This window comes from Cololabis saira, chromosome 16 (assembly GCF_033807715.1).
Source record: "Cololabis saira isolate AMF1-May2022 chromosome 16, fColSai1.1, whole genome shotgun sequence".
NCBI classification, from domain to species: Eukaryota; Metazoa; Chordata; class Actinopteri; order Beloniformes; family Belonidae; genus Cololabis; species Cololabis saira.
In genome coordinates, this window is record NC_084602.1 from 42,859,142 (window position 1) to 42,931,230 (window position 72,089).

The 72,089-nt window shown below is 44.0% G+C and overlaps 1 protein-coding gene across 2 annotated transcripts; it reads right to left on the bottom strand.

Moving 5' to 3' along the window:
• Positions 1-30,696: 30,696 nt before the first annotated feature.
• On the bottom strand, positions 30,697-56,805 carry vrk1 (VRK serine/threonine kinase 1). 2 transcript variants are annotated; one of them, XM_061743253.1, is made up of 13 exons: positions 56,622-56,805; positions 55,544-55,599; positions 54,012-54,081; positions 52,867-52,954; positions 49,487-49,595; positions 49,116-49,208; positions 47,618-47,750; positions 40,888-41,008; positions 33,357-33,415; positions 32,614-32,789; positions 31,930-32,017; positions 31,123-31,184; positions 30,697-31,080 (listed from the first exon to the last, which is right to left on the bottom strand). In XM_061743253.1, exons 1-13 carry the CDS (start codon positions 56,779-56,781, stop codon positions 30,961-30,963), a joined length of 1,335 nt encoding a protein of 444 aa, XP_061599237.1. In that variant the 5' UTR covers positions 56,782-56,805; the 3' UTR covers positions 30,697-30,960. The 2 variants fall into 2 exon arrangements, with proteins under 2 accessions (XP_061599237.1, XP_061599236.1); XM_061743252.1 differs by having other exon boundaries at positions 30,697-31,184.
• Between the last annotated feature and the right edge of the window lie 15,284 nt (positions 56,806-72,089).

A 72,089-nucleotide genomic window follows, 5' to 3' on the forward strand; every position in this document is an offset into this window, starting at 1 on the left:
TAATTGGACCCCCCCCCCAGGGACCAATTAACCCAGAGCCACTGCAGTCGTCTACAGTCCCCCCCCCCCCTCTGAGGGAGTCATGTGACCTCCCGGCCCCCCCAGACCTCCTGTCCCCCCCCGGGACCGGAGTGTTTACTCCTCATCCAGGACACTTCACACCTCAACCTGAGTCCTGCAGCAGCTCCTGGGACTGGGACTGGGCAGGGGGGGTCGGGGGGGCCGGGGGGGTCAGGTGGGTCGTGGTGGGGGGGTTCCCTCGGCCCCTCAGTCCCAGCGTCATTAAAAGCAAATAAACGCAGGTCATTGATCTCCTGAAGCAGCAGCAGGTTCAGATCAGCAGATAAACCAGTTCATCTGGACGTTAGTGAGAGTTTAGATTCTGATACGACCCACGGGGGGGTCAGGGTGGGGGGGCAGGTGGGTAGTGGTGGGGGGGGGGGGGGGGGTTCCCTCGGCCCCAGCGTCATTAAAAGCAAATAAACGCAGGTCATTGATCTCCTGAAGCAGCAGCAGGTTCAGATCAGCAGATAAACCAGTTCATCTGGACGGAAGAGAGAGTTTAGATGCTGATACGACCGGGGGGGTCAGGGTGGGGGGGGGTTGGAGGGCAGGAGGCCACCAGGGGGGGGGGGGGGTCCACTAGGGTCCAGATCTAGACCTGCGTTGAGACCTCTATGAGGCTGATTGGGGGGGGCGTCTGGGGGGGGCGTCTGAGACCTGTATCTGGGGGGGGGGACTCCTATCAATCAATCAATCAATCAATCAATCAATGACTTTATTTGTCCCCAAGGGGGCGATTAGTTTCGTGACAGGAGAAGCACAAAATAGTAAATATACATAAAATATACATAATAAATTACAATAATAGTATAGACCTAAGCTTCACCCACTACCTTTTCCTTCCGGCATTTAAAAGAACAATAGGAGGAACAAAGGAGTGTTTATATCGGTTTGTCTTTGCAAAAGGGAGTCTAAGCAGTGTACCTGATGGTAGAAACTGAAACTGTTGATGTAAGGGATGTGAGCAATCAGACAATACGGAGTTTGCCTTCTTGATCAGCTGTTTGTTATAAAGTTCTTGTAAAGTTTGTTGAGCCGACCCGATAATTTACTGCTTAGACTGACAACCTTATTGAGCAAGTTTCTGTCTTTGACCTTCAAAGATTGAAACAACAAATGAAAGAAAAAGTGATGACAGATTCGATGAAAGAACGATAAAACATGGTCATCAGGGAAGAATCCTCCTGGAATTTGGAAGTTTTCGGACACAGAAAAGGCGCTGCTGGCTAGACCTGTATCTGGGGGGGGGGCTCCTAGACCTGTATCTGGGGGGGGGCCTCCTAGACCTGTATCTGGGGGGGGGCCCTCCTAGACCTGTATCTGGGGGGGGGACCGTCTGCTGCATCAGCCTTTAACCTTGTACATTAATGTTTAGTCGTAACAAAAGGCTGTTTCTGTAACTGGACCCCCCTGAAAGGTTCCCACATGAATTATTAGGAAGGTGTCTTGGACCTGGGGGGGGGGGGTCTGGGGTCTGGGGGGCCGGTGGTTCTCATGGGGGGGGGGGGGGGACTCTGGGGGGTTAGGGTCTCAGGGCTCTCAGGGCCGTAAACCACTCAGAAGCAGTGGAGGGTTAAGAGCTGCTGATCTGCTCTCATGTTCATCCTTTCATCGTGTAGTGTAGTGGGGGGGGGGGGGGAGGGGGGGGGTCTGGCTGGTAGACTGGCCTGAGGCAGACCCCCCCCGACCAGACCTAGGGGGTGGGGGGGTCTGAGGCACAGGGCTCCGTGTTTTAGAGTGAACGTGACCTCCCCACAGGTCTCCTCTGTGGTCTGTGGGGAGGTCACGTTCACTCTAAAACACGGAGGGCCGGTGGGGGCCTCTAGACCCCCCCAGGGCCCCCCAGGGCCCCCCAGGCATCGTCCCACACCGGGACCACAGAACAATGTAGTGGTGAAGAACATGGAGGTGGAACCGGGGGATTTTGGTCGGGACCTTGACCAAGTACTAATGTGCATAGACCGTATCAGTCCAGAGTATGTGTATGTATGTATATATATATATATATATATATATATATAAATATATATATATATATATATATATATATATATATATAATATATATATATATATATATATATATATATATATATATATATATATATATATATATATATATATATATATATAAAGTATGTATATGTGTAGGTATGTGCTTATATAAATACTGTATGTTTGTGTAGTTATTTTGTTTATACTTGGGCAACTTCTCATATGGATTTATTTATGTATTTTGTTTCATTGTCTAAATCCTAAATGCACTAGTTTTTAAATAAATAAATAAATAATATTAATAATGGCTTGGTTTTATAACTCCTCCAAAGCACCCAGAGCTTTACAGAGATCATTATTCATTAATACGTTTGTAGCCACGGCTGAATTTTTTATATGTTGTTTGGGGGCATCCCCTGATCAGACAGACGTTAGTTTGGTGCAGATCAGACCTGTACTTTTCAATGGGCGGGGCTTTGAAACTTCACCTTTTCCAACATTCGAACGGACACCGTTGCCACAACATTTGACCAAAGCAAGTAAAACTCGACCTGTGGCCTCCATATGGGGCCTAGATTGGGCTTGCCAAGTCTCAACTCTGTGAACCCTCTGCAACGCCAACTAGCTCTGTGGAAGTCGTACAGCCACGGGACCAAAAGATCATAGACAAAGGGCCTTCTGCATTGCAACATAGTCAAAAATCAGCCTCCCAGCTCAAAGCGTTAGTGAATTATTCAAAAAACACACAAAAAGGCCCAAAAAAGGCACCACACACGGTGACCTTTGGCACTTCCGAAGGTCACACAGATCTGGAACTCGGCACAGTGGATGAGACTCACCTCCTGATACAGAGTCTAGAATTTCAGCCTCCTAGCTCAAAGCGTTAGTGAACTATGCAAAAATAGACACGAAATAGGCCTCACAGGCAAACCTATACATAACAAACCTCCTGTGCCTACTGAGCATTAATAACATGTCATAATCAAAGGATAACTAATTAAAACGGATGTCCTTAACATGAACCTATTGTATTATTGAATTATCAAGGACACTTTCGTGTGTTTGTGTTTAGAAATGTTAAAGATATTAAAAGAAAACCATAACACAATGAGGAAAATACTGTGGCGAACAAGTCGTTCCCAGAGCGTGTCTCGAACCACAGTCTCCCAGACCACAGTCAACTGCACTAACCAGTCTCCCAGACCACAGTCAACTGCACTAACCAGTCTCCCAGACCACAGTCAACTGCACTAACCAGTCTCCCAGACCACAGTCAACTGCACTAACCAGTCTCCCAGACCACAGTCAACTGCACTAACCAGTCTCCCAGACCACAGTCAACTGCACTAACCAGTCTCCCAGACCACAGTCAACTGCACTAACCACTCTCCCAGACCACAGTCAACTGCACTAACCAGTCTCCCAGACCACAGTCAACTGCACTAACCAGTCTCCCAGACCACAGTCAACTGCACTAACCAGTCTCCCAGACCACAGTCAACTGCACTAACCAGTCTCCCAGACCACAGTCAACTGCACTAACCAGTCTCCCAGACCACAGTCAACTGCACTAACCAGTCTCCCAGACCACAGTCAACTGCACTAACCAGTCTCCCAGACCACAGTCAACTGCACTAACCAGTCTCCCAGACCACAGTCAACTGCACTAACCAGTCTCCCAGACCACAGTCAACTGCACTAAACCAGTCGGCCAAATGCTGATGTGTTGCCCAGGCGGGCAAGGCCTTATCTTATCTGTGGTCGTTACACTATGTTCCAAAAAGTATTGTTTTTAATGGACAAGATCCGGCATTTTACGTTGAATTCTATTGTTCAGGTTTTAAAATTCTAGCTAAATACATAAAAAGGGAGGTGAGGTGTGAGCTTCATAACAAAACTTCTGTGCCTACTGAGCATTAATAACATGGGGTTAGCCATAGAAAGGGGCGATAATGAGGTGTGAGCTCCATAGCAAGCATTAATAACATGGGGTTAGCCATAGAAAGGGGCGATAACAGCCTCCTGCGCCTACTAGTAGGTAGAGTAGGGCCCTACTGTCCCATATCTATGGGATGATTGTTATCGTTTTGTCCTTCATTCAATGGTATGACAGCAGTCAAATCGGGGTGACGGATCCCATTGACTTTGCATGGTACAATATCTGTGGTGCTCACACGTAATTATAACATTTTCCGTGTATATACCACGGAAAATAGTGGTGTGAGGTCGTGGGCATTTCACAGATTTTTGTGAGATCAGGTTTCAGTGCTCGGGCCCTAATAAACTAAACTAAACTAAACTTCCGTTGCAGTAATCGGAGACGCAGAAGCGACTTTTCTGTTCGGCCTCGTTTGACCCAGTTTGGTGTAAAACTCACCTGCAGGTTTGATGTTTGATCGTCCGTCAGCGACAGATTCAGAGTTTCTGAGTCTCCATGTCCTTCATGTTCATGTCCTACATCTCTGTTTCTGTTTCTGACTGGGATCTGAAGGTTTTCCCAGACCAGTTTCTAAAGTCTCCACGTCCTTCATGTCCTACATCTCTGTCTCTGTTTCTGAGTTTGTGACTGGGATCTGAAGGTTTTCCCAGAATGCACCAGTGAATCTCCCGGCTGGTTCCACATTAACATGGAGGACGGAGAGATAAACACGGGGATAAACACGGAGATAAACACGACGTCACATGGCAGCGAGACGCAGGAATCAAAGCGGCCGACCGGTTTGAACTGGTTCCCGCCTGGTGAAACGGGCCCCCCGGGGGCCCCACGGAGGTTCCGGTCTGATGTGTTTCTGCGTGTTCAATACCCTTAATGAATCTCCCTCATAAACTCATCACTTATTTATTATTATTTATAACCGCTCTGGCTCTCGGGAGGAAACGTTCGGCCGCCAACAGAAGTCTGGAGGATTCTGGAGGATTCCAGCAGCCGGACTGAAGTCCACAAAGTTTTACCGTAAAAGCTGCTGCTTTCAGAAGAAATGAGCCATAAATAAAACCCGCCCTGAAGTCAGACGGCTGGAGCTTTAGCTCCGGTACTAGTACTAGTACTAGTACTAGTACTAGTACTAGTACTAGTACTAGTACTAGTACTAGTACGTAGAAGTCCAGGTACTAAGTATCTCTGAGCAGAAATGGCCAAGAACAAATAAAATATCAAGGTGCATCAGTGTCGAAGCTGAAACTGTGGAACTAAAAAAAAGTAGCTCAGTTTACAAATTAAAAAAAAAATATAAATCTTAAAATAATAGATAAATATAGAACACTAATATAAATTATCTTCATATTAAACTGTCTAAATGATGCTCCTCAATCGTGAGTGACCACATTTATTTTCTTCTCTTCTTTGTTCGTTTTCTTTGTTTTGTTCGTTCGTTTCGTTTTCTTCTTATTAGTATCTTTTTTCCTTTTCTGAAGTTCTGCCTTTTGTTAAGTTCTGCCTTTTGTTGAAAAGGATAAATAAGCCATGAGGCTTCAGCCTGTACCTTTTTGGTCAAAATAAAAAGAAATGTGTATGTATGTATGTATATGTATATGTATATATATATTATATATATATATATATATATATATATATATATATATATATATATATATATATATATATATATATATATATATATATATTATATATATATATATATATATTATATATATATATATATACATACCTGAGTGTATATGCAAACATCTTTAATGTTAAATCTTAAAATAAACTAAACTAAACAAAAAAAGTACCGAAAAGTACGTACAAGTATCTAGAAGTAGAAGAACTTAAAAGTACAGAGGAGTATGTAGAAGTACTTATAAGGTACTTATAAACTTATAAGTACTTGGCACCACGTGGACCCAACGCCTCACAGCCGACTGGAACTTTAGCTCCTGTACTAGTACCTGGAAGTACCTGGAAGTACCTGGAAGTAGAGGTGGGTGCAATTCATCGATGTGTCGATGCATCGCGATGCGTCACGTGACGATTTGGAATCGATTAATTAATTATTTTTTTTAGTTATCCTATCCAGATTCCAGACTGAATAAGCTGCTGAATCATTTCATTTTCAAGAATGCACATTTCTTATTGTTCACTGTAAATATGACAGATATGTTTACACTAAGTTCATATCTAGTTTACTTGAATGAATGAACTCATTAAATCCAGGGCTTGAGCGTTTTCAGTGTTTTCCACCAATAGAGGGCGCTCTCATGCAAGTGCAGCTTTCCCTGGTCAAAGTTAAGTAAGTCAAAGAGACAATGTTTACATAGTCATAAAATAAAAAATACATGTCACATGTTCAAAAACCTTGTGATTTACTTAATGAGTGTTGTTAGAGGAACTGAGTTCATTGATTGGATATTTATTTACAAATGTAGCCACAGATGAAGACAAAATCAATCTTGTATGGAAAAAAGCATTAAAAATCACAATAATCCAAGAATCGTGGCACCAATAATTGAATCGACAATCGTTATAATTGAAGAATGGAAGCTCCAATAATCGAAATCGAATCGAATCGTGAGGTACCCTTGTTTGCACAGCCCTAGTTAGAAGTGCTTATAAAGTGGGATGCGACTGTTACTGGACCCGAACCTGAGACCTGAACCTGGACCAGGACCTGGACCCCAGCAGATGTTCATCCTCCTCCTCTTTTTCCTCCTCCTCTTCCTCCTCCTCTTCCTCTCCTTCAGCAGTGATGGATGGACAGATGAAGGAGGAGGAGAAGAGCAGAATCCTCCAGCTCAGGTTTCCTCCTCTCCCTGCATCACCTCCAGCACCTCGCTCGCCCTGCTGCCCTCTCTCACCGCCGTGGCCCCGCCCCCTGCCCTCTGGCCCCGCCCCCTGCCCTCTGGCCCCGCCCCTGCCCTCTGGCCCCGCCCCCTCTGGTAGCAGAGGAATGTCCCCCCTCCATCTGCTCCTCTGCAGCTGAACTAACCTGATTGTTTCCCCCCCCCCCCCCCCCCCCCGTCTCCTCCGGGCAGATGTTGCAGGTTCTGATATCTGATATATTTATTCCGTCTCCGCCCCCCCCGGGGTCAGAGGTCAAGTTGGGGTTCAAGGCCCTCCAGGCCCCGCCCCGTCTCCTCTTCCCTCTCCCACGCTCAGAGACCTGTCCGTCATTCAGAGCAGAGACATATAAACGTATCCTTCCACGGAGCTGCTGATACGTCAACGTCGCCATATTGGATGTTCAAGACTGTAAACTAATACAAGTAAATGGACTTATTTTCATAAAGCACCTTTCTACAAAGAAATGTACGTTTTACGTCTCATTTATTCATTCACACACACACTAATATACTTGGAAACAGTTAGGACCAAATATAATATAATTAATTTTATCAGATGGTAAAAATAAGAACTTATTGATCACATAGGAGTAATTCATGTTGTATCAGCTATAGAGAACAAAACTATATATATATATATATATATATATATATATATATATATATATATCCCCGTCACAAAAATAAGAAACATAGAAACATATTCTCTCATCAACAAAGTATATTTAAATTTAACATATTTGAACCATTTTTCAGACAATAAAATAACTGAAAAAATCTTTAAAAGGGTTCAAATATGTTATTTTGTTACTTGAAAAATTTTAAATATGTTTATGTAAAATATGTTTTGTTGGTGAGAAAATATGTTTCTCTATGTTTCTTATTTTTGCGAGGGGGGGGGGTATTATTGAATAAATGAGACGTAAAACGTACATTTCTTTGTAGAAAGATGTTTTATGAAAATAAGTCCATTTATTGTATTAGTTTACAGTCTTGAACATCCAATATGGCGGCGACCACTCGATGCAGCGTCTACGTAAATATGTCTATGATTCAGAGGAGGAACATTCCCCTGGACCCCCGCGCTACGCTAACCCCCGCTAACCCCCGCTAACCTACGCTAACCCCAGCTAACCTACGCTAACCCCCGCTAACCCCCGCTAACCTACGCTAACCCCCGCTAACCTACGCTAACCCCCGCTAACCTACGCTAACCCACGCTAACCCCCGCTAACCTACGCTAACCTACGCTAACCCCCCGCTAACCTACGCTAACCCCCGCTAACCCCGCTAACCTACGCTAACCCCCGCTAACCTACGCTAACCCCCGCTAACCTACGCTAACCCCCGCTAACCCCGCTAACCTACGCTAACCCCCGCTAACCCCGCTAACCTACGCTAACCCCCGCTAACCTACGCTAACCCCCGCTAACCTACGCTAACCCCCGCTAACCTACGCTAACCCCCGCTAAACCCCCGCTAACCTACGCTAACCTACGCTAACCCCCGCTAACCCCGCTAACCTACGCTAACCCCCGCTAACCTACGCTAACCCCCGCTAACCTACGCTAACCCCCGCTAACCCCGCTAACCTACGCTAACCCCCGCTAACCTACGCTAACCCCCGCTAACCCCGCTAACCTACGCTAACCCCCGCTAACCCCGCTAACCTACGCTAACCCCCGCTAACCTACGCTAACCCCCGCTAACCTACGCTAACCCACTTAGCCGCGCCGAGGTGTGGGGTTGGGGGTTGGGAGCATAGACATATATACATAGACGCCGCATTGACTGACGCTTCCTATTGGGGCCGACGTCGGGAGTGGCCGCCATCTTGGATCGGTGGCGCTTTGACTCCAGTGCGTTCACTTCTATTGAGGAAGGAGGTGTATGCATAAGTAAAATAACTATAACTCACTTAATTTTCAACCGATTTTCACGCGGTTTGCTTTGTTACAAACGGCAGACATGTAGCTATGATACAGGATGCTTGATGTACGTTAAGAATGCAGGCTTTCATGCTAAAATACGTTCTGCAGGTAGTCACACTACTGGTTATGCTATTCAGGTATACACACAAATATATGTATAAATATATATATACATATATATATATATATATATACATTGTGTTGTGTATACATATATATATATATATATATATTTTGTATTGTGTATATGTATATGTATATATATATATATATATATATATATATATATATATATATATATATATATATATATATATATATTAATATATATACACACATATATTTATATACACACACACATGTATATGTATATATATATGTGTATACATATATATATATATATATATATATATATATATATATATATATATATATATATATATATATACACAATACAAAATACAGTATGGCATATTAATGAATGTATTAATATATTTTAATAACAGACAAACTTAAAAACAAAAAACATAACGGATGACAGCATACAACTGTCATAATGGAGAAGAAAAAGGAACATTTGGTGTTATAAATGAAAATTATATAATAAGGCAATCGCTATGATATATAATTTTATAATATAATAAAGTCAAAAATATATGAAATGAAGCAACATACAATAATTATATTATATTATATTATTATATTACTGGGTACGCTAATATGATATAATAACATGTAATATAATATGGTATAATAGATTAATATAATATCATAAATTCTGTTATACTATAGCATGTAATAAGGGATAACAAAAATAAGGTACACTATGATAATAATGATAATAATAATAAAATAATAATAAAAAGAGAGTTGAGTTGAGTTTATTTCATTTACACTATTTACATTTTTACCAACTGTTCTTCACACTTCACAACAGTTGTTTGTCTCTCTGTCTGTCTGTTTCTCTCACAGAGCCACTGTATTTTCAGTGTTTTTTTAAATGAGGAACTCATAAAAACATGACTCTACTTGCTCACATCACACACACACACACACACACACACACATCACACACACATACAGAGACAATCATGGCGGTACAGATGAAAGGATAGTAGTTAAAATCAGATGACGATCATACAGTACAGCTGTATCTCATGGTCCAGAATGTATGATATTATATTAATCTATTATACCATATTATATTACATGTTGTTATTTCATATTAGCGTACCCAGTAATATAGCATATTGTATTATTGTATTGTATGTTGCTTCATTTCATATATTTTTGAATGTATTATATTATAAAATTATATATCATAGCGATTGCATTATTATATAATTTCATTTATAACACTAATATACAATTCCTCACACACACACTCTTTCCAAATGTTTCTTTTTTTTCTTCATTATGACAATTGTATGCTGTCATCCGTTATGTTTTTTGTTTTTAAGCTTGTTATGTCTGTTATTCAAATATATTAATACATTCATTAATATGCTATACTGTATTTTGTATTGTGTATATTGTGTGTATGTATATATATATATATATATATATATATATATATATATATATATATATATATATATATATATATATGTATATATATATATATATATATATATATATATATATATATATATATATATATATATGTATATATATATATATATATATATATATATATATATATATATATATATATATATATATATATATATATATATATGTATATATATATATATATATATATATATATATATATATATATATATATATATATATGTATATGTATATGTGTGTGTATATATGTGTATACCTGAATAGCATAACCAGTAGTGTGACTACCTGCAGAACGTATTTTAGCATGAAAGCCTGCATTCTTAACGTACATCAAGCATCCTGTATCATAGCTACATGTCTGCCGTTTGTAACAAAGCAAACCGCGTGAAAATCGGTTGAAAATTAAGCAAGTTATAGTTATTTTACTTATGCAGACACCTCCTTCCTCAATAGAAGTGAACGCACTGGAGTCAAAGCGCCACCGATCCAAGATGGCGGCCACTCCCGACGTTCTCAGGCAGTCAATGCGGCGTCTATGTATATATGTCTATGGTTGGGAGTCCAGGACTACAGGCTGGACTGAATCCAGAGGTCGGAGGTCACGGCGGCTGCAGCTGAAAGTCTTTCACACCAGAACCTCCATCTACAGTCAGTCCAGAAAGTTTTCAGACGCTTCACTTTTCCCACATTCTTTTATGTTACAGCCCTGTTGATAATAGGAATACATTCATCTTTTTCTCAGAATTCTACACAAAATACCCCATAATGACAACATGAAAGAAGTTTTGATGCGACTTTTGTAAATTTATTAAAAATAAAAATAACAAGAAATCATATGAGCATAAGTATTATACATAAGTATTCATAACGTTTGCTTAATACTTTGTAGAAGCTCCTCTGGCAGCAATTACAGCTTAGGCGGCCAGCTCTAGGGAGATTCCTGGTGGTTCCAAACTTCTTCATGTAAGGATGATGCAGCCACAGTGCTCACTGGAACCTTCAAACTTCTTCATTTAAGGATGATGCAGCAGTGCTCACTGGAACCTTCAAACTTCTTCATGTAAGGATGATGCAGCCACAGTGCTCACTGGAACCTTCAAACTTCTTCATGTAAGGATGATGCAGTAGTGCTCACTGGAACCTTCAAACTTCTTCATGTAAGGATGATGCAGCCACAGATCTCACTGGAACCTTCAAACTTCTTCATGTAAGGATGATGCAGCCACAGATCTCACTGGAACCTTCAAACTTCTTCATTTAAGGATGATGCAGCCACGGTGCTCACTGGAACCTTCAAACTTCTTTAAGGATGATGCAGCCACAGAGCTCACTGGAACCTTCAAACTTCTTCATGTAAGGATGATGCAGGTGCTCACTGGAACCTCCAAACTTCTTCATTAAGGATGATGCAGTAGTGCTCACTGGAACCTTCAAACTTCTTCATTTAAGGATGATGCAGCCACAGTGCTCACTGGAACCTTCAAACTTCTTCATGTAAGGATGATGCAGTAGTGCTCACTGGAACCTTCAAACTTCTTCATTTAAGGATGATGCAGCCACAGAGCTCACTGGAACCTTCAAACTTCTTCATGTAAGGATGATGCAGGTGCTCACTGGAACCTCCAAACTTCTTCATTAAGGATGATGCAGTAGTGCTCACTGGAACCTTCAAACTTCTTCATTTAAGGATGATGCAGCCACAGTGCTCACTGGAACCTTCAAACTTCTTCATTTAAGGATGATGCAGCCACAGAGCTCACTGGAACCTTCAAACTTCTTCATTTAAGGATGATGCAGTAGTGCTCACTGGAACCTTCAAACTTCTTCATGTAAGGATGATGCAGCCACAGTGCTCACTGGAACCTTCAAACTTCTTCATTTAAGGATGATGCAGCCACAGTGCTCACTGGAACCTTCAAACTTCTTCATTTAAGGATGATGCAGCCACAGTGCTCACTGGAACCTTCAGCAGCAGAAATGTTTCTGTACCTTCCCCAGATTTGTGCCTCGAAACAATCCTGTTTCTCGTGTCTGAAGACAATTCTTTTGACTTCCTGTTTGGTTTGTGTTAAACATGCACATATATGCATGCTTATATATGCATGCTTATATAGACAGGTGTGTGTCTTTCCAAATCAAGTCCAATCACCTGAATTCACCACAGGTGGACACGATTAAGCTGCAGAAACTTGAGAGAGATCAGTGGAAACAGAAGGAACCAGAGCTCAAACGTTCTGAATACTTATGCACAGGTGATATTTAGAGTTCTTTATTTTTTATACATTTACAAAAATCATAACAAAACTTCTTTCATGTTGTCATTATGGGGTATTTTGTGTAGAATTCTGAGAAAAAAAATTAATGTATTCCTATTATCAATAGGGCTGTAACATAAAAGAATGTGGGAAAAGTGAAGCGTTCTGAAAACTTTCTGGACTGATTGTAGATCTACACTCCTCCTGCATGAAGGTCTGGGGACCAGGTCGTGTTGGGGTCACGCAGGGGTCACAGAGGGGTCACGACCCCCGTCTCCTCGTGAGAGCTTGTTCCTGGTGGAGTTTAGTTTAGTTTATTTAGGATCCCCATTAGCTGTTACACTTGGCAACAGCTATTCTTCCTGGGGTCCTCAAAATATCATACAAAATACATACAAAAACATTGAATTAAAAATAAAAATACAAATATTGCAAGAGAGAACAATTCATTACAGCATAAAAAAGTTCAAAGTTAAATTACAATATTGTCATTGTGCATAAGAAAGTCCTTCAGTCGTTTCTTAAACTGCCTTTTATGGTTAGATTCTGTAATACATGCTGGCAAAGAGTTCCAGAAAGTCATTCCCTGTACATGACTGTGTTCCTCATTGTGAATCGACCCATCGCAACATGTCTAGTGTTATGTCTGTGTCTCTCACTAGTGTAGTTAATATTTCTGTATAAGCATTCTGGCTTTTTATTTGAACAAATGTTCCTAAAAAATCCAGCCAAACTATAAACTAATCTCTGCTCCACAAACAGCCATGACAGCTTCCCGTGATTGTGTATTAGATCTAGTAGTGGATTTAAGAGCAAGGCGAGCTGCTTTATTCTGGACTATAAGTCCTTTTTAGCTGCACTGGACCACACAGCTGGACAGTAGTCAAGGTGGGATATCACTAGTGCCTGTATGACCTGGACAGCTGATGCTGGAGTAAAAAATTCACAATTACAATGTCCTAATCATCGATAATCCCCCTCCCATTTTCTTAGTTATGTTTTCAATATGAGTGGACCATGTTAATTGACTGTCTAGTGTGACCCCAAGTAATTTTGTTTCATCCTATTATTCACCACCCACTCTGATATATATTGTAGTTCCTTGTTCAGAGCTACAGAGGTGGTGGAGGTTGTTACTGGTAGGGGGGGGTTAGAGGTTTTGACGAAAAAACTTACGAAAAAATGTACGAAAAAACGTACAAAAAAACGTACAAAAAAACATACGAAAAAACGTACAAAAAAACATACGAAAAAACGTACGAAAAAACGTATGAAAAAATGTACGTAAAAAAGTACAAAAAATACATACGAAAAAACATGAAAAAACGCACGAAAAAACGTACAAAAAACGCATGAAAAAACGCACGAAAAAGCGCACCAACGCACAAAAAAAAGCACGCAAAAACGCACGCAAAACGCACGCAAAACGCCCGCAAAAACGCACGCAAAACGCACACAAAACGCACGCAAAACGCACGCAAAACGGACGCAAAACGCACGCAAAACGCACGCAAAACGCACGCAAAAAACACGAAAAAACAAACGCAAAACGCACGAAAAAACGTCTGAAAAAACGTACTTTCGTACGTTTTTTCATGCGTTTTTTCGTGCATTTCTTTGCAAAAAAACGTACAAAAAAACGTACCAAAAAACGTACCAAAAATCGTACGAAAAATCGTACGAAAAAACGCACTAAAAAAACGTACAAAAAACGCACGAAAAAACGCACAACTGGTGGAGGTTTTGACGAAAAAACGTACGCAAAAATGTACGAAAAAACGTACGAAAAAATATACGAAAAAACGTACAAAAAAACACGAAAAAAAGTACGGAAAAATGTACGAAAAAACGCACGAAAAAACGTACGAAAAATCGTCCGAAAAAACGCACGCAAAAACGCACGAACGCACGAAAAAACGCACGCAAAAAACACGCAAAAAACACGAAAAAAACGCACGAACGCACGAAAAAACGCACGCAAAAACGCACGAACGCACGCAAAACGCACGCAAAACGCACGCAAAAAACACGAAAAAAACGCACGCAAAACGCACGAAAAAACGTCCGAAAAAACGTACTTTCGTACGTTTTTTCATGCGTTTTTTCGTGCGTTTTTTTGCAAAAAAACATACGTTTCGTACGAAAAAACGCACGAAAATACGTACAAAAAACGCACGAAAAAACGCACGAACGCACGCAAAAACGCACGCTACAGGTGGAGGTTGTTACAGGTGGAGGTTGTTACAGGTGGAGGTTGTTGTTACAGGTGGAGGTTGTTACAGGTGGAGGTTGTTACAGGTGGAGGTTGTTGTTACAGGTGGAGGTTGTTGTTACAGGTGGAGGTTGTTGTTACAGGTGGAGGTTGTTACAGGTGGAGGTTGTTACAGGTGGAGGTTGTTACAGGTGGAGGTTGTTGTTACAGGTGGAGGTTGTTACAGGTGGAGGTTGTTGTTACAGGTGGAGGTTGTTGTTACAGGTGGAGGTTGTTACAGGTGGAGGTTGTTGTTACAGGTGGAGGTTGTTACAGGTGGAGGTTGTTACAGGTGGAGGTTGTTACAGGTGGAGGTTGTTACAGGTGGAGGTTGTTGTTACAGGTGGAGGTTGTTACAGGTGGAGGTTGTTGTTACAGGTGGAGGTTGTTACAGGTGGAGGTTGTTACAGGTGGAGGTTGTTACAGGTGGAGGTTGTTGTTACAGGTGGAGGTTGTTACAGGTGGAGGTTGTTACAGGTGGAGGTTGTTACAGGTGGAGGTTGTTACAGGTGGAGGTTGTTACAGGTGGAGGTTGTTGTTACAGGTGGAGGTTGTTACAGGTGGAGGTTGTTACAGGTGGAGGTTGTTGTTACAGGTGGAGGTTGTTGTTACAGGTGGAGGTTGTTACAGGTGGAGGTTGTTACAGGTGGAGGTTGTTGTTACAGGTGGAGGTTGTTACAGGTGGAGGTTGTTGTTACAGGTGGAGGTTGTTGTTACAGGTGGAGGTTGTTGTTACAGGTGGAGGTTGTTACAGGTGGAGGTTGTTGTTACAGGTGGAGGTTGTTACAGGTGGAGGTTGTTGTTACAGGTGGAGGTTGTTACAGGTGGAGGTTGTTGTTACAGGTGGAGGTTGTTACAGGTGGAGGTTGTTGTTACAGGTGGAGGTTGTTACAGGTGGAGGTTGTTACAGGTGGAGGTTGTTACAGGTGGAGGTTGTTGTTACAGGTGGAGGTTGTTACAGGTGGAGGTTGTTGTTACAGGTGGAGGTTGTTGTTACAGGTGGAGGTTGTTGTTACAGGTGGAGGTTGTTACAGGTGGAGGTTGTTACAGGTGGAGGTTGTTACAGGTGGAGGTTGTTGTTACAGGTGGAGGTTGTTGTTACAGGTGGAGGTTGTTACAGGTGGAGGTTGTTACAGGTGGAGGTTGTTACAGGTGGAGGTTGTTACAGGTGGAGGTTGTTACAGGTGGAGGTTGTTGTTACAGGTGGAGGTTGTTGTTACAGGTGGAGGTTGTTACAGGTGGAGGTTGTTGTTACAGGTGGAGGTTGTTACAGGTGGAGGTTGTTACAGGTGGAGGTTGTTACAGGTGGAGGTTGTTACAGGTGGAGGTTGTTACAGGTGGAGGTTGTTACAGGTGGAGGTTGTTGTTACAGGTGGAGGTTGTTGTTACAGGTGGAGGTTGTTACAGGTGGAGGTTGTTACAGGTGGAGGTTGTTACAGGTGGAGGTTGTTACAGGTGGAGGTTGTTGTTACAGGTGGAGGTTGTTACAGGTGGAGGTTGTTACAGGTGGAGGTTGTTGTTACAGGTGGAGGTTGTTACAGGTGGAGGTTGTTACAGGTGGAGGTTGTTACAGGTGGAGGTTGTTACAGGTGGAGGTTGTTGTTACAGGTGGAGGTTGTTACAGGTGGAGGTTGTTGTTACAGGTGGAGGTTGTTGTTACAGGTGGAGGTTGTTACAGGTGGAGGTTGTTGTTACAGGTGGAGGTTGTTGTTACAGGTGGAGGTTGTTACAGGTGGAGGTTGTTGTTACAGGTGGAGGTTGTTGTTACAGGTGGAGGTTGTTACAGGTGGAGGTTGTTACAGGTGGAGGTTGTTGTTACAGGTGGAGGTTGTTGTTACAGGTGGAGGTTGTTACAGGTGGAGGTTGTTACAGGTGGAGGTTGTTGTTACAGGTGGAGGTTGTTACAGGTGGAGGTTGTTGTTACAGGTGGAGGTTGTTACAGGTGGAGGTTGTTACAGGTGGAGGTTGTTGTTACAGGTGGAGGTTGTTACAGGTGGAGGTTGTTACAGGTGGAGGTTGTTACAGGTGGAGGTTGTTACAGGTGGAGGTTGTTACAGGTGGAGGTTGTTACAGGTGGAGGTTGTTACAGGTGGAGGTTGTTGTTACAGGTGGAGGTTGTTACAGGTGGAGGTTGTTACAGGTGGAGGTTGTTACAGGTGGAGGTTGTTACAGGTGGAGGTTGTTACAGGTGGAGGTTGTTACAGGTGGAGGTTGTTACAGGTGGAGGTTGTTACAGGTGGAGGTTGTTACAGGTGGAGGTTGTTACAGGTGGAGGTTGTTACAGGTGGAGGTTGTTACAGGTGGAGGTTGTTACAGGTGGAGGTTGTTGTTACAGGTGGAGGTTGTTACAGGTGGAGGTTGTTACAGGTGGAGGTTGTTACAGGTGGAGGTTGTTACAGGTGGAGGTTGTTACAGGTGGAGGTTGTTACAGGTGGAGGTTGTTACAGGTGGAGGTTGTTACAGGTGGAGGTTGTTACAGGTGGAGGTTGTTACAGGTGGAGGTTGTTGTTACAGGTGGAGGTTGTTACAGGTGGAGGTTGTTGTTACAGGTGGAGGTTGTTGTTACAGGTGGAGGTTGTTGTTACAGGTGGAGGTTGTTACAGGTGGAGGTTGTTGTTACAGGTGGAGGTTGTTGTTACAGGTGGAGGTTGTTACAGGTGGAGGTTGTTACAGGTGGAGGTTGTTACAGGTGGAGGTTGTTGTTACAGGTGGAGGTTGTTACAGGTGGAGGTTGTTGTTACAGGTGGAGGTTGTTACAGGTGGAGGTTGTTACAGGTGGAGGTTGTTGTTACAGGTGGAGGTTGTTGTTACAGGTGGAGGTTGTTACAGGTGGAGGTTGTTACAGGTGGAGGTTGTTGTTACAGGTGGAGGTTGTTACAGGTGGAGGTTGTTACAGGTGGAGGTTGTTGTTACAGGTGGAGGTTGTTACAGGTGGAGGTTGTTACAGGTGGAGGTTGTTGTTACAGGTGGAGGTTGTTACAGGTGGAGGTTGTTACAGGTGGAGGTTGTTACAGGTGGAGGTTGTTACAGGTGGAGGTTGTTGTTACAGGTGGAGGTTGTTGTTACAGGTGGAGGTTGTTACAGGTGGAGGTTGTTACAGGTGGAGGTTGTTGTTACAGGTGGAGGTTGTTGTTACAGGTGGAGGTTGTTACAGGTGGAGGTTGTTACAGGTGGAGGTTGTTGTTACAGGTGGAGGTTGTTACAGGTGGAGGTTGTTACAGGTGGAGGTTGTTACAGGTGGAGGTTGTTACAGGTGGAGGTTGTTGTTACAGGTGGAGGTTGTTGTTACAGGTGGAGGTTGTTGTTACAGGTGGAGGTTGTTACAGGTGGAGGTTGTTACAGGTGGAGGTTGTTACAGGTGGAGGTTGTTACAGGTGGAGGTTGTTACAGGTGGAGGTTGTTACAGGTGGAGGTTGTTGTTACAGGTGGAGGTTGTTACAGGTGGAGGTTGTTACAGGTGGAGGTTGTTACAGGTGGAGGTTGTTACAGGTGGAGGTTGTTGTTACAGGTGGAGGTTGTTGTTACAGGTGGAGGTTGTTACAGGTGGAGGTTGTTGTTACAGGTGGAGGTTGTTACAGGTGGAGGTTGTTGTTACAGGTGGAGGTTGTTACAGGTGGAGGTTGTTACAGGTGGAGGTTGTTACAGGTGGAGGTTGTTACAGGTGGAGGTTGTTGTTACAGGTGGAGGTTGTTGTTACAGGTGGAGGTTGTTACAGGTGGAGGTTGTTACAGGTGGAGGTTGTTACAGGTGGAGGTTGTTACAGGTGGAGGTTGTTACAGGTGGAGGTTGTTACAGGTGGAGGTTGTTGTTACAGGTGGAGGTTGTTGTTACAGGTGGAGGTTGTTACAGGTGGAGGTTGTTGTTACAGGTGGAGGTTGTTGTTACAGGTGGAGGTTGTTACAGGTGGAGGTTGTTGTTACAGGTGGAGGTTGTTGTTACAGGTGGAGGTTGTTGTTACAGGTGGAGGTTGTTACAGGTGGAGGTTGTTACAGGTGGAGGTTGTTACAGGTGGAGGTTGTTACAGGTGGAGGTTGTTACAGGTGGAGGTTGTTGTTACAGGTGGAGGTTGTTGTTACAGGTGGAGGTTGTTGTTACAGGTGGAGGTTGTTGTTACAGGTGGAGGTTGTTGTTACAGGTGGAGGTTGTTACAGGTGGAGGTTGTTACAGGTGGAGGTTGTTACAGGTGGAGGTTGTTGTTACAGGTGGAGGTTGTTGTTACAGGTGGAGGTTGTTACAGGTGGAGGTTGTTACAGGTGGAGGTTGTTACAGGTGGAGGTTGTTACAGGTGGAGGTTGTTACAGGTGGAGGTTGTTACAGGTGGAGGTTGTTACAGGTGGAGGTTGTTGTTACAGGTGGAGGTTGTTGTTACAGGTGGAGGTTGTTACAGGTGGAGGTTGTTACAGGTGGAGGTTGTTACAGGTGGAGGTTGTTACAGGTGGAGGTTGTTGTTACAGGTGGAGGTTGTTGTTACAGGTGGAGGTTGTTACAGGTGGAGGTTGTTGTTACAGGTGGAGGTTGTTGTTACAGGTGGAGGTTGTTGTTACAGGTGGAGGTTGTTGTTACAGGTGGAGGTTGTTACAGGTGGAGGTTGTTACAGGTGGAGGTTGTTGTTACAGGTGGAGGTTGTTACAGGTGGAGGTTGTTACAGGTGGAGGTTGTTGTTACAGGTGGAGGTTGTTACAGGTGGAGGTTGTTGTTACAGGTGGAGGTTGTTACAGGTGGAGGTTGTTACAGGTGGAGGTTGTTACAGGTGGAGGTTGTTACAGGTGGAGGTTGTTACAGGTGGAGGTTGTTACAGGTGGAGGTTGTTACAGGTGGAGGTTGTTACAGGTGGAGGTTGTTACAGGTGGAGGTTGTTACAGGTGGAGGTTGTTACAGGTGGAGGTTGTTACAGGTGGAGGTTGTTACAGGTGGAGGTTGTTACAGGTGGAGGTTGTTACAGGTGGAGGTTGTTACAGGTGGAGGTTGTTGTTACAGGTGGAGGTTGTTACAGGTGGAGGTTGTTACAGGTGGAGGTTGTTACAGGTGGAGGTTGTTGTTACAGGTGGAGGTTGTTACAGGTGGAGGTTGTTACAGGTGGAGGTTGTTACAGGTGGAGGTTGTTACAGGTGGAGGTTGTTACAGGTGGAGGTTGTTGTTACAGGTGGAGGTTGTTACAGGTGGAGGTTGTTGTTACAGGTGGAGGTTGTTACAGGTGGAGGTTGTTGTTACAGGTGGAGGTTGTTACAGGTGGAGGTTGTTACAGGTGGAGGTTGTTACAGGTGGAGGTTGTTGTTACAGGTGGAGGTTGTTGTTACAGGTGGAGGTTGTTGTTACAGGTGGAGGTTGTTACAGGTGGAGGTTGTTACAGGTGGAGGTTGTTACAGGTGGAGGTTGTTGTTACAGGTGGAGGTTGTTGTTACAGGTGGAGGTTGTTGTTACAGGTGGAGGTTGTTACAGGTGGAGGTTGTTGTTACAGGTGGAGGTTGTTACAGGTGGAGGTTGTTACAGGTGGAGGTTGTTGTTACAGGTGTAGGTTGTTACAGGTGGAGGTTGTTACAGGTGGAGGTTGTTGTTACAGGTGGAGGTTGTTACAGGTGGAGGTTGTTACAGGTGGAGGTTGTTACAGGTGGAGGTTGTTACAGGTGGAGGTTGTTGTTACAGGTGGAGGTTGTTACAGGTGGAGGTTGTTACAGGTGGAGGTTGTTGTTACAGGTGGAGGTTGTTACAGGTGGAGGTTGTTACAGGTGGAGGTTGTTGTTACAGGTGGAGGTTGTTGTTACAGGTGGAGGTTGTTACAGGTGGAGGTTGTTACAGGTGGAGGTTGTTACAGGTGGAGGTTGTTACAGGTGGAGGTTGTTACAGGTGGAGGTTGTTACAGGTGGAGGTTGTTACAGGTGGAGGTTGTTACAGGTGGAGGTTGTTACAGGTGGAGGTTGTTGTTACAGGTGGAGGTTGTTACAGGTGGAGGTTGTTACAGGTGGAGGTTGTTACAGGTGGAGGTTGTTGTTACAGGTGGAGGTTGTTACAGGTGGAGGTTGTTACAGGTGGAGGTTGTTACAGGTGGAGGTTGTTACAGGTGGAGGTTGTTACAGGTGGAGGTTGTTGTTACAGGTGGAGGTTGTTACAGGTGGAGGTTGTTGTTACAGGTGGAGGTTGTTACAGGTGGAGGTTGTTACAGGTGGAGGTTGTTGTTACAGGTGTAGGTTGTTACAGGTGGAGGTTGTTACAGGTGCAGGTTGTTGTTACAGGTGGAGGTTGTTACAGGTGGAGGTTGTTACAGGTGGAGGTTGTTGTTACAGGTGGAGGTTGTTACAGGTGGAGGTTGTTACAGGTGGAGGTTGTTACAGGTGGAGGTTGTTACAGGTGGAGGTTGTTGTTACAGGTGGAGGTTGTTACAGGTGGAGGTTGTTACAGGTGGAGGTTGTTGTTACAGGTGGAGGTTGTTACAGGTGGAGGTTGTTACAGGTGGAGGTTGTTGTTACAGGTGGAGGTTGTTGTTACAGGTGGAGGTTGTTACAGGTGGAGGTTGTTACAGGTGGAGGTTGTTACAGGTGGAGGTTGTTACAGGTGGAGGTTGTTACAGGTGGAGGTTGTTACAGGTGGAGGTTGTTACAGGTGGAGGTTGTTACAGGTGGAGGTTGTTGTTACAGGTGGAGGTTGTTACAGGTGGAGGTTGTTACAGGTGGAGGTTGTTACAGGTGGAGGTTGTTACAGGTGGAGGTTGTTACAGGTGGAGGTTGTTACAGGTGGAGGTTGTTACAGGTGGAGGTTGTTACAGGTGGAGGTTGTTACAGGTGGAGGTTGTTACAGGTGGAGGTTGTTACAGGTGGAGGTTGTTGTTACAGGTGGAGGTTGTTGTTACAGGTGGAGGTTGTTACAGGTGGAGGTTGTTACAGGTGGAGGTTGTTACAGGTGGAGGTTGTTACAGGTGGAGGTTGTTACAGGTGGAGGTTGTTACAGGTGGAGGTTGTTACAGGTGGAGGTTGTTACAGGTGGAGGTTGTTACAGGTGGAGGTTGTTACAGGTGGAGGTTGTTGTTACAGGTGGAGGTTGTTACAGGTGGAGGTTGTTGTTACAGGTGGAGGTTGTTGTTACAGGTGGAGGTTGTTACAGGTGGAGGTTGTTGTTACAGGTGGAGGTTGTTACAGGTGGAGGTTGTTACAGGTGGAGGTTGTTACAGGTGGAGGTTGTTACAGGTGGAGGTTGTTACAGGTGGAGGTTGTTATTTATTGAGGAGTTACAGTATGTTATGTTAGTTAGGAGTTATGTTAGGAAAGATTGTGTTTGTAGCTGGTTTGGTGCAAAGGCTCAACCAATGGGAACATCGGTAGCCTATTAGGTAATAGCAGCTATTTATTAATAATATTTATGTTTTTGTATCAGTTTTTGCATCTGCTTTTATTTTGTAAAATGCATAATGATGTGCACCAGTGTACATCATTATGCATTTTACAAAATAAAAGCAGATGCACCAACTGTAGCCTGTTGGCTAATCCCCCCGGCTAGAATATAAAAACAAGCAGTTTAAGAGCAATACAATGTTCAGTTAAAAAGATACAATAGTACAATAATATAACCAATATCACCATGATACAACCAACCACATAACACATTTCAGAGTATTTTTACATTCATAAGTTATAGTTTATAAGTTATTATAATAAGTATTATAAGTATAAGTATAAGTATTAATATATTATTATAAGTTATACCAGCAGACTAAAGTAAAGTAAAGTGTCTGTGTAAAGTGTCACAGCTATAAAGTGCAGAGTAGAGGTATAAAGTACGTGGTGCATGAGGTTATGGACTTAAGAAGGGGAATACAAAAAATAAAAAATAAAAATAAAATAAAATAATAAAATAAATAAACAAAAAATAAAAAAAATTAAAAAAAATAAAATAATAATAATAATAATAATAAAGGGGTATTGTAGGTGGAATGGGGTTGCAGCTGCAAAACCGGGTCATGCTATTGTTTTAGATGTGGTGTAGAATAATTGATTTTAGTATTTAGTCATTGTACTGTGGGAATGTCCCCCCAGGTCCCCCAGGTCTCCCAGGTCCCTGGGCGTCTCCGGTCTCGGAGGACCGGAAGCCGCTCCGCCGGTCCAGACAGAACCAGGACCAGGATGGAGGAGGAGAACGGCGGCGCCGCTAGGATCCGTCCGCCTCGTCCTGCCAGAGTCTCAGCAGGAGGCCGGAGACGAGGAAACGAGGAACGAGCCGTCCTCACTAATTAGTCTCAGAGTCACCGTCCAAACCGTCCAAGTCTAAGTTAAACTGCTGCAGATTCATTTCATTTACAGGAAAACGAAGCTCAAATTCACCAAAAACCATCATTTCTGAAAACTCCGTCCAAAGTGTAGATTTTTAAAACCTCCGTCTTCACGTTTGCTTGTAAACGGAGAGAAACGGACATTTAGGCTTCAGAACGTCACATTAGGGATGGGCGGTATGGACTAAAAAATGTATCACGATCATTTCTGGCATTTATCCTGATAATGAAAAAAATAACAATAAAAAAATACCAATTCAACTCCATCTTTTTAAAGGTATTGTGACATAATTTTTAACATGCTTTTAACACTATTAAAAGTCTTGGGCAACATCCCTCAAATGTGTCTAAAAGAATGTAACAAGAAAAACTTCACTCTAGTACTCTATTCCTGGCTTTTTATTACAGTGTTTTTTTGCGCCGTGAAAAACGCTTCCTTTTCTCCCTTTCCTGTCAATCATTGCTCCGCTCCTCCTCCAAACCTCCTCCAACCAACCGCTACACACTTCTGCCGTCTTCACACACACGCGTGCACACCGACCACAAACACCCACACACAGCCCAGACAGGGCGACTACAGCCCGGGGATGAAGTCCAACCGGGACCAGAGGGCCGGGACCGCAGCTCCCCGCAAGCAATACGCTCACAGCGGCGTCGGAGAGTTAAGCCGGGAGCGACAGGCGAAGCATGCACGGAAAAGCAGCAGGGCGAACCCCAGCAAACAATCATAAAAATAAAGGCATGCAAGCAGCAGTGTCCCCTTATCTTAAGTCCAGTCAGTGGCCGCGGGTCTTCTTAGCAGTTTTCCTCCGGTGATCAGAACAAAAGAGGCTCTAAACAGCTCCTTGTTAAGCCTCATTTATGGTTCCGCGTTAAATCGACGCAGAGCCTACGCCGTAGGGTTCAGCGTACGGTGCGCGTCGCCGCGTAACCCTACGCCGTAGGCTCTGCGTCGGTGTAACGCGGAACCATAAATCAGCCTTTATGGTGCGCTGGAGAGGAGAGGAGGCAGGAGCTGGGTGGAGGGGGCGGTGATTTAGCGGGCCGTTACGTAACGGCCCGCCAGCAAACCACATGCGCCGTTTTTGCACAGTTATGCGGAAAATCCCAGAAAGCACACAATACACTGAATGTTAAAAGTTTGTTGTTTTTTGGGTGTAATTGATGTCAAGACACCCAACAAAACACAAAAAATCAAGAAAAATGTGTTTTTCATGTCACAATCCCTTTGACTATAAATCTATCTCACTCTCAGATCCGCCATGTTTGTTACACAAAAACCTCATCAACAGGAATTTATCTTCCTTCCTTCCTTCCTTCCTTCCTTCCTTCCTTCCTTCCTTCCTTCCTTCCTTCCTTCCTTCCTTCCTTCCTTCCTTCCTTCCTTCCTTCCTTCCTTCCTTCCTTCCTTCCTTCCTTCCTTCCTTCCTTCCTTCCTTCCTTCCTTCCTTCCTTCCTTCCTTCCTTCCTTCCTTCCTTCCTTCCTTCCTTCCTTCACGTACGTTGTGCGTGGATTTAACACAGAATCATAAATCAGTTTTACACAAAAACGTCATCAACAGGAATTTATCGTTTTTACCGTGAGATACAGGCAGCACGGTGGCTTGGTGGTTAGCACTGTTGCCTCACAGCAAGAAGGTCCCCGGTTCAACTCCCAGGCCCAGCAGGACCTTTCTGTGTGGAGTTTGCATGTTCTCCCCGTGCTTGCGTGGGTTTTCTCCGGGTACTCCGGTTTCCTCCCACAGTCCAAAAACATGCATATTTAGGTTAATTGGTGATTCTAAATGTCCCGTAGGTGTGAGCGTGAGTGTTGTTGTGAGCATGGTTTGTGTGTTTCTATGTGGCCCTGCGATGGACTGGTGACCTGTCCAGGGTGTAACCCCTGCCTCTCACCTGAAATGAGCTGGGATAAACTCCAGCAGACCCCCGTGACCCCGCAAGGGATAAAGCGGGTAAGATAATGGATGGATGGATGGATCGTGAGATACAAATTCTTACTGTGGGGAATTTTTTTGACGGTTTATCGTGAACGGTAAAATATCACCCATTCCTACGTCACATTATGAGACAGAAACGTCACCAGCGTCATGAGTGACACCTGTGGTTACAATTAGTAAATTAGAAAAAAGTCGAAATTTTGAGAAAAAAGTCAAAATTTTGAGAAAAAAGTCAAAATTTTGAGAAAAAGTCGAAATTTTGAGATCTCCACTTCTCTGTCACTCCAAACCAAAGACTCTGGTTCATCTTGGAAGTAACTGGAAGTTACTCGTGTCATTTGTTGATGTTTTTTTCCAGGATTCTGATTGGCTAGCACCCTAGTGGTCTGTAGAGGACCTGCAGGTCTGGATCTGGACCCTAGTGGTCTGTAGAGGACCTGCAGGTCTGGATCTGGACCCTAGTGGTCTGTAGAGGACCTGCAGGTCTGGATCTGGACCCTAGTGGTCTGTAGAGGACCTGCAGGTCTGGATCTGGACCCTAGTGGTCTGTAGAGGACCTGCAGGTCTGGATCTGGACCCTAGTGGTCTGTAGAGGACCTGCAGGTCTGGATCTGGACCCTAGTGGTCTGTAGAGGACCTGCAGGTCTGGATCTGGACCCTAGTGGTCTGTAGAGGACCTGCAGGTCTGGATCTGGACCTGCAGGTCTGGATCTGGACCTGCAGGTCTGGATCTTGGGGGATTCTGGTCTCAGGTCTGCAGAAAGTGAAGCAGACGGAGGTAAAAACAGCTTAAACTCCAGCGTTTTCTCAGCGTTTTCTCTGCTGAATCTCAGAATCTCCGTCTCCAGGTTTGAAGGAGAAACAGAACCAACCGATTCCAGTTCCCGGGACGTGAACCGTCTCAGCGCCGGTTTAGGCCGGTTTAGACCAGATTAGATCAGAGCGGGCCGAGTCGTGGTGATGAGCCGCATCACGGGCCTCCCGCCTCCACGTCTCTCCCGCCGCCGCCGCATCTCTGCTGCTACACCAACGCCGCCTCTGCGATGTCACGGCTGCTCCTGGATCTGCATCCAGGGCCGTGAAATCCCCCCGTTAGTTCTGTGATCGGCCCCCGCCCCCCCCCCCAGGTGTGGGGCGGCGGCTACGCTACGTTAGCACCGGTGGGTGTGGGTAAACGTGAGGAAGCAGCGGGTTGCTGGCGTCGCCGCGGCGACGGCAACGACGCCCCGCGGTTTGTAATCTGCAGCCGCCGCTGAGAGAAAAACGGGACGAGCGTTTTCAGTCCCAGCGGGAGGAGGAAGTTAAAACACCTGCAGAAACAGACGAGACGAGACGAGACGAGCAGAACCTGGTCCTGGTTCTGGTCCTGGGGGGAACGAGGAGCCTGTCGGGCCTCTGGTCTGGGTCATCTAACTGTTGTCATGGTTACAGATGAAAACATCCAGGATGAAACTGTTCATGCAGCGCAGACCCCGGGGAGAACCACCCTAAAAGAGTTTAATTATTTATTTTTGCGGCACCACTTGGTTCATATTACAGGACTGTCTCAGAAAATATGAATATTGTGATAAAGTTCTTTATTTTCTGTAATGCAATTAAAAAAAACAAAAATGTCATATTCTGGATTCATTACAAATCAACTGAAATATTACAAGCTTTTTATTATTTTAATATTGCTGATTATGGTTTACATTTTAAATTTCCAAGAATATTCTAATTTTTTGAGATAGGGTATTTGAGTTTTCTTAAGCTGTCCCCTTTAAGCTTAGAGTAATGTAACATGGTGTCAGAATGAAAGTAAAAGCACCTTGGAAAGGGATGAGCCTCCAAAAGTGAAGTGGTCCGGACAAACGGGAGACGATGTTAGTGATATTTAACTGCCCCCCCCGGCCCTGGAAATGTCCTATTATAGAAGCTTTCTGGAAATACGTGATCAGAACAATTTCTGACATTTTAAAATCCCATATTCTTGATCCTAAAGTCTGGATACTGGGAGATATTAGTTCATTAAATATGACTTATCATAAAAAGTATTTCATTCTGCTTGCCGGCACCGCGGCAAAAAATGTTATTCTAAAAAACTGGAAATCGGAAAACCCCCCAGCACCAAAACAGTGGATCAATGAACTTGGATCATATTGTACTCCAGAAAAAATACTGTAGTGCGTTAGAAAAAAAAAAGAGACTTTGACCTTATTTGGGGACCTTTTTTGGATTTTTTGCCTTTATTGGACTAATGATCTGAATCTTCGACTATATTAATGAATGTGTTTACACAGGACTTGATTATTTAATGTATTATTCATTTTTGTTCTAGTATTGATAGACATATGCTAAATTATTTTGAATGATGTAATCTATTGACCATATGAGGGAGGGAAGGGGAGAGGGTGTGCTGTTGTTTTTCATTTTTATTATTAATTTATTTATTTAGGTTTAATTAATGGTATGAAAAGTAAAAAAAAGGGGGGGAAATATTGATAATTATATTGTTATTGTAAATCCTATTTCTATACAAAAGAAAAGGGATGAGCCTCCAAAAGTGAAGTGGTCCGGACAAACGGGAGACAATGTTAGTGATATTTAACCCCCCCCCCACGACTCCTGCAGCCTGGATGGAAACATTCCAGACACACTTTAGTCCAAAGATCTGTTAAAGTGTCTCAGCTGGACCCCCCCCCAAACAAACAAACAGACAATTGTCACAAACAAACACCGGCCCCCACTGGTCATTATTGGGTAATTGGCGAGCCAGCCAGGAGGGAGGGGGGTGGGGTCGCGGTGGCGGTGGTTATTCCAGGAGGGGGGTGTCGCGGTGGCGGTGGTTAGTCCACCGCTGAGAGGAGTAGCCAACCCCCCCACCCTCATCTGTCCATTTGCTGCCATCATGGCTGCCGCCCCTTGTTGCCCCCAGGGCTAGTAGAGGGGGGGCTAGTGGGGGGGGGCTCTTAACCTGTGAAGAGGTTGTAACGATCGATACCAAACCAGGGGGGGCCCCGAGGGCCTCACAGCAACATTAGTGGACATGTCTGCTCTGTGGGGAGGGCAGGGTGAGGGTTAGGGGGGGGTCCTGGGGGGGAACTGGGGGGGACAGCAGCTTCTCCACTGTGACATGTTTCTGTTCAGCTGAGGTGGAACTGATGATCCGACTGCAGTTTCTGTTTCTGGGTCTGAAGCAGAAACTTCTCATCATTAGGCCTGTGTTGAAAAAAAAAATCGATTTTCTGATTCAAGATTTTCATATTAATTCCTAAAAATCGATTGGTAGGCAGACCATGCACACATCTTCTGGAACTGTAAAAAAATTAAAATATACTGGCAAAATGTAAATTTAGTAGTAAAAAAATATTTTGGGATATGAAATCCCAAATACTTGCCCAGTGATGTATCTTGGGAATATTGGAAAGGTTGTAACAAGAGAAGATCTGAACTTGACTAAAGTGTTACTCGCAAGTAAAAAGGCAGTCACAAGAAACTGGCTCAATGTAAATGCCCCGAAACAGGAACAGTGGGTGGAAATTGTCCAGGAAATTTGTGTTATGGAAAAATGTACATATCTTTTAAGGATCAAAGGGGATGTATTTGAGAAGAACTGGGGAAAATGGAATACTTACATGAGACGTAACACCAACTAAACAAATGCCGAATGGAACAGTGGACTGAATAGAGGATCATCTCCAGACAGTTTGTTTTTGTTAATGTTATTATTATTGCTATTCTAATATGTAACTTGTTTGCAGTATTGTTTTGTTTATTTACTTGTGAAAAAATAATAACAATTTAAGTTTAAAAAAAAATAATCGATTGGTATGTTTAAAGATCTTTTTTTTTTTTTTTTTACCATTACAATTTTTGGTATTTTTTAGTTTTTGCCTAAAAAAAGGAATGTTTTGTTGGACACCAGATTAACTGGTGCCATGTTTTTGCCTTTAAATATGTTTAAAAGGTATGAAAACATTAAAATTGTTTATATATATATATATATATATATATATATATATATATATTTCTGTTACTTTTAAGCCCGTAGCCTATCATTATCATTACTATTATTTCACAATCCATATCTTCTCGTTACACTGCCCCCTGTAGGTTTGGCTGCTCATAGCACCTTAATAGGTATTTATGCAGGTTCCTGGAAATTATGGGATTTTTATAAACGTAGAGGGGGAAATATCAGTTTTTGAGAAATTTTGAGAAATTGAGAAAAAGACAAAATGTCGAGAAAAATTACTAATTTTTGAGAAAAAAGTCAAAATTTTGAGAAAAAAGTCAGTTTTGAAAAAAAAAAAGAAATGTATTTATCATTTCACAATCCATAACATTGTGTTCATAATCCGTCTAATAAGAGAAGCATATTGTTCATTCTGCGTTTTTATTGTGATTGTTTTAAGCTGTTTTTTCTATATTTGGCAGCTAATCTATAAGAAATGACATACGGCCACGGCTAGGCTATACATGTCATGATTGTTTGTACTGTGATTATCTTGTGAAAAAAAAAAATATATGGCTTGTACTTTTACTTTAGTTCAAATAAAGGCAGACAGAAGAATGCAGTTACAAGGCATTGTTTTATTAAATCAGGATTAGTAGACAAATTCTAACATTAAAGATCCAGCTGGATTTAACCTGAGAGGAGAAAACTGAAGATTTCATGGGTGTAGCTTCATTTAAGCCTAATAATTACATTTCACATTAGACCATTTACACCTCCATCATAAGACAATCCCTCATTCAGGCCGTTGGCGTGACCTTTAACCTCCGTCCACCTCCAGTCAAACACCGGGATTACGGGAAGCAGCTATGAAGTTAATTGGCGAGCCAGCCAGGAGATTCGGGGGTTAATTGTGCCGTTAGAGAACTTCCTGTTTCATTTTAACTGGGGATCAGTTCATGCTTTTATTCTGAAAATCACATTCAACTTGGACTGAAGCTGCTGGTTAAAGTGGGAATGTTTTGGGTTAAAACTACAGCCAAGTTAGTCCACCGCTAAACAAGAAAACTGTCCCATTATACATGTTTAATAAATGTGGTCCTACATTAACAGTCTTTTTTACGACGGAGTATTAGGGCCAAACTAAGACGAAAGAAATTTGGAAATTACGAGAACAAAGTCGTAACGTTACGAGAACAAAGTTGTAACGTTACGAGAACAAAGTCGTAACATTACGAGAACAAAGTCGTAATATCACGAGAATAAAGTCGTAATATCACAAGTAATATTGCATTCTCGTAATGTTACGACATCTCATAATATTACGACTTTATTCTCGGAACATTATGACTTTATTCTCTTAATTTTACGACTTTATCCTCATAAAAGTATCGTTAAGGTTCCGAGAATAAAGTTGTAACGTCACGAGAACAAAGTCGTAACGTCACGAGAACAAAGTTGTAACGTCAGTCGTAAAATTACGAGAATAAAGTCGTAACGGTACGAGAACAAAGTCGTAAAATTACGAGAACAAAGTCGTAAAATTACGAGAATAAAGTCGAAAAATTACGAGAATAAAGTTGTAATATCACAAGTAATATTACGACTTCTCATAATATTACGACTTTATTCTCAGAACATTATGACTTTATTCTCGTAATTTTACAACTTTATTCTCATAAAATTATAACTTTATTCTCATAATTTCCTTTTATTTTGTCTTAGTTTGGTCCTAATACTCTGTCGTACTTTTTCCTCTGTATTTGTCTGTTTTTTTTCTTTTTAATTATGTTCTTCTGTTTCCTTTCCTTCATCTTTGTTGTATTTTTATCATTCTGGATTGAACCCGACATCATTTCTCTTTCACATGCGGCTGCAACAATTCATAAAAAATGTGGTTAACTTTAATATTCTTTATTTGAACAGATCAGTATAAAACATGAGGGATGGGGAGATAGAAGAGAAGAGGACGAACGTGACGACGTCAGCTGACGACTCTCTTGGCTCTGGTTCTCTGGGAGATTCCGGGCGTTGCCGTGGCGACCGGCCGGACGCTTTTAGGCTCTACGAGTTTCCGTGGAACCTTCTGGTCTTTCAGAGCGACCTTGGGACTCTTCAGAGCGACCTTGGGACTCTTTAGAGCGACCTTGGGACTCTTCAGAGCGACCTTGGAACTCTTCTTGGGACTCGTCTTCACGCCGTTGAGCTCTGCGGGAGAAAAAACATTTACCCGTGAAGATTCACAACCACTGACTGTGTTTCCAGCATCAATAACCCTTTTAAAACCGGAATATTAGCAATAACCCGGTTTTGCACGGCCATGTAAACACTAGAGGTGGGTGCAATTCATCGATGTGTCGATGCATCGCGATGCGTCACGTGACGATTTAGAATTAATTTTAATTAAGTAATCCTATCCAGATTCCAGACTGAATAAGCTGCTGAATCATTTCATTTTCAAGAATGCACATTTCTTATTGTTCACTGTAAATATGGCAGATATGTTTACACTAAGTACATATCTGGTTTACTTGAATTAATGAACTCATTAAATCCAGGGATTGACCGTTTTCAGTGTTTCCACCAATAGAGGGCGCTCTCATGCAAGTGCAGCTTTCCCTGGTCAAAGTTAAGGAAGTCAAAGAGACAATGTTTACATAGTCAGAAAATAAAAAATACATGTCAAATGTTCAAAAAACCTTGTTATTTATTAATGAGTGTTGTTAGAGGAACTGAGTTCATTGATTGGCTATTTATTTACAGATGTAGCCACAGATGAAGACACAATCAATCTTGTATGGAAAAAAGCATTAAAAATCACAATAATCCAAGAATCGTGGCACCAATAATCGAATCGACAATCGTTATAATCGAAGAATCGAATCGACAATCGTTATAATCGTAATAATATAAGACGCTGTATAAATGAAGTTGTTGTTGCAGCTGAACCCACCTGTTGCCTTGGAAACCTTCTGTTTCTTGACGGGACTCCCGTCTTCCTCGGCACCTTTAGCTGCTGCTTTCTTCCTCTTGGTGGTTTTCTGGAGGGAAAATAAACTAATATTACTAACAGCTTTAGGGCTGGGGATCCATTCAAATGTCAGGAATTGATTCGATTCCTCCGTCCACCTCCAGTCAAACACTGGACTGATGGGAAACAGCTATGAAGTTAATTGGCGAGCCAGCCAGGAGACTAGGGGGTTAATTGTGCCGTTAGAACTTCCTGTTTCATTCTAACTGGGGATTAGTTCATCAGGGGCATTAGTACGTTTTATGTTTATTTGTTTTATGAAAAGCACTTTGCGTTGCATTTTTTGTATGAAAGGTGCTTTACAAATAAAGTTTGATTTGATTTGAGTTATAACTGAAAATTGTAATGTTTTCACACCTTTAAACATATTTAAAAGGCAAAAACATGGCCCCAGTTCTTCAAAACATTCCTTTTTTGGGCATAAACAAAAAAATACCAAAAGTTGTAAAATAAAAAAAATCGATCTTTAGACATATGAATGGATTTTTAGGAATATGAGAATTGATTTAGAATCAGAAAATTGATTTTTTCAACCCAGGCGTACTAACAACCCGTTCCTCTGGTTTTCCTGAGTCAGGTGACGGGTCAGAGGTCACGGGGTCTCACCTTGGCGGGAGGCGGCTCCGTTGCCGCGGCGACGGCGGGGGGGAAGTCCAGCTTGCCGTCGTCGGTGGCCCGGATGTTCTTCAGCCCCGTCTGCAGGACGGAGCGCAGCTTCTCGTACGGAGGTTTGTCCTGGTACTCCAGAGACCAGACCAGCTCCAGGAAGCTCCGGATCTCCCCTGGAACCAGAACCAGGACACGGTGGACCCGTTAGAACCAGGACCCGTTAGAACCAGGACCCGTTAGAACCAGAGACCAGACCAGCTCCAGGAAGCTCCGGATCTCCCCTGGAACAGGACAGGTCTTTACCCAGCAGCCCCTCTGTTCTGGTCCAGACCCCCCCCAGCAGCAGTGGTGCCTTGGTGTTCCTCAGGGCTCCATTGTGGGGCCTCTACTCTTTTCCCTACATGCCCCCCCAGGGATCCATTCTTGAATGTAAAACACCGGATCCTGCAGTGTGGGAGTGAGAGGGGCAGGGTAACGGCCCGGTCAGGGTAACGGCCCCTTTTGGGCGGGGGAGAGGTTTGTCCGTCAAGACTCCTCTCCCTGGCCCTGCCCCTTCTAAACCTTTCCCCGACCCTGAACCAACCTGGGACTTGATGATTGGGCCGGAGCTTCGGGAGCTGCTGCTTCCACCTGCCTGCGGTCCCCACCCCCGGTCATCCAGTTGGATAAACCTGAACCAGATCTCACCTGGGGGGTCCTGGGAGGGGAAGCACTGCTTCAGGAACTGAACCAGGTCTTACCTGGGGGGTCCTGCGAGGGGAAGCACTGCTTCAGGAACTCGGGGATGTTTTCTCTACTCCTGGGGAGAAAGAGGAGACGAGTCCAGGTCAGTTCTTGCTGAGATAACGCTGAGAAGTTCTGGTACCAGAGGGGGGTCTGCTGGTCTGTACTGGTCTCTAGTGGTCTCTACTGGTCTCTACTGGTCTCTACTGGTCTCTACTGGTCTCTACTGGTCTCTGCTAGTCTCTACTGGTCTCTGCTAGTCTGTACTGGTCTCTACTGGTCTCTACTGGTCTCTACTGGTCTCTACTGGTCTCTACTGGTCTCTAGTGGTCTCTAGTGGTCTCTAGTGGTCTCTACTGGTCTCTACTGGTCTCTACTGGTCTCTACTGGTCTCTACTGGTCTCTAGTGGTCTCTAGTGGTCTCTAGTGGTCTCTAGTGGTCTCTACTGGTCTCTACTGGTCTCTACTGGTCTATAGTGGTCTCTACTGGTCTCTACTGGTCTCTACTGGTCTCTACTGGTCTCTACTGGTCTCTACTGGTCTCTAGTGGTCTCTAGTGGTCTCTACTGGTCTCTACTGGTCTCTACTGGTCTCTACTGGTCTCTACTGGTCTCTAGTGGTCTCTAGTGGTCTCTAGTGGTCTCTACTGGTCTCTAGTGGTCTCTACTGGTCTCTAGTGGTCTCTACTGGTCTCTAGTGGTCTCTAGTGGTCTCTAGTGGTCTCTACTGGTCTCTACTGGTCTCTACTGGTCTCTACTGGTCTCTAGTGGTCTCTAGTGGTCTCTAGTGGTCTCTAGTGGTCTCTACTGGTCTCTAGTGGTCTCTAGTGGTCTCTACTGGTCTCTACTGGTCTGGTCTCTACTGGTCTCTACTGGTCTCTACTGGTCTCTAGTGGTCTCTACTGGTCTCTACTGGTCTCTAGTGGTCTCTAGTGGTCTCTAGTGGTCTCTACTGGTCTCTACTGGTCTCTACTGGTCTCTACTGGTCTCTACTGGTCTCTACTGGTCTCTAGTGGTCTCTAGTGGTCTCTACTGGTCTCTACTGGTCTCTACTGGTCTCTACTGGTCTCTACTGGTCTCTACTGGTCTCTACTGGTCTCTACTGGTCTCTACTGGTCTCTACTGGTCTCTACTGGTCTCTACTGGTCTCTACTGGTCTCTACTGGTCTCTACTGGTCTCTACTGGTCTCTACTGGTCTCTACTGGTCTCTAGTGGTCTCTAGTGGTCTCTACTGGTCTCTACTGGTCTCTACTGGTCTCTACTGGTCTCTAGTGGTCTCTACTGGTCTCTACTGGTCTCTAGTGGTCTCTAGTGGTCTCTACTGGTCTCTACTGGTCTCTACTGGTCTCTACTGGTCTCTACTGGTCTCTACTGGTCTCTAGTGGTCTCTAGTGGTCTCTACTGGTCTCTACTGGTCTCTACTGGTCTCTACTGGTCTCTACTGGTCTCTACTGGTCTCTAGTGGTCTCTAGTGGTCTCTACTGGTCTCTACTGGTCTCTAGTGGTCTCTACTGGTCTCTACTGGTCTCTACTGGTCTCTACTGGTCTGGTCTCTACTGGTCTCTACTGGTCTCTACTGGTCTCTAGTGGTCTCTACTGGTCTCTACTGGTCTCTAGTGGTCTCTAGTGGTCTCTAGTGGTCTCTACTGGTCTCTACTGGTCTCTACTGGTCTCTACTGGTCTCTACTGGTCTCTACTGGTCTCTAGTGGTCTCTAGTGGTCTCTACTGGTCTCTACTGGTCTCTACTGGTCTCTACTGGTCTCTACTGGTCTCTACTGGTCTCTACTGGTCTCTACTGGTCTCTACTGGTCTCTACTGGTCTCTACTGGTCTCTACTGGTCTCTAGTGGTCTCTACTGGTCTCTACTGGTCTCTACTGGTCTCTACTGGTCTCTAGTGGTCTCTAGTGGTCTCTAATAGTCTCTACTGGTCTCTAGTGGTCTCTACTGGTCTCTACTGGTCTCTACTGGTCTCTAGTGGTCTCTAGTGGTCTCTACTGGTCTCTAGTGGTCTCTAGTGGTCTCTAGTGGTCTCTACTGGTCTCTAGTGGTCTCTACTGGTCTCTACTGGTCTCTAGTGGTCTCTAGTGGTCTCTAGTGGTCTCTAGTGGTCTCTAGTGGTCTCTAGTGGTCTCTACTGGTCTCTACTGGTCTCTACTGGTCTATAGTGGTCTCTAATAGTCTCTACTGGTCTCTAGTGGTCTCTACTGGTCTCTAGTGGTCTCTACTGGTCTCTACTGGTCTCTAGTGGTCTCTAGTGGTCTCTAGTGGTCTCTAGTGGTCTCTAGTGGTCTCTAGTGGTCTCTACTGGTCTCTAGTGGTCTCTAGTGGTCTCTACTGGTCTCTACTGGTCTCTAATAGTCTCTACTGGTCTCTACTGGTCTCTAGTGGTCTCTAGTGGTCTCTAGTGGTCTCTAGTGGTCTCTAGTGGTCTCTAGTGGTCTCTAGTGGTCTCTAGTGGTCTCTAATAGTCTCTACTGGTCTCTACTGGTCTCTACTGGTCTCTACTGGTCTCTAGTGGTCTCTAGTGGTCTCTAGTGGTCTCTAGTGGTCTCTAGTGGTCTCTACTGGTCTCTACTGGTCTCTACTGGTCTCTACTGGTCTCTACTGGTCTCTACTGGTCTCTACTGGTCTCTACTGGTCTCTACTGGTCTCTAGTGGTCTCTAGTGGTCTCTACTGGTCTCTACTGGTCTCTAGTGGTCTCTAGTGGTCTCTAGTGGTCTCTAGTGGTCTCTACTGGTCTCTACTGGTCTCTACTGGTCTCTACTGGTCTCTACTGGTCTCTACTGGTCTCTACTGGTCTCTACTGGTCTCTACTGGTCTCTACTGGTCTCTACTGGTCTCTACTGGTCTCTACTGGTCTCTAGTGGTCTCTACTGGTCTCTACTGGTCTCTAGTGGTCTCTACTGGTCTCTACTGGTCTCTACTGGTCTCTACTGGTCTCTACTGGTCTCTAGTGGTCTCTAGTGGTCTCTACTGGTCTCTACTGGTCTCTACTGGTCTCTAGTGGTCTCTACTGGTCTCTACTGGTCTCTACTGGTCTATAGTGGTCTCTAGTGGTCTCTAGTGGTCTCTACTGGTCTCTACTGGTCTCTACTGGTCTCTACTGGTCTCTACTGGTCTCTACTGGTCTCTACTGGTCTCTACTGGTCTCTACTGGTCTCTACTGGTCTCTACTGGTCTCTAGTGGTCTCTAGTGGTCTCTAGTGGTCTCTAGTGGTCTCTACTGGTCTCTACTGGTCTCTAGTGGTCTCTAGTGGTCTCTAGTGGTCTCTAGTGGTCTCTAGTGGTCTCTAGTGGTCTCTAGTGGTCTCTAGTGGTCTCTACTGGTCTCTAGTGGTCTCTACTGGTCTCTACTGGTCTCTACTGGTCTCTAGTGGTCTCTAGTGGTCTCTACTGGTCTCTACTGGTCTCTACTGGTCTCTACTGGTCTCTACTGGTCTCTACTGGTCTCTAGTGGTCTCTAGTGGTCTCTAGTGGTCTCTAGTGGTCTCTACTGGTCTCTACTGGTCTCTAGTGGTCTCTAGTGGTCTCTAGTGGTCTCTAGTGGTCTCTACTGGTCTCTAGTGGTCTCTAGTGGTCTCTAGTGGTCTCTAGTGGTCTCTAGTGGTCTCTAGTGGTCTCTAGTGGTCTCTAGTGGTCTCTAGTGGTCTCTACTGGTCTCTAGTGGTCTCTACTGGTCTCTACTGGTCTCTACTGGTCTCTAGTGGTCTCTAGTGGTCTCTAGTGGTCTCTACTGGTCTCTAGTGGTCTCTACTGGTCTCTACTGGTCTCTAGTGGTCTCTAGTGGTCTCTAGTGGTCTCTACTGGTCTCTAGTGGTCTCTAGTGGTCTCTAGTGGTCTCTAGTGGTCTCTAGTGGTCTCTAGTGGTCTCTAGTGGTCTCTACTGGTCTCTAGTGGTCTCTACTGGTCTCTACTGGTCTCTACTGGTCTCTAGTGGTCTCTAGTGGTCTCTACTGGTCTCTACTGGTCTCTACTGGTCTCTAGTGGTCTCTAGTGGTCTCTAGTGGTCTCTACTGGTCTCTACTGGTCTCTAGTGGTCTCTAGTGGTCTCTACTGGTCTCTAGTGGTCTCTACTGGTCTCTACTGGTCTCTACTGGTCTCTAGTGGTCTCTAGTGGTCTCTACTGGTCTCTACTGGTCTCTACTGGTCTCTAGTGGTCTCTAGTGGTCTCTAGTGGTCTCTACTGGTCTCTACTGGTCTCTAGTGGTCTCTACTGGTCTCTAGTGGTCTCTAGTGGTCTCTACTGGTCTCTACTGGTCTCTAGTGGTCTCTAGTGGTCTCTAGTGGTCTCTAGTGGTCTCTACTGGTCTCTACTGGTCTCTAGTGGTCTCTACTGGTCTCTACTGGTCTCTACTGGTCTCTAGTGGTCTCTAGTGGTCTCTACTGGTCTCTAGTGGTCTCTAGTGGTCTCTAGTGGTCTCTAGTGGTCTCTACTGGTCTCTACTGGTCTCTAGTGGTCTCTAGTGGTCTCTAGTGGTCTCTAGTGGTCTCTACTGGTCTCTACTGGTCTCTACTGGTCTCTAGTGGTCTCTACTGGTCTCTAGTGGTCTCTACTGGTCTCTAGTGGTCTCTACTGGTCTCTACTGGTCTCTAGTGGTCTCTAGTGGTCTCTAGTGGTCTCTAGTGGTCTCTACTGGTCTCTAGTGGTCTCTAGTGGTCTCTAGTGGTCTCTACTGGTCTCTAGTGGTCTCTAATGGTCTCTAGTGGTCTCTAGTGGTCTCTAGTGGTCTCTAGTGGTCTCTAGTGGTCTCTACTGGTCTCTACTGGTCTCTAGTGGTCTCTACTGGTCTCTACTGGTCTCTACTGGTCTCTAGTGGTCTCTACTGGTCTCTAGTGGTCTCTACTGGTCTCTAGTGGTCTCTACTGGTCTCTACTGGTCTCTAGTGGTCTCTACTGGTCTCTAGTGGTCTCTAGTGGTCTCTACTGGTCTCTACTGGTCTCTAGTGGTCTCTAGTGGTCTCTAGTGGTCTCTAGTGGTCTCTAGTGGTCTCTAGTGGTCTCTAGTGGTCTCTAGTGGTCTCTAGTGGTCTCTACTGGTCTCTAGTGGTCTCTACTGGTCTCTAGTGGTCTCTACTGGTCTCTAGTGGTCTCTACTGGTCTCTAGTGGTCTCTAGTGGTCTCTAGTGGTCTCTACTGGTCTCTAGTGGTCTCTACTGGTCTCTAGTGGTCTCTAGTGGTCTCTAGTGGTCTCTAGTGGTCTCTACTGGTCTCTAGTGGTCTCTAGTGGTCTCTAGTGGTCTCTAGTGGTCTCTACTGGTCTCTACTGGTCTCTAGTGGTCTCTAGTGGTCTCTACTGGTCTCTAGTGGTCTCTACTGGTCTCTAGTGGTCTCTACTGGTCTCTACTGGTCTCTAGTGGTCTCTAGTGGTCTCTAGTGGTCTCTACTGGTCTCTAGTGGTCTCTACTGGTCTCTAGTGGTCTCTAGTGGTCTCTACTGGTCTCTAGTGGTCTCTACTGGTCTCTAGTGGTCTCTACTGGTCTCTACTGGTCTCTACTGGTCTCTAGTGGTCTCTAGTGGTCTCTACTGGTCTCTAGTGGTCTCTAGTGGTCTCTACTGGTCTCTACTGGTCTCTAGTGGTCTCTACTGGTCTCTACTGGTCCGGTCTCTACTGGTCTCTACTGGTCTCTACTGGTCTCTACTGGTCTCTACTGGTCTCTACTGGTCTCTACTGGTCTCTACTGGTCTCTACTGGTCTCTAGTGGTCTCTACTGGTCTCTACTGGTCTCTACTGGTCTCTACTGGTCTCTAGTGGTCTCTACTGGTCTCTACTGGTCTCTACTGGTCTCTACTGGTCTCTACTGGTCTCTACTGGTCTCTACTGGTCTCTACTGGTCTCTAGTGGTCTCTACTGGTCTCTACTGGTCTCTACTGGTCTCTACTGGTCTCTACTGGTCTCTACTGGTCTCTACTGGTCTCTACTGGTCTCTACTGGTCTCTACTGGTCTCTAGTGGTCTCTAGTGGTCTCTAGTGGTCTCTAGTGGTCTCTAGTGGTCTCTAGTGGTCTCTAGTGGTCTCTAGTGGTCTCTACTGGTCTCTTAATAGTCTCTAGTGGTCTCTACTGGTCTCTACTGGTCTCTACTGGTCTCTAGTGGTCTCTAGTGGTCTCTAGTGGTCTCTACTGGTCTCTAGTGGTCTCTACTGGTCTCTAGTGGTCTCTAGTGGTCTCTAGTGGTCTCTACTGGTCTCTAGTGGTCTCTACTGGTCTCTACTGGTCTCTAGTGGTCTCTAGTGGTCTCTAGTGGTCTATAGTGGTCTCTACTGGTCTCTAGTGGTCTCTACTGGTCTCTACTGGTCTCTACTGGTCTCTACTGGTCTCTAGTGGTCTCTAGTGGTCTCTACTGGTCTCTAGTGGTCTCTACTGGTCTCTAGTGGTCTCTAGTGGTCTCTAGTGGTCTCTACTGGTCTCTAGTGGTCTCTACTGGTCTCTACTGGTCTCTACTGGTCTCTAGTGGTCTCTACTGGTCTATAGTGGTCTCTACTGGTCTCTAGTGGTCTCTACTGGTCTCTAGTGGTCTCTAGTGGTCTCTACTGGTCTCTAGTGGTCTCTAGTGGTCTCTACTGGTCTCTACTGGTCTCTAGTGGTCTCTACTGGTCTCTACTGGTCTCTACTGGTCTCTACTGGTCTCTACTGGTCTCTACTGGTCTCTAGTGGTCTCTAGTGGTCTCTACTGGTCTCTAGTGGTCTCTAGTGGTCTCTAGTGGTCTCTAGTGGTCTCTAGTGGTCTCTAGTGGTCTCTACTGGTCTCTAGTGGTCTCTACTGGTCTCTAGTGGTCTCTAGTGGTCTCTAGTGGTCTCTAGTGGTCTCTAGTGGTCTCTACTGGTCTCTACTGGTCTCTACTGGTCTCTACTGGTCTCTAGTGGTCTCTACTGGTCTCTACTGGTCTCTACTGGTCTCTACTGGTCTCTACTGGTCTCTTAATAGTCTCTAGTGGTCTCTACTGGTCTCTACTGGTCTCTAGTGGTCTCTAGTGGTCTCTAGTGGTCTCTAGTGGTCTCTACTGGTCTCTACTGGTCTCTACTGGTCTCTACTGGTCTCTACTGGTCTCTACTGGTCTCTAGTGGTCTCTACTGGTCTCTAGTGGTCTCTAGTGGTCTCTACTGGTCTCTAGTGGTCTCTAGTGGTCTCTAGTGGTCTCTACTGGTCTCTAGTGGTCTCTAGTGGTCTCTACTGGTCTCTAGTGGTCTCTACTGGTCTCTACTGGTCTCTACTGGTCTCTACTGGTCTCTACTGGTCTCTACTGGTCTCTAGTGGTCTCTACTGGTCTCTAGTGGTCTCTACTGGTCTCTACTGGTCTCTACTGGTCTCTAGTGGTCTCTACTGGTCTCTAGTGGTCTCTACTGGTCTCTAGTGGTCTCTACTGGTCTCTACTGGTCTCTACTGGTCTCTACTGGTCTCTACTGGTCTCTACTGGTCTCTACTGGTCTCTACTGGTCTCTACTGGTCTCTAGTGGTCTCTAGTGGTCTCTAGTGGTCCAGTCTCTGCTGGTCTCTAATGGTCTCTACTGGTCCGGTCTCTACTGGTCCGGTCTCCACTGGTCTCACCTGGTCTTGGCGTCCCTGACGTAGACCGGGTCCTGCAGCCGGTCCTCCCAGGGCAGTCGTCCACACAACCATTGGAGGAGACAGTAGGAGAGGATCTCCAGGTCACTGCGTCTGGAGCAGGCTGGAACCACAACCAGAACCATCATCAGAACCAGAACCACCAGAACCAGAACCATCAAGATCTCCAGGTCACTGCGTCTGGAGCAGGCTGGAACCAGAACCAGAACCATCAGAACCATCAGAACCACGAGGAACCAACAGAACCATCATCAGAACCAACAGAACCATCAGAACCAATTGTCATGAACCAGATCGGGGTTTTTCCCTCACACATTAGTTAGGAGCCTCCGCCTAACTTCGTTCCACCAGCTCTCAAAACTCTGTCGTCATGAAAGCTGTTATTTCCTGGCAGCGTTGGACTGGATGGATGTTATTTTAAACTGCAGTTGCAGCATTACGCCAGTGTGAGGCGCTGTATCAACGACTGCACCAGCAGAAGAAGAAGACGAAATCAAGAAATATTTTCTAGAGGAATTGGAGAAAGACCATCAAACGTGGTTTCCATTGGTCTCATTGGTCTCATTGGGTCATCGGGTCATTGGGTCATTGGTCTCATTGGGTCATTGGTCTCATTGGGTCATTGGTCTCATTGGGTCATTGGTCTCATTGGGTCATTGGTCTCATTGGGTCATTGGTCTCATTGGGTCATTGGTCTCATTGGGTCATTGGTCTCATTGGGTCATTGGTCTCATTGGGTCATTGGTCTCATTGGGTCATCGGTCTCATTGGGTCATTGGGTCATTGGGTCATTGGTCTCATTGGTCTCATTGGGTCATTGGTCTCATTGGGTCATTGGGTCATTGGTCTCATTGGGTCATTGGTCTCATTGGGTCATTGGTCTCATTGGGTCATTAGTCTCATTGGGTCATTGGGTCATTGGTCTCATTGGGTCATTGGGTCATTGGTCTCATTGGGTCATTGGTCTCATTGGGTCATTGGTCTCATTGGTCTCATTGGGTCATTGGTCTCATTGGTCTCATTGGGTCATTGGTTCATTGGTCTCATTGGGTCATTGGTCTCATTGGGTCATTGGTCTCATTGGTCTCATTGGTCTCATTGGTCTCATTGGTCTCATTGGGTCATTGGTCTCATTGGTCTCATTGGGTCATTGGTCTCATTGGGTCATTGGTCTCATTGGGTCATTGGTCTCATTGGGTCATTGGTCTCATTGGGTCATTGGTCTCATTGGGTCATTGGTCTCATTGGGTCATTGGTTCATTGGTCTCATTGGGTCATTGGTTCATTGGTCTCATTGGGTCATTGGTCTCATTGGGTCATTGGTTCATTGGTCTCATTGGGTCATTGGGTCATTGGGTCATTGGTCTCATTGGTTCATTGGTCTCATTGGTTCATTGGGTCATTGGTTCATTGGGTCATTGGTTCATTGGTCTCATTGGGTCATTGGTCTCATTGGGTCATTGGTCTCATTGGGTCATTGGTCTCATTGGGTCATTGGTCTCATTGGGTCATTGGTCTCATTGGGTCATTGGTCTCATTGGGTCATTGGGTCATTGGTCTCATTGGTTCATTGGGTCATTGGGTCATTGGTCTCATTGGGTCATTGGTCTCATTGGGTCATTGGGTCATTGGTTCATTGGTCTCATTGGGTCATTGGTCTCATTGGGTCATTGGTCTCATTGGGTCATTGGTCTCATTGGGTCATTGGGTCATTGGTTCATTGGTCTCATTGGGTCATTGGGTCATTGGTCTCATTGGGTCATTGGGGTCATTGGGTCATTGGGGTCATTGGGTCATTGGTCTCATTGGGTCATTGGGGTCATTGGGTCATTGGGGTCATTGGGTCATTGGTCTCATTGGGTCATTGGTCTCATTGGGTCATTGGTCTCATTGGGTCATTGGGTCATTGGTCTCATTGGGTCATTGGGGTCATTGGGTCATTGGGGTCATTGGGGTCATTGGGTCATTGGTCTCATTGGGTCATTGGGGTCATTGGGTCATTGGGGTCATTGGGTCATTGGGTCATTGGGTCATTGGGTCATTGGGGTCATTGGGTCATTGGTCTCATTGGGTCATTGGTCTCATTGGGTCATTGGTTCATTGGTCTCATTGGGTCATTGGTCTCATTGGGTCATTGGTTCATTGGTCTCATTGGGTCATTGGGTCATTGGTCTCATTGGGTCATTGGTCTCATTGGGTCATTGGGTCATTGGTTCATTGGTCTCATTGGGTCATTGGTCTCATTGGGTCATTGGTCTCATTGGGTCATTGGGTCATTGGTTCATTGGGTCATTGGGTCATTGGGTCATTGGTCTCATTGGGTCATTGGGGTCATTGGGTCATTGGGGTCATTGGGTCATTGGTCTCATTGGGTCATTGGGGTCATTGGGTCATTGGGGTCATTGGGTCATTGGTCTCATTGGGTCATTGGTCTCATTGGGTCATTGGTCTCATTGGGTCATTGGGGTCATTGGGTCATTGGTCTCATTGGGTCATTGGTCTCATTGGGTCATTGGTCTCATTGGGTCATTGGGTCATTGGTCTCATTGGGTCATTGGGGTCATTGGGTCATTGGGGTCATTGGGTCATTGGTCTCATTGGGTCATTGGGGTCATTGGGTCATTGGGGTCATTGGGTCATTGGTCTCATTGGGTCATTGGGGTCATTGGGTCATTGGGGTCATTGGGTCATTGGGTCATTGGGTCATTGGGGTCATTGGGTCATTGGTCTCATTGGGTCATTGGTCTCATTGGGTCATTGGTTCATTGGTCTCATTGGGTCATTGGTCTCATTGGGTCATTGGTCTCATTGGGTCATTGGTCTCATTGGGTCATTGGGGTCATTGGGTCATTGGGGTCATTGGGGTCATTGGGTCATTGGTCTCATTGGGTCATTGGGGTCATTGGGTCATTGGTCTCATTGGGTCATCGGTCTCATGTAACCGTGGCCGTTGAGCCTTTTGTCTTGACGGTGAAATCAGAAGTTATAGCCGTTTTTAGCCGACGCTTACGAACGTCTAGCTGCTTGGCTGAGCCAGCTGTCAATCACTCACCGACTCCTGTGTGACGACGGCCAGCCATTGGCCGAGCCAGCTGTAGGGTGTAACGATACACTAATCTCACGATACGGTACGATACACGATATTGAGGTCACGATAACGATACGATATTATAGCAGTATTTTTTTAACAACCTTGAATGAGGAACATATGACTGGAAAAAATGTCTTTTATTTGAAAGACACAAAATACAAAACAATACTGTGCGTTTGCCCTATTGTTCCAGTTTGTAATGCTTTATAACTGTTTAAGTTTTAAAGAGAAAGACAGGCCAAACATTTTCCACAAACTGAACTAAAAGTAAATGTCAGGTTTGCATTATGCATCTTCAGTTTCATACAAGTACAAATATTTAGACACAAACTGAATAGTTTCTCTCATGTATGATTTGACTTTTTTATTTTCCAGAAATTTAACAATAAAATTAAATAAATAAATAAAAGTAAATAAATACATACAATTTTACATCATAACAAAGATTGATTCATGCTCACCTTATAAGTGTAAGAGGAGATTTATTTTTGTTAAGAAGGTTATTTCATTATTTTATAAATATATTCTGATGTAAATCAGGGACTATAATGACACTAGTCAGTTTATCTGTAGTGATTAGTCTGTTTTAGATTGGGCGGAGTGATACGCCACAGTACGGCACTAGGTGCTGTGTTGATGTTCTAAAATCCTACACTGTTGAGGGACATTAAAGTACTCTCGAATTCTGAAGAAGTTTTCCCCGACCCAAAAAAGGTTTAATTTAATAAGGTAAGGCTTAACTCTACACCAGACGTAAAAGTTCAGAGCTCAAAACTCTAAGAGTCCCGTGATCCATCGGTCTCATTGGGTCATCGGGTCATTGGGTCATTGGGTCATTGGTCTCATTGGGTCATTGGTCTCATTGGGTCATTGGTCTCATTGGGTCATTGGTCTCATTGGGTCATTGGTCTCATTGGGTCATTGGTCTCATTGGGTCATTGGGTCATTGGTCTCATTGGTCTCATTGGGTCATTGGTCTCATTGGGTCATTGGTTCATTGGTCTCATTGGGTCATTGGTCTCATTGGTCTCATTGGGTCATTGGTTCATTGGTCTCATTGGGTCATTGGTCTCATTGGGTCATTGGTCTCATTGGTCTCATTGGGTCATTGGTCTCATTGGTCTCATTGGGTCATTGGTTCATTGGTCTCATTGGGTCATTGGTCTCATTGGGTCATTGGTCTCATTGGTCTCATTGGTCTCATTGGGTCATTGGTCTCATTGGTCTCATTGGGTCATTGGTCTCATTGGGTCATTGGTCTCATTGGGTCATTGGTCTCATTGGGTCATTGGGTCATTGGGTCATTGGTCTCATTGGGTCATTGGTCTCATTGGGTCATTGGTTCATTGGTCTCATTGGGTCATTGGGTCATTGGTCTCATTGGGTCATTGGTCTCATTGGGTCATTGGTCTCATTGGTCTCATTGGGTCATTGGGTCATTGGTCTCATTGGGTCATTGGTCTCATTGGGTCATTGGTCTCATTGGGTCATTGGTCTCATTGGTCTCATTGGGTCATTGGTTCATTGGTCTCATTGGGTCATTGGTCTCATTGGGTCATTGGGTCATTGGTCTCATTGGGTCATTGGTCTCATTGGTCTCATTGGGTCATTGGTCTCATTGGGTCATTGGTCTCATTGGTTCATTGGGTCATTGGTTCATTGGGTCATTGGTTCATTGGTCTCATTGGGTCATTGGTCTCATTGGGTCATTGGTCTCATTGGGTCATTGGGTCATTGGTTCATTGGTCTCATTGGGTCATTGGTCTCATTGGGTCATTGGGTCATTGGTCTCATTGGGTCATTGGTCTCATTGGGTCATTGGGTCATTGGTCTCATTGGGTCATTGGTCTCATTGGGTCATTGGGTCATTGGTTCATTGGTCTCATTGGGTCATTGGTCTCATTGGGTCATTGGTCTCATTGGGTCATTGGTCTCATTGGGTCATTGGTCTCATTGGGTCATTGGGTCATTGGTCTCATTGGGTCATTGGTCTCATTGGGTCATTGGTCTCATTGGGTCATTGGGTCATTGGTCTCATTGGGTCATTGGGGTCATTGGGTCATTGGGTCATTGGTCTCATTGGGTCATTGGTCTCATTGGGTCATTGGGTCATTGGTTCATTGGTCTCATTGGGTCATTGGTCTCATTGGGTCATTGGTCTCATTGGGTCATTGGTCTCATTGGGTCATTGGTTCATTGGTCTCATTGGGTCATTGGTCTCATTGGGTCATTGGTCTCATTGGGTCATTGGTCTCATTGGGTCATTGGGGTCATTGGGGTCATTGGGTCATTGGTCTCATTGGGTCATTGGGGTCATTGGGGTCATTGGGTCATTGGTCTCATTGGGGTCATTGGGTCATTGGTCTCATTGGGTCATTGGTCTCATTGGGTCATCGGTCTCATTGGGTCATTGGGGTCATTGGGTCATTGGTCTCATTGGGTCATCGGTCTCATGTAACCGTGGCCGTTGAGCCTTTTGTCTTGACGGTGAAATCAGAAGTTATAGCCGTTTTTAGCCGACGCTTACGAACGTCTAGCTGCTTGGCTGAGCCAGCTGTCAATCACTCACCGACTCCTGTGTGACGACGGCCAGCCATTGGCCGAGCCAGCTGTAGGGTGTAACGATACACTAATCTCACGATACGGTACGATACACGATATTGAGGTCACGATAACGATACGATATTATAGCAGTATTTTTTTAACAACCTTGAATGAGGAACATATGACTGGAAAAAATGTCTTTTATTTGAAAGACACAAAATACAAAACAATACTGTGCGTTTGCCCTATTGTTCCAGTTTGTAATGCTTTATAACTGTTTAAGTTTTAAAGAGAAAGCCAGGCCAACCATTTTCCACAAACTGAACTAAAAGTAAATGTCAGGTTTGCATTATGATCTTCAGTTTCATACAAGTACAAATATTTAGCCACAAACTGAATAGTTTCTCTCATGTATGATTTGACTTTTTTATTTTCCAGAAATTTAACAACTAAAATTAAATAAATAAATAAAAGTAAATAAATACATACAATTTTACATCATAAAACAGATTGATTCATGCTCACCTTATAAGTGTAAGAGGAGATTTATTTTTGTTAAGAAGGTTATTTCATTATTTTATAAATCTATTCTTTATATTGTGATGTAAATCAGGGACTATAATGACACTAGTCAGTTTATCTGTAGTGATTAGTCTGTTTTAGATTGGGCGGAGTGATACGCCACAGTACGGCACTAGGTGCTGTGTTGATGTTCTAAAATCCTACACTGTTGAGGGACAGTAAAGTACTCTCGAATTCTGAAGAAGTTTTCCCCGACCCAAAAAAGGTTTAATTTAATAAGGTAAGGCTTAACTCTACACCAGACGTAAAAGTTCAGAGCTCAAAACTCTAAGAGTCCCGTGATCGGGACCAAAACGGGACTAGTTTCTTCTGAGCGGAGGAAGATTTTGGTCCGCGGGTCGAGGGGCGGTCGTTACTAGTCAACACAATAGATTAATATTAATAACCCAATATCAGATACAGTTTGTCACCTCCACGACACGTATCGTGACGTTTTTGTATCGTGAAATTTCGTGGCACCATATATTGTTACAGCCCCAGCTGTCAATCACTCACCGACTCCGGTGTGGGCGTCGATGCTGGTGAACTCGATGGTTCCGTCGTGGCAGCGTTTGGGATCCTCCCTGTACGGTTTGTGGACGCCGTCGGGGGCGTAGCGGTACGCCAGGCCGTAGTCCAGCAGGTAGACCTGAAACACAGACCGGGAACTGAGACCTGGACCTGGACCTGGACCTGGACCTGAGCCAGGCCGTAGTCCAGCAGGTAAACCTGCAACACACACCCACAATGTGGAAAGAGCCGTATTCAGACCCTCCAGAAGTTCCCGCATAATCAAGCAAATGGCGCTTGATTGTTTGGGGTAGGGCTGAACGATTAATTGCATTTGCGATAATATCGCAATGTGATAAAACGAGATTTTCTAACCACAAAGGCTGCGATTTGACAAGATCACGTGATCTGGTCACGTTGCCGGCAGGGAAAACAAGTCGACAGTGCGGCGTGTCTGCGTGTAACCTACTGTATCTACCATGGCCTCAGTGTTAGGGCTCGACCAGGCGGGGCTTTATAAATATATGGGCTTTATAAATGTATTAAATATATGAGCGCGGAGTCGGCGGTGCGCGGCGCCGAGCACGAGCGCGCTCCGGCGGACAGTGAAGCCAGATTTATGGTTCTGCGTTACACCAACTCAGAGCCTACGCCGTAGGGTACGCGGCGACGCGTGCGCCGTACAGACGTGTGTCGACGTGTTAAAGAGGTAAAGCCACAGATTTGTTTTCTTTATTGTTGTAATCTGTGCTTTAAATAAATCTGACATTGTTTATTATAAAACAGACTGATTTATTGCTTGTGTAGTTGAAAAATAGATGAGAACAGGACCTTGAAAAAATAATGGCATATTAAATCGCAATCGCAATATTGAGGAAAAAAAAATCGCAATTAGATTATTTTCAAAAATTGTTCAGTCCTAGTTTGGGGCTCGCTTGATTTCACAATCCCTGCGTATTTTCCGCATTAAGTTGGGATGAGAGTGAAATGGAGCTAGGACGCGCAACGTCACCGGCTTGCGCCTCATTCACAGTCGGGTAAATAAAACAACACGTGGCGTCTTGCTGCAAGGAACGAGGTGAGTGGAAGCTGCTCAGACTGAACGGGTGTGTGCGCGCGAGCGCGCTGCATTTGCGAGTGACTTTTGAGACTCCCCTGACGTGACTCGATCCACAGATAAGTTGTTAACACGGAAAGATCTGCAACCAAACAGACGTCTTCCTTAGTTTCAGCCCATCGTACGAGCGAACCCCACGTGGGGGACGATTTACGTATTTGTGGATCGAGTCACGTCAGGGGAGTCTCAAAACTCACTCGCAAAAGCGCAGCTCACAGACAAATGAATCTCGTCCTGTGCATTTGTGGATCGGCGTGTGCATTTGTGAATCGTGTCCTTTGCATTTGTGGATCGTGTCGTGTGCATTTGTGAATCATAATGACCTGGTCCGGTCTCGGTACTGGTCCCGGTACTGGTACTGGTTCTGGTTCTGGTTCTGGTACTGACCTGGTCCGGGTCCCGGTAGCTCAGCAGCAGGTTGGAGGCCTTGATGTCGGCGTGGACGTACTCGTTCTGGTGGATGAACTCCAGGACGTCCAGCTGGAACAGAGACACACAGAGACAACATACAGGTTAGAGTCAAGAAAAGAGAGAAAACTCCAGGACGTCCAGCTGAGACACAGAGACACAATACAGCTTAGAGACCAGATCCAGGTTTACATCAAGAGAAAACTCCAGTCCCCCAGACTCTGGATCCAGACCTGAGTCCCCCCCCCAGGAACCAGCAGATCCAGACCCTAGTGGTCTGTAGAGGACCTGCAGGTCTGGGTCTGGACCTGAGTCCCCCCCCATTCCAGGTCCAGGACCGGTGAACCCACCAGACGGAGTCCGAGCTGCAGCACCAGTTTTCTGGGGAACTTCCTCCCACTTTCCTCAAACTTCTTCTGCAGATCTGTGCCCAGTCTGTCGATCACGATGAAGCGGTACCTGCAGGAGAAAAGATCAGGAAAAGATCAGGTAAATATCACGATGAAGCGGTACCTGCAGAAATAAAGAGAAATAAAAGATCAGGTAAAGATCAGGTAAATATCACGATGAAGCGATACCTGCAGAAATAAAGAGAAATAAAAGATCAGGTAAATATCACGATGAAGCGATACCTGCAGAAATAAAGAGAAATAAAAGATCAAGCAAATAACACGACGAAGCGGTACCTGCAGGAGAAAAGATCAGGAAAAGATCAGGTAAAGATCAGGTAAATAAAGATCAGGTAAATATCACGATGAAGCGGTACCTGCAGGAGAAAAGATCAGGTAAAGATCAGGTAAATAAAGATCAGGTAAATATCACGATGAAGCGGTACCTGCAGAATTAAAGAGAAATAAAAGATCAGGTAAATATCACGATGAAGCGACACCTGCAGAAATAAAGAGAAATAAAAGATCAGGTAAATAAAGATCAGGTAAATATCACGATGAAGCGACACCTGCAGAAATAAAGAGAAATAAAAGATCAGGTAAATATCACGATGAAGCGGTACCTGTAGAAATAAAGAGAAATAAAAGATCAGGTACATATCACGATGAAGCCGTACCTGCAGGAATAAAGAGAAATAAAAGATCAGGTAAATATCACGATGAAGCGGTACCTGCAGGAGAAAAGATCAGGTAAATATAACGATGAAGCTGTACCTGTCACCGATACCTGCTGGAGAAAAGATCAGGTAAATATCACGATACCTGCAGGAGAAAAAGATCAGGTAAATATCACCGATACCTGCAGGAGAAAAGATCAGGTAAATATCACGATACCTGCAGGAGAAAAAGATCAGGTAAATATCACAATGAAGCGATACCTGCAGGAATAAAGAGAAATAAAAGATCAGGTAAATATCACAATGAAGCGATACCTGCGGGAATAAAGAGAAATAAAAGATCAGGTAAATATCACAATGAAGCGATACCTGCAGGAATAAAGAGAAATAAAAGATCAGGTAAATATCATGATGAAGCGATACCTGCAGGAGAAAAGATCAGATATTTTCTGCTGATTTCTGCTAATTGGAGTGGGGAGGATTCCTAGTCTACAGACAAACGCATAAGTCGTCGACAGCTGCTCTGGCTCTTTCAGAGCTGCCGGACGTGGCTGAAGGATCAAGCAAGGCGATCAACACTCAGACTTTAACGCTGGGAGAGCAAAACCACAAGCTGGATGCGATTCTTGAACAGAATCGCAGGCTGGCGGCGTCTTTGAGCTCATTGGCAAGATGGATAACACCTTGGAGAAGTTGGAAGCTCGGCTTGGCGGGAATTGATCACAAATTCGTCTGTTTGGAGTCGCCATTGATGAACCAGAGACTGAAGGCAGACGGAAAATTACTGAGGCTGCCTGTTTCTTTTCTTTCAATACAATTGTTGATTCTATCATCTGGCCTTGACAGGGCAGCTTGGCCGGCTGCTCCAAACACAATCTCCCTGGTGGAATGTAAACAAGTGACTCTGCCCCCACTAACCCTCCCCTCCCAGGAACATCTGTGGACCTGGATCAGAACTGACCGAGCCGTCTGATAACATCAAGGACATTGGCTGAGGAGCAGCTCTGAGAGAAGTTCATGGAGTTCTACTTTATTCTAGTATTAGGTAGTATAGTTGTACTTTAATCTAGTATTAGGTAGTATAGTTGTACTTTAACCTAGTATTAGGTAGTATAGTTGTACTTTAACCTAGTATTAGGTAGTATAGTTTTACTTTAACCTAGTATTAGGTAGTAAACTTGTACTTTAATCTAGTATTAGGTAGTAAAGTTGTACTTTAATTAGACCCTCCAGGAATCTGCAAAGAAAAAGTTTAAATTCCGCGGAGAGGAATTCTTGATTCCGCAGCTTGAAAGTTAATATTCCGCGGGCATTAAAAAATATATATTTTTAATGTAAAAATTAGGTAAATTTTTACCAAAACACTCTAAAACTGTAAAACAGTGTGTAACATACTATTACTGGTTATAAAATAATGAACATCAACATTTTCTTTGTCCCACTTTGGCATATTTATTTGCAACGAAAAGAGAAGGCCATTTGCAGTAAAAATAAAAATATAAAATGCTGACACTGTGAAATGCAGTATAGTACTGTTCCCTGAACACTGGGAAAACCAGTGTTCAGGGAACAGTACTATTTGTCCTCGGAAGTGGGGATTTCCCAGTTCCCAGTCGGAATTTTCAACTGGAATGCCCCTTGAAGTGGGATTTCCTACTGGGAAAGTGGGAGAAGCTTCACCACCCCCGAGTTACCATTCCAAGATGGCTGCCATTCCCAGTTCCCAGTTCCGACTTCCGAGGTGAATGGAACGCGGCATTTGACTTACTGGGCACCGGACGGAGAAATCGCTCCATAACTGAAGGTTTTCTTTATGCTGTATGTAGTAATGTCTCCCCATATCTACAGTATGTAGTTAATAGTTTAAACTTTACTTTATGTCTCCGTGGAAGCCAAGGACCGATGCTGGTGACTGTTTGTTTCCTTATCCGGCTAGTGTTACTACCTATGTGCGACATCTAGCGGCCGGGATGAAAATTACATGTAAAAAAAGTGATTTTTCTGCACCAGACATTGAAATCCACGGAAGGTCTGTAAATCCACGGACAGCCGTGAAATCCGCGGAAATTTCCGCGATCGCGGAATCGCGGATTCATGGAGGGTCTAGTTAATCTAGTATTAGGTAGTAAAGTTGTACTTTAACCTAGTATTAGGTAGTATAGTTGTACTTTAACCTAGTATTAGGTAGTATAGTTGTACTTTAACCTAGTATTAGGTAGTATAGTTGTACTTTAACCTAGTATTAGGTAGTATAGTTGTACTTTAACCTAGTATTATGTAGTATAGTTAGTAACCACTCACTTGTTTCCTCCGGTCTCGTGCAGCGTTAGGTAGTATAGTAGTACTTTAATCTAGTATTAGGTAGTATAGTTGTACTTTAACCTAGTATTAAGTAGTATAGTTAGTAACCACTCACTTGTTTCCTCCGGTCTCGTGCAGCGTTAGGTAGTATAGTAGTACTTTAATCTAGTATTAGGTAGTATAGTTGTACTTTAACCTAGTATTAAGTAGTATAGTTAGTAACCACTCACTTGTTTCCTCCGGTCTCGTGTAGCGTTAGGTAGTATAGTAGTACTTTAATCTAGTATTAGGTAGTAAAGTTGTACTTTAATCTAGCATTAGGTAGTATAGTAGTACTTTAATCTAGTATAAGTAAAGACTCACTTGTTTCCTCCGGTCTCGTGCAGGCCGAACCCCCAGAACCGAGGAACTCCCAGGTGTTTCAGCTTGTGAGTTTTCATCCACGTCTTAACTGCAGGAGAGAAGATCAGGAAATAACAAGATCCGGAAATAACAAGATCAGGGAATAACGAGATCAGGGCATAACAAGATCAGGAAATAACAAGATCAGGGAATAACAAGATCAGGGAATAACAAGATCAGGGAATAACAAGATCAGGAAATAACAAGATCAGGCAATAACAAGATCAGGCAATAACAAGATCAGGCAATAACAAGATCAGGCAATAACAAGATCAGGCAATAACAAGATCAGGCAATAACAAGATCAGGCAATAACAAGATCAGGCAATAACAAGATCAGGCAATAACAAGATCAGGCAATAACAAGATCAGGCAATAACAAGATCAGGCAATAACAAGATCAGGCAATAACAAGATCAGGCAATAACAAGATCAGGCAATAACAAGATCAGGCAATAACAAGATCAGGGAATAACAAGATCAGGCAATAACAAGATCAGGCAATAACAAGATCAGGCAATAACAAGATCAGGAAATAACAAGATCAGGAAATAACAAGATCAGGCAATAACTGAGATGGAATGTTGACATCAGTCTGTGTTTTCTGGGCGGGTCAGGAAGGGGGTGTGGCCAGTAAGGGGCGTGGTCAGTAAGGGGCGTGGCCAGCGTGCTGGGGCGTCATCGGCTGCAGGGACTAATATTTACCAAGACCCAGATCCTGAAGGAATAAAAATCTGGTTCCTGCAAATATTAAGCTAATCGTCTGCTAATATTCACCTAATCGTCAGGGCAGCCTGACGTCTGGATTGTTGTTGTAGATCAGCAGTCGAAACCAAAGATCCATATTGGACCAAACAGACAAAGAACTAATCTGTCTGTAGCCGCAAAACATGAAAAGTCTTGTATCAGAATTAGAATGAAGAAACACATGCTGCATGTTTCTATATTAGTTATTAATTATTAGTTATTATTAGTTTCTATATTAGTTAGAACTGGGGGAGATTTATTTATTCATTATGCACTTCCAGAAAAACTTAGAAATGTCGAGAAAAAAGTCAAAGAAAAAAGATGCGTGAGGGGGCGGGGCTTCAGGTCAGGTGACTCACTCAGCTCCGGCTCGCCGGCTCTCATGTAGAAATGCTGCTCACAGAATAACGGCCCGTTATCACTCGGTTCCTGAGGAGAAAACACAATCAGACCAGAAGAACCAGAACCAGACCACGTTTCCACGTAGCCGGGTATTTACAAAAACAGATATTTCCCTCTACGTTTATAAAAACCCCATCATTTCCAGGAACCTGCATAAATATCTGTTAAGGTGCTATGAGCAGCCAAACCTACAGGGGGCAGTGTAACGAGAAGATAAAGTCTTACTTCTCAACATTTTGATTTTTTTCTTGACATTTTTCTCCGAATTTTGACTTTGACCTTTTTTCTCAAAATTTTGAGAAAAAGTCAAAATTTTTAGACTTTTTTTCCTCAAAAGTTTGACTTTTTTCTCAAATTTTCGACTTTTTTTTTCTTCAAAATTTCGACTTTTCTCAAGATTTCGACTTTGTTCTCAAATTTTCGACTTTTTTCTCAAAACTTCGCCTTTTTTTACTCAAAATTTCGACTTTTCTCTAAAAATTTCAACTTTTTTCTCAAGATTTCGACTTTTCTCTCAAAATTTTGATTCTTTTCTCGACATTTCATGTCGAGACTTTTTTCTCTGAATTTTGACTTTTTTCTCGACTTTTTTTCTCATAATTTGGACTTTTTTCTCAAATTTTCGACTTTTTTCTGGCCTTTTTTTTTTCTCAAAATTTCGACTTTTCTCAAGATTTCGACTTTTTTCCTCAAAATTTCGACTTTGTTCTCAAATTTTCAACTTTTTTCTCAAAATTTCGCCTTTTTTTACTCAAAATTTCGACTTTTCTCTAAAACGTCAACTTTTTTCTCAAGATTTCGACTTTTCTCTCAAAATTTTTTATTTTTTTCTCGACATTTCATATTTTTTCTCAAAATTTCTCAAAAACGGATATTTCCCCATGTACGTTTATAAAAATCCCATCATTTCCAGGAACCTGCATAAATATCTGTTAAGGTGCTATGAGCAGCCAAACCTACAGGGGGCAGTGTAACCAGAAGATAAAGTCATGCTAGCCAATCAGAATCCTGGAAAAAAACATCAACAAATGACACAAGTAACTTCCAGTTACTTCCAAGATGAACCAGAGTCTTTGGTTTGGAGTGACAGAGAAGTGGAGTTACTTTTAAGTGTGACGTTAGAATATAAAACAGGTCAAATATAAGAAAATATTGACGGTTACAAACTAATTGTAACCACAGGTGTCACTCATGACGCTGGTGACGTTTCTGTCTCATAATGTGACGTTCTGAAGAATAAATGTCCGTTTCTCTCCGTTTACAAGCAAACGTGAAGACGGAGGTTTGAAAAATCTACACTTTGGACGGAGTTTTCAGGAATGATGGTTTTTGGAGACTTTGAGCTTCGTTTTCGTGTAAACGAACGAACAAAACGCAGGAAAACACCAATGTTTCTGACATGTGGAAACGGGGCCTCAAGGACTTTTTACTGGGAAGACTCATGAGATTCAAATATCAGAGGGAGTTTGTGGGAGTTTGTGATTCTTACCACTTTGACGACAAACGGAGCGTCAGAACCGACGGGTCGGTCAGAGTTACGATCCGCTGGAGAGGAAACAGAGAAATTAATCACATAAATACCGTTATTTATCCATAAATACTAGAGATGCACCGAATGTTCGGTAACCGAAATTGTTCGGCTGAAAATAGCAAAAAAAACACTTTGGATGTTCGGGGAAAAAAACGAACAATTAATAACGGCGTGCTTAGATGACGCAAAAGAAGTGGATTAAACAAAATAAAGAAAAAGCAAATCAATCCCTTCCCACATTAATACTTAATACTACTTGATTTTCTTTATTTTGTTTTATCCACTTCTTTTTCAATGCACTTTAATGCATTTTTTTGTTTTAAGGCCTATGTTACAATTCTTCAGCAGTCAGTTCAGCCTAATATAAGCTCAAAGATGGCCAAAAATGTATTTTGCTAATGTATTTATTTTAAGTTACTGTGCCTTGTTGGTATAATATCTGCTGAAATATTTAAGAAATGCTGGGAAATTAAAAAATGTTCAGTTGTTCATGTTCAAAAAATATTTCTACCTTGTAATTTTGTAAAATATTTTTTTTCTTTGAAAGGCCATGCCTAAAACACATTTATTTAATTCATGCAATGGTGAAAAAATGGAGAAACTGCAAAGAACCATTATTCGGTATGTTATTCAGTATTCGGCCAAGTGTTTATTATTATTTTCGGCCATTTCATTTTGGTGCATCACTAATAAATACACCAGAGCATCATCTGCAGAGGAAATGAGTTTCAGTTTATTCGGAGCTTCAATTTCCCCTGAGATCAGTTTGTGTTTGAGAAGGAGGAACCAGATCCAGATCCAGAACCAGATCCAAACCAGAACCAGGATCAGTTGATCCAGGTGTTTCCTACCCAGGTACATCAGGTGTTTCTTAAAGGTGTTTCTTACCCAGGTACATCAGGTGTTTCTTAAAGGTGTTTCTTACCCAGGTACATCAGGTGTTTCTTAAAGGTGTTTCTTACCCAGGTACATCAGGTGTTTCTTAAAGGTGTTTCTTACCCAGGTACATCAGGTGTTTCTTAAAGGTGTTTCTTACCCAGGTACAGCAGGCCGAACCCCCCCCGGCCCACCGGGGGTCCGAGTTTCCAGGATTTCTTCCCGACGTCCGTCAGAACTTCTCCAGGAGGAAATTCCTCCGCCAGCTTCCTCTTGGCCGGAGCCCGAGCTCGGACGGCCGCCTTGGCTTTGGGCGGCATCAGAAATCTCTGAAATTATAATTATCAGCCCCAAAACAAAAAGAGAAACATGAATTAAAAACCTGGGTGGATTAACTCCTTGGATTAAATCCGAGGTCACGAGTCTCGGTGTTTTCACAGACTCATATAAACCCATATAAACAAGGTGAGCAAAACTTCAGGAACATAGTAAAAGTAAGAGCTTTTATAAATCAAAATGATGCTGAGAAGCTAATTCAGGCCTTCATATCTAGACGACTGTAAAGTAGGGATGGGCGGTATGGACTAAAAAATGTATCACCATTATTTCTGACATTTATCCCGATAACGATAAAAATGACGATAAAAAAAATACCAATTCAACTCCAACTTTGTATAAATCTATCACCACATTCAGTCTTTGGAGCCAAATCACTGCTCTAAAAGATACTAAATACTACTAAACTACACCAATTAAATGAGTTACACCTGTACTGCAAAACTGTAATGATTCAAATGAAACAAGTTTGAAATGTCAGAACAGATTCAACATTTATTCAAACTGCATGGCTTAAACAGTGGGATAACAGCAAACAGCAAAAGTACCTTGTCCTTCAAGTTTTCTTAGCTTATAAAATCACAAAGTAGAAAAAAATACAACCTGATAAATAAAGAAACAGGACAAATAAATAAAAGTTAACTGAAAATAAAATCCTATCAGTGATGACCTTCTAATATAAATAAAATGTGCAAATTAACCTGTGGTTGGAACATGCCACAAATTGATACTATTGCAATTTTTTTTCCTAATAGTCAAACGTTATATCAAAATGTAACAACCATTTCCTTCTGTTTTTGCAGACTCTGCACATAATAGATGATGTTTGCTCCTTGTCTCTTTTTAAATCCAAACCAGTTCCAGATAACGGAGCGGGAGCCTCGTTTAACAACGAGCTCCTCGCTCTCAGATCCGCCTTCAAACATGTTTCTTACACAAAAACCTCATTAACAGGAATTTATCCTTTTTACCGCGAGATGACAAATTCTTACCGTGGGAAATTTTTTTGACGGTTTATCGTGAACGGTAAAATATCACCCATTCCTACTGTAAAGCACTTTTCACAGAAGAAAAACCACAGGGAGACTCAGCTCATCCAAAACTCTGCAGCTCGACTGTTAAAAACCAAAGAGAGAGACATTAGTCCAGTCTTAGCTACGCTGCACCGGCTCCCTGGAACATTTACAACTGACTTTAATCACCAGGGGCCTCATTTGTAAAGCTTTCTGCCACAAAACAGGGCTTGAAAGATGAGACGCACGTTCTAAATCTAAATAGTTGTTTAAACAGCAACATAAAGAGATGCAGCAGCTTCATCAGGAACCGGAATAAAGTGGAAAAATATACGGAAGGTGTAACGTTGGTGCCAAACAAAACAACCGTCAACCGGAAGTGTCTCTTTGTTGAGATGGCAACCATGGTTGCCATGGTTACCATGGTTAGAGCGCCACCTAGCGTCAGGAGTCAGCCGTGCTCTGGACATTTATTCTCTGAACGGCAGGTAAAGTCAGACACGTGATCGGTTCTGGATGTTTATCAGAAATACGATCTCTTTGCTGCGTAAACGTACTGAGAGAGAAGAAGAGGTGATGCAGCCTAGGAATGGGTGATATTTTACCGTTCACGATAAACCGTCAAAAAAATTCCCCACGATAAGAATTTGTATCCCACGGTAAAAATGATAAATTCCTTTTGATGACGCAGAAGGATGGAAGGAAGGAAGGAAGGAAGGAAGGAAGGAAGGAAGGAAGGAAGGAAGGAAGGAAGGAAGGAAGGAAGGAAGGAAGGAAGGAAGGAAAGAAAGAAAGAAAGAAAGAAAGAAAGAAAGAAAGAAAGAAAGAAAGACCCGTTGATGAGGTTTTTGTGTAACATGGTGGATCTGAGAGTGAGATAGACATATATATTTAAAAAAAATGTTTGTTTTGATTGAGATTTCCAGTTTATTTTATCAGATTTAAACGAACTTTTAACAGTTTAAACCAGTTTAAACCCCAGCAGAAGTGTTTTATCTCCTCAGATTAACCAGTTTAATCAGCAGATTCAGCTCATGTTAGGGTTAGAGTCTCCAACATGTGGAGAATAGAAACTAGTGTTTGAATCTGACACTTCCGTGATTAGCTCGGTGCTAACTACACAAACTAAACCTGCTGCTATAATGATCTCTCTGTAACTCCCGGTTCCTGGCGGGACCGGGACCTTAAACAGCTCAGTTAAACCTTAAACTGACCCGGAAAACCCGCTCCGTGAGGAATAAAACCCCAAACTTACCGGAGTTTAACGTTTGTGTCGCAGATTAAAAACCTGCAACGAATCTCCCGCAAAACGACGGGCAGGAAGTGACGTCACCAGGCTTTAGCGTCGCTTCCGTCACGTCACTGGAAGTAAAGCCGTTAGTTTTGTTTTTTTAATTGAACACAATATTTAAACAAGAAAAACACATTTTATATAAACTGCTAGTCGAGGAAATATAGTATAATAAAATGGAACATTTGGGAGGTTTCATGAACAAGAGACAAATAAACAAAAATAAGATAGACAAGTAAAGTTAAAACAAAGGAATAGTCAGACATTTTAAAGTAAATAACATCGACATTTCAGAAAGAGACTTAAAATAAAATATACTTTGATGTATCGGTTAATAATTTTTTTGCAGAGTTATTTGACTTCATATTTTTTATAGAAACAAAAACACTTTTGCAATCATTTATAAAAAATTGGAAAGAGGTATCATTTTTCTCCACTTACAACAATGTATGTGATATTTAGCCAGTAAGAGTAATAATAAATAAAATAATTTAAATAATTAAAAAAAAAATTAAAATATCAAAATCAAAATATAAAAAAAAAAAAAATTAAATATATTAAAATATTTTAAAAAATAATTAACCAAGAGGGACATTGATTTATCAATTGTATCTATATAAAAAATAATATTAGCGATTTCTAATTTTGGAATGTCATTCATTTTTAAAGATTAGCCAATTTCTAATTTCATGCCAAAACATTTGTGAGACACAATAGAAACATGTGATCTAGTGATTCCTCAGATTCATTACAGAAAGCACCGGCGTCGACTTCAGATTTTAATCTGTCTCAGGAAGCCTTTGTGGCACAGATAGTTTTTATATTTTCATTTTATGCAAAATATTATAAAGTCTGTCACACCAAGGTTTTGTTTCTTTTATGTATTTTATTTTATTTTTATTGATTTAATTTAGTTTATTTATTTTAATTTTACTAATATTCTTGTTGTTGATGATGCAGGACTCTTCTGAGCTGCTATATTATAAAATATATATATATATATAATATATATATAAAAAAATATATATATATTATATATGTCATATATGTATATATATATATATATATATATATATATATATATATATATATATATATATATATATATATATATATGCATATATAAATATATATGACATATATATATATATATATATATATATATATATATATATATATATATATATATATATATATATATTTATATTTATATATATATATATATACATATATATTCATATATCATATTTCATATATTCATATATACCAGACCTGCAGTCCCCCTACTAGCCACTAGGGGTCTCGTTCTGGTTTCAGGTGCAGAAGCTGAACTTTAATCAGTTTATAAAGTTTGGACACTCGTCCCCGTTTGTTTGAATTATAATTTGTGTCCAAACGTTTGGTCTGAACTGTAAATCTGCAGTTTTGAACGCGCCATTCGATACAGACGTGTCTGGTTTCAGCTGCAGCTGCCTTGCTCATGAATAAGGTATCGGTTGTTCAGGTGTTTCCAGAGAGGACCGGCTTCACCTGTCAGACGCTGGTGGAACCGGCGGAGAGATGACGCTCTGCAGCGGCCCGGAGGACGAGGAGAGAGGAGGGAAGGGAAGGAAAGGAGAGATGACGCTCTGCAGCGGGGAGGACGAGGAGAGAGGAGGGAAGGGAAGGAAAGGAGGGATGACGCTCTGCAGCGACGAGGAGGACGAGGAGAGAGGAGGGAAGGGAAGGAAAGGAGGGAAGGGAAGGAAACACGTGTCGTTCCCTCCAGACGAACAGATGGTTTCCAGCTTTGTTGAACAGAGAGACGGGAACGGAGACGGTGAGAAACTGATTAATCTGTCAGATTAAACCCTTTAAAACCAACCGGTTCCAAGTTAGAACCAACTCTGGTTGGTACTAAAGTACTACTGATGGTACCAAGGTACTACTGATGGTACCAAAGTACTAGTGATGGTACCAAGGTACTACCAAGATACAACTGATGGTACCAAGGTACTACCAACCGGTTCCAAGGTAGCACCAACTCTTTGCTGATTTAGAGGAAGTTCGATATTGGTGAATCTTATTCCCTTAAATCATACGCTCTCCTGGCCTCCGGCTGGACAGGGAATTCGATTCCATCCCGTCACCGTTTATCTTGATACCATACTGATCCAAATGCACCTTGAAGTTGCAGAGAAATGATATTTCAAACTAGCGACGGCATCTTTTAGGAAGGAGTTCACTTCTCCGGTCCAGATTCCGCAGGCAGGTGGAAGCAGCAGCAGGATGACCAGAGGGGGGGGGGGGGCCAGGAACACAGGCCAGAACGCAGCTCCCGAGGCTCCGGCCTGCAAACATGCACAAAAGAGAAAAAAGGGGGGCCGGCAAAAGAAACTACAGGAACGATGGACAAAAATGATAGCTATGAGATACTTATAATAAATAAAAATGGAAATGGAGAAGAGAGGAAGGGAAGAGGAGAGGAGAAGAAGGGTGAGAGGCACCGCCCAGCGGATCATGTCGGTGCCCCCTGCAGCATAGGCCTATAGCAGTGTTGTGCAACTCATAGGTAGCTTGGCTGTCCAGTTATCAAGGCTAATGATAATTCTATTAAAGAATTATTAATAATTAATAAAGTTGACTATTTATCAAATTGTATTATCAAAAATGATAATTCTCGTAGGGGCACCACCGCCGGGGCCTTACTTCCGGTGGGATTCGATAACTAACAGCAGAAAATCAGTCTCATTATGATTTGAATTATCCTGCAGAACAGCAAATCTTACAGAATAACAGTGAAGGCGTGATATCCGAACACTAGGCTCTGCTTAAACAAATCAATTTGTGACCAAATCTTGCATGAAATAACACAACCACTCATAAAGAAATCAATCAGAATTTATTTACATACGGGTGTCAAAAGATGATAAACGCAACACCCAAATAAACCTGATGGCAGAAATGGCTTAAGTATCCATAAAACAATTAATTAACTAGAAAAACAACAATCAATAAAATGAAACATAAACGTTAAATGCATGGAATGAAAAAAAAGAAGAAATCAAGCAATAATAACGAAGATACAGAACATCTACAGTTCAACGGGGCTCCTGTGGTCTTTTAAAGATGGACGCGCCCTCTGGGCCACGTGCAATCGGACCGGATGGCGAACGCAGCATTTAAAACGTGCCTACGGCAGAAAACAACGACTACCAAATAATCAAACATGAATGACTAGCAGAAAGTAGTGACTCCAAATTAATGAAAACCGTTCTGATAATGATGCTGATGTAATCTCAGCTCTGAACACAGATTTAGCTCTGTAACACTCTGAAGTTACTGATAACCCAGGTCTCACAATCTCACACACAGTTCTGAACACTCTTAAATCCTACTGATCACTGCTACGCGGGCTCACGTCTCCTCTGGGGTCCGGAATCGGGTGCCTGCGGGCTTGTTGACTGGGTTCGCGGTCCTGCTGGGGTTTCGCAGTCAGGCTATCGCGTCCCGTCCCTTCCCCTGAAACGGATTAGACAGCGGCGGGGCCGCCTCGTGCCGGGCCGTGGTTCCGGACCAAACGGAGGCTCACACGCATTCCTAGGCGCGGCGGGGGGACCGGTCTCTCCTGCCGTGCTTCCCTCTCTGCGCCGGTCGCCGACGCGCGGCCGTCCGGGCCCCGGGAGAGCTCACGCCGGGCGAGACGCCGGCCGTCCGTCCCCGATCCCTGCGCCGGTTCGCAGACAGGGGCTCGGAGCGGGGAGGGGGGGTTCAGTCAGAGAACTCAATCGCAGCTGTGTCCCGATCTGGTTGCCGGGAGCGCGTGGGCGTCGGAAGCTTGGATCTGTGAACTTAAAGAGGAACAGAGTTTAGTGAGAAATCGGAGCCTCCCGGGGGACTGCGGCTTCAACGGCCGGACCCCGCAGGGCCCGGTCCGGTGCGGGCCTCCTGCCTCCCCCCCGCCCGGGGGAAGAGAGAGGAGATGGGGTGCTTTGGCCTGCGCCGATGAGATGAAGTTGAGAAGAAGAGAAGGGGAGCAGCGGCTTCAACGGCCGGACCCCGCAGGGCCCGGTCCGGTGCGGGCCTCCTGCCTCCCCCCAGCCCGGGGGGAGAGGAGGTGGGATCTTTGGTCCTGCTGCTCAGGAAGAGAGGTTGATCGGAAGAGAAAAAAGAAAGTCTCGGTGCAGCACGGAGTTTTGTATCTCTGCGCGCTGCGATGACGTCAGCGGTGCCTCGTTTGTGATTGGATGCGCGCCGCTTGTCAGGCGCCACCCCCCCCCCGCAAGGCATGCTGGGGGTGGTAGTTCAGGCAACGGCGCCATTTTATGAGGCACATTAAAGCGGAAAAGGGGGGTTCAAAGAAGCAGTACCATTTTGAGGTCTGGTTTTGCGCTCCGCTGCATCCGGCTCCCCCCCAGGGGGTGTCGCAAAACCCCAAGGAAGTCTGTTTTCCCTGGCAGAAACCCTGCTGGGTCCTTGTTTTGATCTCCGGCCATGCCGTGGGGGTCGTAAACGGACTATCTCGACCCAGGCCGAGATAACCAGGAGTTAGCAGCAGGGGGTCGCAGGACTTCAGGAAGAAGGGGCAAAGTCTGGTTTTACAGGTCCTCATAATCACAAAAATATACATTTATAAAAGTCCACATGATCACTGGGTGCGGCCCAACAGCAGCATATCTACCACCAAGCTATATTTGAGACTAACTATTATAGTCTTGTTCTATAGCTGCAACTATGACTACTGACTCTAACACACTAGAGTTTACACTACCTAGAGATTTACCAACACCAGCTAGAGGTTTACTAAACACTAACTATAGGCTTTACTAAACAGAAAGGTTTTAAGTTTAGTTTTAAAGGTGGAGGTGGTGTCAGCCTCCTTAACCCAGATTGGAAGTTGGTTCCATAGTAATGGTGCCTGATAGCAGAACGCCCGCCCTCCAAATCTACATTTAGATACTCTAGGAACTACGAGTAAACCTGTACTCATACCCCTTTTCCACCAAGCTGGTTCCAGGGCTGGTGCTGGTGCTAAAGCCGGTTCATGGTTGGTTCTAAGTAAGAACCCGTTGAGAACCGTTGCTTTTCCACCAGCTGGTGCTGACCAGAGAGCCACGTCATCACGTTACTGCAGACGTCTGTGTACGTCACCATTTCCCGGTACAACTAGCACCAAATTCAGTCACCACAACAAAGATGGAGGACTACGCTGTGCTGCAAGTGTTGCTGCTGCTTCTCAAGCCATTATTATCCATTATTAAATAAATGGATATAATAATAAAAGACTCTGCTAACTTAACCGCCGTCTTCAACGCTCCGTTGTTTAAAAACGGCGCTCTTCCGTGTTTACTCTGCTTTGGCTCTTCAGTAACCCCGCCCCCAGCCCTTGACGTAAGCACGTAGCCCCCGACGTAACGTGGTTCTTTCCTCTAGACCAGCAAGAGTTGGTTCTTGTCTAGCACCAGTTTTGAGAGCCAGGAGCCGGTGCTTAGGCTGTGTAAAACCAAAGAACTGGTGCTAAGTCTGGCTCTAGCCCAGAACCAGCCCTGGAACCAGCTTGGTGTAAAAGGGGTATCTGAGAGCGGAGAGCTCCGCCAGGAACATAAGGCACTATCAGGTCTTGTAATAATGTGGAGCTAAGCTGTTTTGGGCTTTATATGCAAGTAATAACATTTTAAATTGGATTCTGAATTTTACAGTTGCAGCCGGCGGCGGCCTCAGCCTGACGGAAGTTCTGGAGAACTACAGACAGAGCTGCATCCAGAACCAGGTCCAGCCCCGGGACCGAGTCCTGGACCAGCTGCAGGTACCGAGTCACTTCCTGTTCCGAGTCTCCTAGCTTCCTGTTCCTCACTACGCCCAGTTTTCAGGGTTCAGTTCAGTGCAGAAGTAAGAAAACAGCAACGTTCCTCAGCCGACCACCAGACTCCGGCTCCGGTTTGGCAGCATTTTTCTCTCCGTCCTCAGGTCTCCCTAACATGTGTCCTGTTAACCCGTCACCAGTTACACTAGCATTATACTAGCACACTAGCATCAGTGGGCGCCGGGGGAGCAGTTGGGGGTTCACCTTTGTAACCGATAATCTTGTCGTCCAGGGCCGAGCCGACCTCCGTAACCACCTTATGGTTCACACAAGGTGGACCGGACGTGAGCGCACGAGTTTACCCGTAGGTGTATCGCTGTAGCTTTCCTGATGGAAGACCTCGCAATGTCTTCTCGCTGGAATTATACAAATACTAGTCTGAATGGTGATAAAACAAACAATTTACTCTTGACGCAGCGTAACCGGGATCAACATCAGAACCCGACTTGCTTCCAAACCACTCCGTGGAACCTTCTGGGAGACCAACGGCAATAGTTCCTGAGAACTATTGAGGTGGAAATACGGTGGAAATACGGCAGAAATAAACTGGAAACACGCCGGAAATACGGCTGAAATACACCGGAAATACGGTGAAAATACACCAGAAATACGGTGGAAATACGGTGGAAATACGGTGGAAATACGGTGGAAATACGGTGGAAATACGGTGGAAATACGCCGGAAATACGGTGGAAATACGGTGGAAATACGGTGGAAATACGGTGGAAATACGGTGGAAATACGGTGGAAATACGGTGGAAATACACCGGAAATACACCGGAAATACACCGGAAATACGGTGGAAATACACCGGAAATACGGTGGAAATACACCGGAAATACGGTGGAAATACGGTGGAAATACGGTGGAAATACGGCGGAAATACGGTGGAAATACACCAGAAATACGGTGGAAATACACCGGAAATACGGTGGAAATACGGTGGAAATACACCAGAAATACGGTGGAAATACGGTGGAAATACACCAGAAATACGGTGGAAATACACCGGAAATACACCGGAAATACAGTGGAAATACGGTGGAAATACGGTGGAAATACACCGGAAATACGGTGGAAATACGGTGGAAATACGGTGGAAATACACCAGAAATACGGTGGAAATACGGTGGAAATACACCAGAAATACGGTGGAAATACGGTGGAAATACGGTGGAAATACGGTGGAAATACGGCGGAAATACGGTGGAAATACGGTGGAAATACGGTGGAAATACGGTGGAAATACACCAGAAATACGGTGGAAATACACCAGAAATACACCAGAAATACGGTGGAAATACACCAGAAATACGGTGGAAATACACCAGAAATACACCGGAAATACGCCGGAAATACACCGGAAATACGGTGGAAATACGGTGGAAATACGGTGGAAATACGGTGGAAATACGCCGGAAATACGGTGGAAATACGCCGGAAATACACCGGAAATACACCGGAAATACGGTGGAAATACACCGGAAATACGGTGGAAATACGGTGGAAATATGGTGGAAATAAGGTGGAAATAAGGTGGAAATACGATGGAAATACACCGGAAATACACCGGAAATACGGTGGAAATACACCGGAAATACGGTGGAAATACGGTGGAAATACGGTGGAAATACACCGGAAATACACCGGAAATACGGTGGAAATACACCGGAAATACGGTGGAAATACGGTGGAAATACGGTGGAAATACACCGGAAATACGGTGGAAATACACCGGAAATACACCGGAAATACGGTGGAAATACACCGGAAATACGGTGGAAATACGGTGGAAATATGGTGGAAATACGATGGAAATACACCGGAAATACACCGGAAATACGGTGGAAATACACCGGAAATACGGTGGAAATAAGGTGGAAATAAGGTGGAAATACGGTGGAAATACACCGGAAATACGGTGGAAATACGGTGGAAATACACCGGAAATACGGTGGAAATACGGTGGAAATACGGTGGAAATACACCGGAAATACGGTGGAAATACACCGGAAATACGGTGGAAATACACCGGAAATACGGTGGAAATACACCGGAAATACACCGGAAATACGGTGGAAATACGGTGGAAATACGGTGGAAATACGGTGGAAATACGGTGGAAATACGGTGGAAATACGCCGGAAATACGGTGGAAATACGGTGGAAATACACCGGAAATACACCGGAAATACGCCGGAAATACACCGGAAATACACCGGAAATACGGTGGAAATACGGTGGAAATACACCGGAAATACGGTGGAAATACGGTGGAAATACGCCGGAAATACACCGGAAATACACCGGAAATACGGTGGAAATACACCGGAAATACGGTGGAAATACGGTGGAAATATGGTGGAAATACACCGGAAATACGGTGGAAATAAGGTGGAAATAAGGTGGAAATACGATGGAAATACACCGGAAATACACCGGAAATACGGTGGAAATACACCGGAAATACGGTGGAAATACGGTGGAAATACGGTGGAAATACACCGGAAATACGGTGGAAATACGGTGGAAATACGCCGGAAATACACCGGAAATACACCGGAAATACACCGGAAATACGGTGGAAATACACCGGAAATACGGTGGAAATACACCGGAAATACGGTGGAAATACGGTGGAAATACACCGGAAATACGGTGGAAATACACCGGAAATACGGTGGAAATACGGTGGAAATACACCAGAAATACGGTGGAAATACGGTGGAAATACGGTGGAAATACGGTGGAAATACGGCGGAAATACGGTGGAAATACACCAGAAATACGGTGGAAATACGGTGGAAATACACCAGAAATACGGTGGAAATACACCGGAAATACACCGGAAATACGGTGGAAATACGGTGGAAATACGGTGGAAATACACCGGAAATACGGTGGAAATACGGTGGAAATACACCGGAAATACGGTGGAAATACGGTGGAAATACGGTGGAAATACGGTGGAAATACGGCGGAAATACGGCGGAAATACGGTGGAAATACACCAGAAATACGGTGGAAATACACCAGAAATACACCAGAAAAATACGGTGGAAATACGGTGGAAATACACCGGAAATACACCGGAAATACGCCGGAAATACACCGGAAATACACCGGAAATACGGTGGAAATACGGTGGAAATACGGTGGAAATACGGTGGAAATACGGTGGAAATACGGTGGAAATACGCCGGAAATACGGTGGAAATACGCCGGAAATACACCGGAAATACACCGGAAATACGGTGGAAATACGGTGGAAATACGCCGGAAATACGGTGGAAATACACCGGAAATACACCGGAAATACGCCGGAAATACACCGGAAATACACCGGAAATACGGTGGAAATACGGTGGAAATACGCCGGAAATACGGTGGAAATACGCCGGAAATACACCGGAAATACACCGGAAATACGGTGGAAATACGGTGGAAATATGGTGGAAATAAGGTGGAAATAAGGTGGAAATACGATGGAAATACGGTGGAAATACACCGGAAATACGGTGGAAATACGGTGGAAATACGGTGGAAATACACCGGAAATACGGTGGAAATACGGTGGAAATACGGTGGAAATACGGTGGAAATACACCGGAAATACGGTGGAAATACGGTGGAAATACACCGGAAATACACCGGAAATACGGTGGAAATACACCGGAAATACGGTGGAAATACACCGGAAATACGGTGGAAATACGGTGGAAATACGGTGGAAATACACCGGAAATACGGTGGAAATACACCGGAAATACGGTGGAAATACGGTGGAAATACACCGGAAATACGGTGGAAATACGGTGGAAATACGGTGGAAATACGGCGGAAATACGGTGGAAATACACCAGAAATACGGTGGAAATACGGTGGAAATACACCGGAAATACGGTGGAAATACGGTGGAAATACGGTGGAAATACACCAGAAATACGGTGGAAATACGGCGGAAATACGGTGGAAATACGGTGGAAATACGGTGGAAATACACCGGGAATAAAATGGAAACACGCCGTAAATACGTTGGAATTAACCGAAAACACACTGGAAATACGGTGGAAATACGGTGGAAATAAACTTTTGAGCTGTGATGAAGATCTGAGAGACCACTGTGGCCGGTTCTACGTTGGTTGAAGGTTTTAAGTTGGTCTTGGAAACATCCAGCTGAAAAAAGTCTAAATGTTGAGAATAAAGTCTAAATGTATTTCAACTTTATTCTCAACATTTCCACTGTTTTCTCGAAGGTGCAGCGACTCTGCTCAGACTTCCCAGTGAACCCGGAGTTAAAACGGTGTTTACCAGCGCTATGAAGACACGGTTTTATCCACTTACAGCATTTCAAAGAACGGGCCCCGCGGGGCCTAGAAGAGGCTTTAAACCCCCCGTCCCCCGGGAGCCCCCCCGCGCACAAACACACCTAATTTAATAACGCTGCTCTTTAGGCGCTGCGGCTCCTCCATTTGCATGGTCTTATTAGCGGTTCCTCCGGTCTAAATACGGCCGTTAGCGGCTGCTCAGCGTCCGTGTTTGATTCTGCAGGACGACCTACAGCAGCTTCATTAGCACCGCCGCCACCGCTAATGTAAGCACCGCTAAGTCGCTAATTTTCCACAAATAATTCCCCTTGATCTGCGGAGGAAAGTGTGCAGGCGGGGGGGAGCGCTAACGCAGACCAAGAAGAGTCTACAGACATGAATTATACATGCTAACGTGTGTGTGTGTGTGTGTGTGTGTGTGTGTGTGTGTGTGTGTGTGTGTATGTGTGTGTGTGTGTGTGTGTGTGTGTGTGTGTATGTGTGTGTGTGTGTGTGTGTGTGTGTGTGTGTGTGTGTGCGTGCGTGCGTGCGTGCGCGTGTGTGTGTTATATTATAGGTCACTGGCGAACATGAAAACGTGACATTTTGTGAGAAACAGACAGATTTATTCATCTTTTTCTGTCATAATTTGAGTCATATGTTGTTAAGACTAAAGCAGAAAACCAGGACTAGTAACTGGAACCAGGACCAGGTTTTTCATGTTGTATCATGTTGTATTTCACTGTTTCTTCCTCTAAACCCTGACTTTAGTCCCTGTCTGGTTCTGGTTCCTCCTCCAGGTATCTTCACTCTCCTGAAAGAGAGTTACTAGTCCTGGTTAATAAATGTTTAGGATCCATCTCTGTGTCATGAACTTTACTCAAACTACAAGCCCCAGATTAAAAGACGGTGCAAGTTTTGGGAGCGTTGGTGACGACGGAGTTCTAAACGGAGCTCTAACCCGCCCTTAAATCACATCAGCATGTTCAGCGTCCGGGCCGGTCCTGGTATCGACCGGTTCTGCAGCTAACGTGGTTTTATCAACAGAGTTGCTGATGCTGCTCAGAAAAACCAGGTTAAACACGTTTCTGCTGCAGGAATATTCCAGAGTTTGCAGGTTCAAACATCAGCTCCAATCACGTCTCCCCGAGGAGATGTGGGTTTGTTTCCTGCAGGTCCCTGAGGTCTCCGGACTTCTCACCTCTCAGGACCTGAACCTGTTGGACCAGAACCACGTCTAAATCCAGCTATCCAGAACAATCCAGCTGAGGATGAAACTTCTACTTCTATCTCCTAAAGAAGAAGTAGCGTATTCTTCTTTGCAAAGAAGAATACGCTTTCCCAAAAATCCGAGCAAACGTGCGCTAGTAGATGATTGATTATTGATGATTGATTGTTGATTGAGGAGCGTTCCACTCCGCGCCGCTAGGTGGCGCCACACGCACCTTTTGGTTGGTTCTTCCGGTTCCGTCTTTGATGTTCGTTTTGTCCTACTGGCTGGTGGAGGCGGCCCGTCCTACACCTGAATAAAGTACAACTTTAATATTTAACTCTAGATTAAAGTACAACTTTAATTAAAGCTGCAGCAGCGATGAACGGGCCCTCGCACTCACGGCCACCGCCCCCCATAAGCATATCAGACATGACACCACCCACGACTTCCTATGTCAAACCATTCAAAAGTTATAGCGGAAAAAAGGGACAACCAATCAGAAGAAGGGGCGGGGCTAATTTTCACCAATTATGGTCAAGGACTCAATACTGAGTCCCATGACACCACCCACGACTCTTTATTTCAAACCATTCAAAAGTTATGGCAGAGAAAAGTTTTCTAGGGGGCGCTGTTGAGCCGTTAGGCCACGCCCATTAATGCAAACCATGAAATATCAAATTTATCGCCAAGTCTGGCTTGCATGTAAAATTTGGTGACTTTTGGAGAACTATCAAATATGAACCAATCACATGAAAGGGGGGCACGCTTTTTGGCGTCTATCGTTGCCCCGGTAACACTTTTGACTGAGAAAGTAATGCGTGGTGTCGCAGGATGGAGACGCACATTTTGATGTATAACACACCTGGGTGCACGTTACGGTTCGGGCCGTATTAACTGCCGAAGGAATGGCATAAATTGCGCCAAAATGACACGATTAATTCAAAATGGCCGACTTCCTGTTGGGTTTGGGCCATGGCGCCAAGAGACTTTTCTTTAAGTTGCGACATGATACAGGTGTGTACTGATTTTCGTGCATGTACGTCAAACCGTATTATGGGGCTTGAGGCGCAAAGTTTTCTAGGGGGCGCTGTTGAGCCGTTAGGCCACGCCCATTAATGCAAACCATTAAATATCACATTTATCACCAGGCCTGACTTGGTGAAAAATTTGGTGACTTTTGGGGCACGTTTAGGGGGAAAAAAGGCCCTCATTTCGTCGAAAGAAAAACGTCAAAAACTAGAAAAATTCCTACAGATAAATGGGGCCTTAATAACCGACGCCAGATTAAAGTACAACTTTACCACCTAACAGTATATTAAACTACTACTTTATGGTACTACTTTAAAGCAGTACCACTCATGATGGTGTGACAGATGAATAAACATTAATATTCATCATAAATACTAATGTTTCCTGTAGCCTGAAGTAATTAATGAGAAACTTTACGTCTCTGGAATATTGATCACCGTCGTCAGGAGGAATGAAACCCGTATGAATGTATTATTTATTTACCTGGGGATTCAAGTGCAGCGTTTATTTTCCAGCCAGACGAACGTTAAGGGTTCCAGATTAAGGAGCTTTAAGAGCCGGTTTGTATTCTCTCCGTGATGTTTGAAGAGTAAGCCT

What these genes read in the sequence shown, in the direction of transcription:
- vrk1 (XM_061743252.1), bottom strand. Translation starts at nt 56,781, where the DNA reads ATGCCGCCCAAAGCCAAGGCGGCCGTCCGAGCTCGGGCTCCGGCCAAG. An exon ending in CCCCTCGCAGGACCCCCCAG is followed by an intron (nt 32,790 to 33,356) that starts GTAAGACCTGGT and finishes TTCTGGTTCCAG; the next exon opens with GGGAGATCCGGAGCTTCCTG. An exon ending in CGGAGCCGCCTCCCGCCAAG is followed by an intron (nt 32,018 to 32,613) that starts GTGAGACCCCGT and finishes TTTTCCCTCCAG; the next exon opens with AAAACCACCAAGAGGAAGAA.